Source organism: Gorilla gorilla, chromosome 4 (genome assembly GCF_029281585.2).
Source record: "Gorilla gorilla gorilla isolate KB3781 chromosome 4, NHGRI_mGorGor1-v2.1_pri, whole genome shotgun sequence".
Taxonomy (NCBI): Eukaryota; Metazoa; Chordata; class Mammalia; order Primates; family Hominidae; genus Gorilla; species Gorilla gorilla.
The window spans coordinates 66,628,880-66,700,968 of record NC_073228.2 but is presented as its reverse complement, the minus strand read 5'-3'; positions in this window follow the sequence as shown (position 1 = coordinate 66,700,968).

The following is a 72,089-nucleotide window of genomic DNA, read 5'->3' as shown; positions in this document are numbered from 1 at the left end:
GAAACTAGAAGGATGCTATCTGAGAGACTGCTTTCTACTGTGTGCATTCATACCTTAGAGGAAAACCTTTCTTTTCTTCAGGAGTTTGGAAACACTTTTATTGTAGAATCTCTGAAGGGGTATTTGGGGTGCATAGAGACCTATGGTGAAAAAGAAAATATCTTCAGATAAAAAGTAGAAAGAAGCTTTCAGAGAAACTGCTTTGTTATTTACACATTCATCTCACAGAGTTAACCCCTTATTTTGATTCAGCTGTTTTAAAACACTGTTTTTGTCCGTTATGCAAATGGACATTTGGGAGGAAATTGTGGCCAATGGTGAAAAAGGAATATCCCAGGGAAAAACTACAAGGAATCTATTTGAGAAGCTGCTTTGTGATGTGTACCTTCACCTCACACAGTTAAACCTTTCTTTTGATTCAGCAGTTTGGAAATGCTGTTTTTGTCCATTCTGTGAAAGGATATTGGGAGCTCATTGAGGTCTATGGTGAAAAAGAAAATATCTTCAGAGGAAAACAGGAAAGAAGCATTCCTGGAAATTGCTTCTTGTTGTGTCCATTCATCTCACAGAGTTAAACCATTCTTTTGATTCAGCAGTTTGGAAACACTGTTTTTCCCATTCTGCAAATGGACATTTGGGAGCTCATTGAAGCCAATGGCCAAAAATCAAATGTCCCAGTATAAAAACTAAGAGGAAGCTATCTGAGAAACCACTTTGTGATGTGTGCTTTCTTCTCACAGAGTTAAACCTTTCTTTTTGTTCAGCAGTTTGAAAACACAGTTTTCGTCCATTCTGAGAATGGACATTTGGGAGCTCATTGAGGCTAATGGTGAAAAACCCAATATCCCAGGATAAAAATGAAGGAAGCCATCTGAGAAACCAATTTGTGATGTATCTATTCACCTTGAGGAGTTGATTCATTCTTTTTCATTCAGGAGTTTGGAAACACTGTTTTTGTAGAATCTGCAAATGGACATTAAGGGGTTCTTTGAGGCAAATGGAGAAAAAGTGATTATCCCCCGATAAAAACTAGAAGGAATCTATCTGAGAAACCACTTTGTGATGTGTGAATTCATCTCACAGGTTAATCCTTTCTTTTCATTCAGCAGTTTGGAAACACTGTTTCTGTAGAATCTGTGAAAGGATAGTTGGGAGCACGTTGAGGCCTATTGTGATGAAAACATCTTCAGATATAAACTAGAAAGAAGCTTTCTGAGAAACTGCTTCACAATATTTGCATTCATCTCAAAGAGTTATACTTTTTTTGATTCAGCATTTTGGAAACTCTATTTTTCTCCATTGTGCTAATGGACATTTTGGAGCTCCTTTATGCCAATGGCAAAAAAGCGAATATTCGTTGGTAAAAACTAGATGGAATGTAAGTGAGAAACCACTTTGTGGTGTGGACTTTCATCTCACAGAGTTAAACCTTCTTTACATTCAGTATTTTGGAAACACTGTTTTTGTCCATTCTGTGAATGGACATTTGGGGGCTCATTGAGGCTAACGGTGAAAAATCCAAAGTCCCATTATAAAACTAAGAGGAAGCTATCTGAGAAACTGCTTTGTGATGTGTGCATTCACCTCATAGTGTTAAACCTTTCCTTTCATTCAGCAGTATGGAAACACTTTTTTTGGCCTTTGTGAGAATGGACATTTGAAAGCTCATTGAAGACAATGGTGAAAAAGTGAATATCCCAGGATAAAAACTAGAAGGAAGATATCTGAGAAACCGGTTTGTGATGTGTGCATTCATCTCTCAGAGTTAAAACTTTCTTTTGATACAGCAGTTTGGAAACACTGTTCTTCTCCTTTGTGTGAATGGACATTTGGGAGCTCACTGACACCAATGATGAAAAAGTGAATATCCCAGGAAAAAACTAGAATGAAGCTATCTGAGAAACCTCTTTGAGATGTGCACATTCATCTCTCAGAATTAAGACTTTCCTTACATTCAGCAGTCTGGAAACACTGTTTTTGTTCATTCTACAAATGGACATTTGGGAGCTTATTGATGCCAATGGCAAAAAAGCGAATATCCCAATATAAAAGAAGAAGGATGCTATCTGAGACACCGCTTTGTGATGTGTGCATTCTTCTTGAAGAGATAACCTTTCTTTTCATTCAAAAGTTTGGAAACACTGTTTCTGTATAATCTGCGAAGGGATTTTTGGGAGCTCATTGAGGCCTATGGTGAAAAGGAAAATATTTTCAGATTAAAAACGAGTAAGAAACTTTCTGCGAAACCGCTTTGTGACATGTTCACCCATCTCACAGAGTTACACCTTTCTTTTAATTCATCAGTTTGGAAGCACTCTTTTTGTCCACTCTGCAAGTGGACATTTCAGAGCTCATTGTGGCCAATGGCAAAAAAGTGAATACCCCACGATAAAAACTAGAAGGATGCTGTCTGAGAAACTTCTTTGTGAGGTCTGCATTCATCTCACAGAGTTAAACCATTCTTTTGATACAGTAGTTTGTAAACAAAGTTTTTGTAGAATCTGCAAAGGGATATTTGGGAATGAATTGAGGCCAATGGTGAAAAATTGAAAAACTCAGGATAAAAATTAAGAGGAAGCTATCTGAGAAACCACTTTGTGATGTATGCATTCATCTCACATAATTAAAACATTATGTTTATTCAGCAATTTGGAAACACTGTTTTTGAAGGATCTGCGAAGTGATATTTGGGAGCTCATTGAGGCCAATGGCAAAAAAAGAGAATATCCCAGGATAAAATCCAGAAGGAAGCTATCTGAGAAAATGCTTTGTGATGTGTGCATTCAGCTCAAGGAGTTAAATTTTTCTTTTAATTCAACAGTTTTGAAACATTGTTTTTGTAGAATCTGCAAATTGACATTTGGGAACTCATTCAGGCCTATGGTGAAAAAGAAATTATCTTCAGGTAAAAACTGGAAAGAAGCTTTCTGAGTAACTGCTTTGTGGTGTGTGCATTAATCTCACAGAATTAAACCTTTCTGTGGATTCATCAGTTTAGAAACACTGTTTTTGTCCACTTTGCTAATGGGCATTTGGAGGCTAATTAGGCCAAAGGGGAAAACGAATATCCAACAATAAAAACGAGAAGGAAACTATCTGAGAAACTGGCTTGTGATGTCTGCATTCATCTTGCAGATTTAAACATTTCATCTCCTTCACCATTTTGGAAAAAGTGTTTTTGTAGTATCTGCAAAGAGATATTTTGGATGCATTGGGGCCTATGGTTAAAAATAAAATATCTTCAGATAAAAACTAATTTTGTCCATCACAAAACTGTTTTGTGATGTGCACATTCATCTCAAAGAGTTAAAACTTCTTTTCATTCAGCAGTTTGGAAACACTGTTTTTCTTCATTCTGCAAATGGATATTTTCAAGCTCGTTAAGGACAAAGGGAAGTGGTGACAGATGGCACCTGGAAAATTGGGTGACTCCAACCCTAATACTGTGCTTTTCCAATGGTCTTAGCAAATGGCACACCAGGAGGTTATATCCCGCACGTGGCTGAGGGGGTCCCAAGCCCACAGAGTCTTACTTATTGTTAGCACATCAGTCTGAGTTTGAACTGCAAGGTGGCAGCAAGGCTGGGAGTGGGGTGCCTGCAATTGCTAAGGCTTGAGTATGTAAACAAAGCATCTGAGAAACTCGATATCGGTGGAGCCCACTACAGCTTAAGGAGGCCTGCCTGTCTTTAGAGACTCCACCTCTGGGGGCAGGGCATAGCCGAACAAAAGACAGCAGAAACTTCTGCAGACCTAAAAGTCCCTGTCTGACAGCTTTGAAGAGAGCTGTGGTTCTCCCAGCATGGCATTTGAGATCTGAGAGTGGACAGACTGCCTCCTCAGGTGGGTCCCTGACCCCCGAGTAGACTGAGAGGCACCCTCCAGTAGGGGCAGACTGGCTGCTCACATGGCCGGGTACTCCTCTGAGATGAAGCTTCCAGAGGAATGATCAGGCAGCAAAATGTGCTGTTCAGCAATAATCGCAGTTCTGCAGCCTCTGCTGCTGATACCCAGGCAAACAGGTCTGGAATGGACCTCCAGCAAACTTCAGGAGACCTGCAGCTGAGGCTCCTGATGGTTAGAAGGAAAACTAACAAAAAGAAAGCACTTCCACACCAAAACCCAACTGTACATCACTATCATCAAAGACCAAAGGTAGATAAAACCACAAAGATGGGGAAAAAATCAGCAGAAAAGCTGAAAATTCTAAACATCAGAGTGCCTCTCCCCTTGCAAAGGAATGCAGCTCCTCGCCAGCAAGAGAACAAGCTGGACAGAGAATGACTTTGAGAAGTTGAGAGAAGAAAGCTTCAGATAATCAAACTTCTGTGATCTAAAGGAGGAAGTTTGAACTCATTGGAAAAAAGCTAAAAACCTTGAAAAAAATAAGACCAAGAGCTAACTAGAATAACCAGTGTAGAAAAGTCCTTAAATGACCTGATGCAGCTGAAAACCATGGCACAAGAACTATGTGATGAATGCACAAGCTTCAGTAGCTGATTTGATCAACTGGAAGAAAGGGTAACAGTGATGGAAGATCAAATGAATCAAATGAAGCGAGAAGAGAATTTTAGAGAAAAAAGGGTAAAAAGAAATGAAAGAAGCCTCCAAGAAATATGGGATTATGTGAAAAGACCAAATCTACGTGTGATTGCTGTACCTGAAAGTGACGGGGAGAATAGAAACAAGTTGGAAAACACTCTGCAGCATATTATCCAGGAGAACTTCCCCAACCTAGCAAGGCAGGCCAACATTCAAATTCAGAAAATACAGAGAAGTCCACAAAGATACTCCTCAAGAAGAGCAACTCCAAGGCACGTAATTGTCAGATTCACCAAAGTTGAAATGAAGGAAAAAATATTAAGGACAGCCAGAGAGAAAGGTCTGGTTACCCACAAAGGGAAGCCCATCAGACTAACAGCTGATCTCTCAGCAGAAACTCTAGAAACCAGAAGAGAGGGGGGCCCAATATTCAACATTCTTAAAGAAAAGAATTTTCAACCCAGAGTTTCATATCCAGCCAAACTAAGCTTCATAAGTGAAGGAGAAATAAAATCCTTTACAGACAAGCAAATGCTGAGAGATTTTGTCACCATGAGGAAGCCCTACAAGAGCTCCTGAAGGAAGCACTAAACATGGAAAGGAACAGCCAGTACCAGCCACTGCAAAAACATGCCAAATTGTAAAGGTCATCGATGATAGAAAGAAACTGCATCAACTAACGAGCAAAATAACTACCTAACATCATAATGACAGGATCAAATTCACACATAACAATATTAACTTTAAATGTAAATGGGCTAAGTGCTCCAATTAAAAGACACAGATTGACAAATTGAATAAAGAGTCAAGTCTCATCAGTGTCCTGTATTCATGAGACCAATCTCACGTTCAGAGACACACATAGGCTCAAAATAAAGGGATGGAGGAAGATCTACCAAGCAAATGGAAAACAATAAAAGGCAGGGGTTGCAATCCTAGTCTCTGATAAAACAGACTTTAAACCAACAAAGGTCAAAAGAGACAAAGAAGGCCATTACATAATGGTAAAGGGATCAATTCAACAAGAAGAGCTAACTATCCTAAATATATAGGCACCCAACACAGGAGCACCCAGATTCATAAAACAAGTCCTTAGTGACCTACAAAGAGACTTAGACTCCCACACAATAATAATGGGAGACTTTAACACCCCACTGTCAGCAATAGACAGATCAATGAGACAGAAAGTTAGCAAGGATATCCAGGAATTGAACTCAGCTCTGCACAAAGAGGACCTAATAGACATCTACAGAACTCTCCACCCCAAATCAACAGAATATACATTTTTTTCAGCACCACACCACACTTATTCCAAAATTGACCATATAGTTGGATGTAAAGCACTCCTCAGCAAATGTAAAAGAACAGAAGTTATAACAAACTATCTCTCAGACCACAGTGCAATCAAACTAGAACTCAGGATTAAGAAACTCACTTGAAACTGCTCAACTACATGGAAATTGAACAACCTGCTCCTGAATAACTAATGGGTACATAATGAAAAAAGGCAGAAATAAATATGTTCTTTGAAACCAACGAGAACAAGGACACAACATACCAGAATCTCTGGGACACATTTAAAGCAGTGTGTAGAGGGAAATTTATAGCACTAAATGCCCACAAGAGAAAGCAGGAAAGATCTAAAATTGACACCTGGACATCGCAATTAAAAGAGCTAGAGAAGCAAGAGCAAACACATTCAGAAGCTAGCAGAAGGCAAGAAATAACTAAGATCAGAGCAGAACTGAAGGAAATAGGACACAGAAAACCCTTCAAAAAATCAATTAATCCAGGAGATGGTTTTTTGAAAAGAGCAACAAAATTGATAGACCACTATCAAGACTAATAAAGAGAGAGGAATCAAATAGATGCAATAAAAATGATAAGGGGGATATCACCACCAATCCCACATAAATATAAACTACCATTAGAGAATACTATAAACACCTCTACGCAAATAAACTAGAAAATCTAGAAGAAATGGATAAATTCCTCAACACATACACCCTCCCAATACTAAACCAAGAAGAAGTTGAATCTCTGAATAGACCAATAACAGGCTCTGAATTTGAGGCAATAATTAATAGCTTATAAAACAAAAAAAGTCCAGGACCAGATGGATTCACTGCCAAATTCTACCAGAGGTACAAGGAGGAGCTGGTACCAATCCTTCTGAAACTATTCCAATCAACAGGAAAAGAGGGAATCATCCCTAACTCATTTTATAAGGCCAACATCATCCTGATACCAAAGCCTGGCAGAGACACAACAGTAAAAGAGAATTTTAGACCAATATCCTTGATGAACATTGATGCAAAAATACTTGATAAAATACTGGCAAACGGAATCCAGCAACAGATCAAAAAGCTTATCCACCATGATCAAGTGGGCTTCATCCCTGGGATGCAAGGCTGGTTCAACATATATAAATCAATAAATGTAATTCAGCATATAAACAGAACCAATGACAAAAACACGTGATTATCTCAATAGATGCAGAAAAGGTCTTTGACAAAATTCAACAATCCTTCATGTTAAAACTCTCAATAAATTAGGTATTGATGTGACATATCTAAAAATAATAAGAGTTCTCTATGACAAACCCACAGCAAATATCATATCGAATGCACAAAAGCTGGAAGCATTCCCTTTAAAAACTGGCACAAGACAGGGATGCCCTCTCTCACCACTCCTATTAAACATAGTGTTGGAGGTTCTAGCCAGGGCAATCAGACAGGAGAAGGAAATAAAGGGTATTCAATTAGGAAAAGAGGAAGTCAAATTGTCCCTGTTTGCAGATGACATGATTATACATCGAGAAAACCCCATCGTCTCAGCCCAAAATCTCCTCAAGCTGACAAGCAACTTCAGCAAAGTCTCAGGATACAAAATCAATGTGCAAAAATCACAAGCATTCTTACAAACCAATAACAGACAAACAGAGAGCCAAATCATGAGTGAACTCCCATTCACAATTGCTTCAAAGAGAATAAAATACCTAGGAATCCAACTTACAAGGGATTGAAGGACCTCTTCAAGGAGAACTACAAACTGCTGCTCAACAAAATAAAAGAAGATACAAACAAACGGAAGAACATTCCATGCTCATGGGTAGGAAGAATCAATATCGTGAAAATGGCCATACTGCCCAAGGTAATTTATAGATTCAATGCCATCCCCATCAAGCTACCAATGACTTTCTTCACAGAATTGGAGAAAACTACTTTAAAGTTCATATGGAACCAAAAAAGAGCCCACATTGCCAACTCAATGCTAAGCCAAAAGAACAAAGCTGGAGGCAACACGCAACCTGACTTCAAATTATACTACAAGGCTACAGTAACCAAAACAACATGGTACTGGCACCAAAACAGAGATATAGATCAATGGAACAGAACAGAGCCCTTAGAAATAATGCCTCATATCTACAACTATCTGATCTTTCACAAAACTGAGAAAAACAAGCAATGAGGAAAGGTGTCCCTATTAAATAAACGGTGCTGGGAAAACTGGCTAGCCATATGTACAAAGCTGAAGCTGGATCCCTTCCTTACACCTTATACAAAAATTAATTCAAGATGGATTAAAGACTTAAGTAAAACCATGTTTTTGATTGAGCAGTGTGGAAACACTGTTTTTGTATAATCTGTGAAGGGATATTTGGGATCTCATTGAAGCCTAGGATAAAAAGGAAAAATCTTCTGATAAAAATTAGAAAGAAGCTTTCTGAGAAACTGCTTTTTCATGTGTGCCATCATCCAACAGCTGTAAACCTTTATTTTGGTTGAGAAGTTTGAAAACGCTGTTTTTGTGGAACCTGCGCAGAGATATTAGGAAGAACATTGAGGCCTATGCTAGAAATGGTAATATCTTCAGGTAAAAACTACAAAGAATGTTTCTGAGACACTGCTTCGTGATGTGTAGATTCATCTCACAGAGATAAACCTGTCTTTTGATTGAGCAGTTTTGAAACACTGTTTTTGTAGGATTGGCAAAGGGATGTTTCAGAGCACTTTGAGACCTAGGCTGAAAAAGGAAATACATTCAGATAAAACTACAAAGAAAGTTTCAGAGAAACTGCTTTGTGATGTGAGTATTCAATTCACAGAGTTAAACCTTTCTTTTGATTGAGCAGCTTGTAAACACTGTTTTTGTAGAATCTGGGAAAAGATATTTGGCAGCACTTTGAGGCCTATGGTGAAAAGGAGATATCTTCAGATAACAACTAGAATGAGTCTTTCTGAGAAACTGCTTTGTGATGTGTACGTTTTTCTCAAAGATGTAAACCATACTTTTGATTGAGCAGTTTGGAAACAATGTTTTGTAGAAACTGCGAAGGGATATTTGGGAGTGCATTCAGTCCTAGGCTGAAAAAGGAAATATCTGCAGATAAAAACTAGAAAGAAGCTTTCAGAGACACTTATGTTTGATGTGTGCATGCATCACACCGAGTTAAACCTTTATTTTGATTATTTTGGGAACACTGTTTTTGTAGAATCTGGGAAGGCATATTTGGAAGGATTTGGGGCCTGTGGTGAAAAAGAAAATACCTTCAGATAAAAAAACGGAAAGAACCATTCTGAGACACTGCTTTGTGATGTGTGCATTTATCTCACAGAGTTAAACCTTTCATTGGATTGAGCTGTTTGGAAACACTCTTTTTGTAGAATCTCTGAAGGGATATTTGGGAGCTCATTGAGGACTATGATGCAAAAGGAAATATCTTCAAATAAATACATAGAAATTTTCTGAGATACTGATTTGAGATGTGTGCATACAACACACCGAGTTAAATCTCTCTTTTCATTGAACAGTTTTGACACACATTTTTTGTAGAATCTGCAAAGGGATATTTTGGATCACTTTGACGTGTATGGGGAAAAAGGAGATATCTTCAGCTAAAAAATAGAAAGAAAGGTTCTGAGACACAGCTTTGTGCTGTGTGCATTCATCTTACAGATGTAAACCTTTCTTTCGATTGAGCAGTTTGGAAACACTCTTTTTGTAGAATCAGAGAAGGGATAATTGGGAGATCATTAAGTCCTATGGTGAAAAAGGAAATATCCAGATAAAAACAAAAAAGGTTTCTGAGAAACTGCTCTGTGATGTGTGCATTCATGTCACAGAGTCAAAACTTTCTTTTCATTGAGCATTTTGTAAACACTGTTTTTGTAGAATCTGTGAAGGGAGATTTGGGAATGTAATTAGGCCTATGGTGAAAAATAAAATACCCTCATATAAAAACTAGATAGAAGATTTCTGAGAAACTGCTTTGTGATGTGTGAATTCATCTCACAGAATTAAACCTTTTTTTGATTGAGCACTTTGGAAAAACTGTTTTGTTAGAAATTGTGAAGGGATATTTCAGAGTGCTTTGAGGCCAACAGAAAAAAGGAAATATCTTCAGATCAAAACTAGAAAGAAGATTTCTGAGAAACTGCTTTGTGATGTGTCCATTGGTCTCATAGAATTAAACCTTTCTTTTTAAAGAGCAGCTTGAAAACACTGTTTTTGTAGAATCTGCGAAGGGATATTTGGGAGCATATTTAGACCTTTGATGAAAAAGGTAATATCATCAGGTAAAAACTAGAAAGAAGGCTTCTGAGACACGGCTTTGTTGTGTGTGCACTCATTTCAAAATGTAAACTTTCCTTTTGATTGAGCAGTTTGGAATCTGTTTTTATAGAATCTGCAAAGGGATATTTTGGAGCACTTTGACACCTATGGTGAAAAATCTTCAGATAAATACTAGAAATAAGTGTTCTGAGAAACTGTTTTGTGATGTGTGCATTAGTCTCTCAGAGTCAAAACTTTCTTTTGACTGAGCAGTTTGGAAACACTGTCTTTGTAGAGTCTGTGAAGGGATAGTAGGAAGCATATTGAGACCAAGGTGAAAAACGAAATATCTTCAGAGAAAAACTAGAGAGAGGGTTTCAGAGAAACTACTTTGTGATGTCTGCATTCATCTCACAGCATTAAAACATTCTTTTGAATGAGCAGCTTGGAAACACTGTTTTTGTAGAATCTGCAAAGGGGAGTGATTCGAGGCCTATGTTGAAAAAGGAAACGTCTTCAGTTAAAAACAAGACAGAAGTTTTCTGAGAAACTGCTTTGGGAGGAGTACATTCATCTCCTAAAGTTAAACCTTTCTTTTGATGAAGCAGTTTGGAAAAACTGTCTTTGTACCATCTGCAAAGGGATATTTTGCAGTGCTTTGAGGCCTATGTGGAAAAAGGAAATAGCTTCAGACAAAAATTAGAAAGATTCTGAGACATGGCTTTGTGATGTGTGCATTCAGCTCACAATTATAAACCTTTCTTGTAATTGAGCAGTTTAGAATCTCTGTTTCTGTAGAATCTGCAAAGGGATATTTGGGAGGGCATTGAGGCCTACGGTGGAAAAGGAAATACATTCAGATAAAAACTAAAAAGAAGCATTAGGAGAAACTGCTTTGTGATGTTTGCATTCATTTCACAGCGATAAAACTTTCTTTTGATTTAGCAGTTTTGAAACAGTGTTTTTGTAGATTCTATGAAGGGATATGAGAGCACACTGAGGCCTGTGCTGAGAAAGGAAATATCCTCAGATAAAAACTAGAAAGAAGCTTTCTGCAAACTTCTCTGTGATGTGTGTCTTCCCCTCACAGATGTAAAATTTTCTTTGATTTAGGAGTTTGGAAACACTGTTTTTGTAAATCTGTGAAGAGATATTAGGGAATGCATTGAGGCCTATGGTGAAAATGTTAATGTGTTCAGGTAAAAACTAGAAAGAACATTTCTAAGACAATGCTTTGTTAAGTGTGCATTTATATCACAGAGTCAAACCTTTCTTTTGATTGAGAAGTTTGGAAACACTCCTTTTGAAGAATCTGTGAAGGAATATTTGGGAGCAAATGGAGGCCTATGCTGAAAGAGGAAATATCTACAGATAAAAACTAGAAAAAAGATTTCTGAGAAACTGCTTTGTGATGTGAGCATTCATCTCACAGAGTTAAAGCTTTTACTTGATTGAGCAGATTGAAAACATTGTTTTTGTAGTACCTGCAAAGGGATATTTTTGAGCCCTTCAATGCCTATGGTGTTTAAATCTCACAGAGTTAAACATTTCTTTTGATTGAACAGTTTGGAAACACTGTTTTTGTAGAATCTGTGAAGGGATATTTGAGAGCTCATTGAGGCCTATGGAGAAAAAGGAAATACCTTCAAATAAAAACTACAAAAGTTTTTCTGAGATATTGCTTAGTGATGTGTACATACATCTCACAGAGGTAAACCTCTCTTTTGATTGAGCAGTTTGGAAACACTGTTTTTGTAGAATCTGCAAAGGGATATTTGGGAGCGCATTGAGGCCTAATCTGAAAAGGGAAATATCATCAGGTAAAAACTACAAAGTTTCTGAGAAACTCCTTTGTGATGTGTGCATTTATCTCACAGAGTTAAACCTTTCTTTTGATTGAGCAGACTGTAAACACTGTTTTTGTAGAATCTGCAAAGGAATATTTGGGACTGCATTGAGAATTATGGTGAAAAAGGAAATGTCTTCTGATAAAAACTAGAAAGAAGCTCTCTGAGAAACTGCTTAGTCATGAGTGCATTCATCTCACAAAGTTAAACCTTTCTTTTGATTGATCAGTTTGGAAAGACTGTTTTTGAGGAATTTGTGAAGGGATATTTGGGAGGACATTGAGGCCTAGGCTGTTAAAGGAAATATCTTCAGATAAAAACTAGAAAGAAGCTTTCTGAGAAACTGCTTTGTGATGTGTACATTCATCTCACAGAGTTAAAACTTTCTGTTGAATGAGCAGTTTGGAAATACTGTTTTTGTATAATATGGGAAGTGGTGATTGGTAGTGCAAAAAGGCCTATGGTGAAACAGGAAATATCTTCAAAAAAAAAAAAACTGGAAAGCAGCTTTCTGAGGCACTGATTTGTGATGTGGATATTCATTTCACAGTGTTAAATCTTTCCTTTGATGGTGCCATTTGGAAACAGCCTTTCAGCAGGATCTGTGAAGGGTCATTTGGGAGTGAATTGAGGCCAATGGAGAAAAAGGAAATAACTCCAAGTAAAAACTAGAAAGTTGCATTCTGAGAAACTACTTTGACATGCGTGCATTCATCTCACAGAGTTAAACCTTTCTTTGGTGAACCAGTTTGGAAACACCGTTTTGGTAGAATCTGCGAAGAGGTATTTGGGAGTGCACAGAGGCCTGGGGGAAATAGGAAATAACTTTGGATAAAAACTACAAAGAAGCCTTTTGAGAAACCACTTTGTGATGTGTGCATTCTTCTCACAGATTTAAATATTTCTTTTGATTGATCAGTTTGGAAATATTGTTTTTGGAGAATGTGTGAAGGGATATTTAGAAGCACATTTAGGCCTATGATGAAAAAGGAAATATATTCAGATATAAACTAGAAAGAAGTATTTTGAGAAATTTTTTGGTGATGTTTGCATTCATCTCACAGAGGTAAACCTATCTTTCGATTGATCAGTTTGGAAAGAGTGTTTTTGTACAAACTGCGAATGGATATTTGGGAACTCACGAGGCCTGTGGTGAAAAAGAAAATAACTTCCGATAAAAACTTAAAAGAAGCTTTCTGAGAAACCTCTTTTGGATGTGTGACTTCTTCTAACAGAGATAAACATTTCTTTCTATTTATTTATTTATTTATTTATTTATTTATTTTTCTTATTTTATTTTATTTATTTATTTTTTTATTATACTTTAAGTTTTAGGGTACATGTGCACATTGTGCAGGTTAGTTACATATGTATACATGTGCCATGCTGGTGTGCTGCACCCACTAACTCGTCATCTAGCATTAGGTATATCTCCCAATGCTATCCCTCCCCCCTCCCCCCACCCCACAACAGTCCCCAGAGTGTGATATTCCCCTTCCTGTGTCCATGTGATCTCGTTCAATTCCCACCTATGAGTGAGAATATGCGGTGTTTGGTTTTTTGTTCTTGTGATAGTTTACTGAGAATGATGGTTTCCAATTTCACCCATGTCCCTACAAAGGACATGAACTCATCATTTTTTATGGCTGCATAGTATTCCATGGTGTATATGTGCCACATTTTCTTAATCCAGTCTATCATTGTTGGACATTAGGGTTGGTTCCAAGTCTTTGCTATTGTGAATAATGCCACAATAAGCATACGTGTGCATGTGTCTTTATAGCAGTATGATTTATAGTCCTTTGGGTATATACCCAGTAATGGGATGGCTGGGTCAAATGGTATTTCTAGTTCTAGATCCCTGAGGAATCGCCACACTGACTTCCACAATGGTTGAACTAGTTTACAGTCCCACCAACAGTGTAAAAGTGTTCCTATTTCTCCACATCCTCTCCAGCACCTGTTGTTTCCTGACTTTTTAATGATTGCCATTCTAACTGGTGTGAGATGATATCTCATAGTGGTTTTGATTTGCATTTCTCTGATGGCCAGTGATGATGAGCATTTTTTCATGTGTTTTCAATGCCATCCCCATCAAGCTACCAATGACTTTCTTCACAGAATTGGAAAAAACTACTTTAAAGTTCATATGGAACCAAAAAAGAGCCCGCATCGCCAAGTCAATCCTAAGCCAAAAGAACAAAGCTGGAGGCATCACACTACCTGACTTCAAACTATACTACAAGGCTACAGTAACCAAAACAGCATGGTACTGGTACCAAAACAGAGATATAGATCAATGGAACAGAACAGAGCCCTCGGAAACAACGCCGCATACCTACAACTATCTGATCTTTGACAAACCTGAGAAAAACAAGCAATGGGGAAAGGATTCCCTCTTTAATAAATGGTGCTGGGAAAACTGGCTAGCCATATGTAGAAAGCTGAAACTGGATCCCTTCCTTACACCTTATACAAAAATCAATTCAAGATGGATTAAAGATTTAAATGTTAGACCTAAAACCATAAAAACCCTAGAAGAAAACCTAGGCATTACCATTTAGGACATAGGCATGGGCAAGGACTTCATGTCCAAAACACCAAAAGCAATGGCAACAAAAGACAAAATTGACAAATGGGATCTAATTAAACTAAAGAGCTTCTGCACAGCAAAAGAAACTACCATCAGAGTGAACAGGCAACCTACAACATGGGAGAAAATTTTCACAACCTACTCATCTGACAAAGGGTTAATATCCAGAATCTACAATGAACTCAAACAGATTTACAAGAAAAAAACAAACAACCCCATCAAAAAGTGGGCGAAGGACATGAACAGACACTTCTCAAAAGAAGACACTTATGCAGCCAGAAAACACATGAAAACGTTTCTTTCATTGAGCAGTTTGGAAACACTGGTTATGTATAATCCATAAAGGGATATTTTGTAGTGCACTGATTCCTATAGTGAAAAAGGAAATATCTTTGGATAAAAACTAGAAAGAAGCTTTTTGAGAAACAGCTTTCTAATGTATGCATTCATCTCACAGTGTTAAACTTTTGTTTTGATTGAGCAGTTTTGAAACACAGTATTTGTATTATCTGTGAAGCAATGTTAGGGAGCACAAAAAGGCATAAGGTGAACAAGGAAATATCTTCTGGAAAGCAGACTTATGAGAAACTGCTTTCTGAGGTGTGCATTCATCTCATTGAGTTAAATCCTTTTGATGGAACAGTTCGGAAATGCTGTTTTTATAAAAAAATGCAAAGGGATATTTGGGAGCGCATAGAAGCCTGTGGTGGAAAATGAAATATCTTCAGAGGAGAACTAGACAGAAGCTATCTGAGAAACTGCTTTGTGATGTGTGTATCCATCCCTCAAATTTTGACATTTCTTTTAATGAGCAGTTTGGAAACACTGTTTTTGTAGAATCTGCAGAGGTATATTTGGGAGAGCACTGAGGCCTATGGTAAAAAAGGAAATATCTTCGGAAAAAAACAGAAAGAAGTTTTTGAGAAAGTACTTTGTGATGTTTGCATTCAACTCACAGAGGTAAAAGTCTTTTTTGATTGAGCAGTATGGAAACACTGTTTTTATATATTATGCAAAGCGAAATTATGTAGCTCAAAAAGCCTATGGTGAAAAAGAAAATATCTTCACATAAAAACTGGAAAGAAGTGTCATGACAAACTGCTTTCAGATGTGTTCGTTCATCTCAGAGAGTTAAGTCCTTCTTTTGATGGCACAGTTTGGAAACATTGTATATGTAGAATCTGCAGTTTGGAAACATTGTATATGTAGAATCTGCAAAGGGATATTTTTTATTCTATTGAGGCCTATGGTGTGATAGGAAATATTATCAGAGAAGAAATTTTTCTGAGAAACTTCTTTGTGATATTTGCATTCATCTCACAGATTTAAAGCTTTCTTTAAATTGAGCAGTTTGGAAACACTGTTTTTCTAGAATCTGTGATGGGATATTTGTCAACACATTGAAGCCTATGGTGAAAAAGGAAATATCTTCAGATAAGAACAAATAACAACCTTTCTGAGAAACCTCTTTGTGAGGTGTGCATTCATCTCTGAGAGTTAAGGCTTTCTTTTGATTGAGCAGGTGGAAGCACTGTTGTGGTAGAATCTGCAAAGTGATATTTTGGAGTGGATTGAGACCTAAGGTGGAAAAGGAAATATCTTCTGATAAATACTATAAAGAAGCAATCTGAGAACCTGCTTTCTGATGTGTTCCCTCAACTCACTGTGTTAAACCTTTCTTTTCACTGAGAAGTTTGGAAACACTGTTTTTGTAGAATCTGCCAAAGGATATTTGTGAGGGCAGGGATACTTTTGAGCGCATTGAGGCCTGGGTTGAAAAAGGAAATATCTTGAGATTAAAAACTAGAGAGAAGCTTTCTGAGAAACTGCTTTGTGATGTGTGCATTCTTCTCACACAGTTAAACGTTTCATTTGAATGAGCAGTTTGTTAATGCTTTGTAGATCTGCAAAGGTATATTTGGGAGCACACTGAGGCCTATGGTGAAAAAAGAAATATCTTCACATAAAATCAAGAAAGAAGCTTTCTGAGAAACTGCTTTGTGATGTGTGCATTCAACTCAAAGAGTTTAACCTGTTTTTTGATTGAGAAGTTTGGAAACACTGTTTTTGTAGAATCTGCAAAGGGACATTTAGGAGTGAGTGGAAGCCTATGGTGATAAAGGAAATAACTTCAGATAAAAAAGGAAAGAAACTTTTTGAGGAACTGCTTTGTGATGGGTGCATTCGTCTCACAGTGATAAACCTTTCTTCTGACTGAGAAGTTTGGAAACACTGTTTTTGTTATCTGCCAAGTGACGTTATTTAGTGCAAAAAGTCCTATGGTGAACAAGGAAATATCTTCAGATAAATACTGGAAAGAAGCATTATGAGAAACTGCTTTGTGAAGTTTGCATTCATGTCACTGGGTTAAATCCTTATTTGGATGGAACAGTTCAAAAATACTTTTTTTCAGAATCTGCAAAGGGTTATTTAGGAGCACGTTGAGGACTATGCTGAAAAAGGAAATATCTTCAGATAAATACTGGAAAGAAGTGTTATGAGAAACTGCTTTGTGAAGTTTGCATTCATGTCACTGGGTTAAATCCTTGTTTTGATGGAACAGTTCAAAAACACGTTTTTCAGAATCTGCAAAGGGTTATTTAGGAGCACATTGAAGACTGTGCTGAAAAAGGAAATATCTTCAGAAAAAACTAGAAAGAAGTTTTGAGAAACTGCTTTGTGATGTGTGCATTCATCTCACAGAGTTAAACCTTTCTTTAAGTTGATCAGTTTGGAAACACTATTTTTGTGGAATGTGCAAATGGATATTTGGAAGCAGACGTGGCCTAGGGTGAAAAAGGAAATAACTTCAGATAAAAACTAGAAAGAAGCTTTCAGAGAAACTGCTTTCAATGTGTGCATTCTTCTCACAGATTTAAATGTTTCTTTTGATTGAGTAGTCTGGAAAAGCTATTTCTGTAGAATCTGCTGATGGATATTTGGGAGTGCACTGGTGACTATGGTGAAAAAGGAATTATCTTCAGATAAAGAGGAGCAAGAAAACGTTTGAGAAACTGCTTTGTGATGTATGCATTCATCTCATGGAGTTAAACTTTTCTTCTGACTGAGCAGTTTGAAAACACCGTTTTGGTGTAATCTGCAAAGTGATATTATGTAGCATAAAGAGGCCTATGGTGAACAAGGGAATATCTTCAGATAAAAACTGGAAAGAAGCATTAAGAGAAACTGTTTTAGGATGTGTGCATTCATGTCACAGAGTTAAATCCTTCTTTTGATGGAACATTTGTGAAGCACTGTTTTTGTAGTATCTGTGTAGGGATATTTGAGGGCGCATTGAGGACTATGGAGAAAAAGGAAATATCTTCAAATAAAATCTAGAAAGAAGTTTTTGAGAAACTGATTTGGGACATGTGCATTCAACAAACAGAGTTAACCCTGTTTTTTGATTGTGCAGGTGGAAACACTATTTTTGTAGAATCTTCAAAGGGATAATTGGGAGCACATTGAAGCCTATGGTCAAAAAGGAAATAATATTGGACAAAAATGGGAAAGAAGCATTATGAGAATCTGCTTTCTGATGTGTGCATTCATCTTACCAAGTCCTTCTTTTGATGGAACAGTTTGGAAACACTGTTTTTGTAGAATCTGTGAAGGGATATTTGGGAGCGCATTGAGGCCTATGGTGGAAATGGAAATATCTTCAGAGAAGAACTAGACAGAAGCTTTCTGAGAAACTTTTTCTTATGTGAGGATTTATCTCACAGAGTTAAACCTTTCTTTTGATTCATCAGCTTGGAAACATTGTTTTTGTAGAATATGCAAAGGGATATTTTGGAGTGCATGAGGCCTCTGGTGAAAAGGGAAATAACTTCAGGGAAAAACTAGAAAGAAACTTTCTGAGAAACCACTTTGTGATGTGTACATCCCTCTCACAGAGATAAAGGTTTCTTTTGATGGAGCAGTTTGGAAACACTATTTTTGTAGAATCTGCAAAGGGATATTTGGAAGCATACTGATACCTATGGGGAAAAAGGAAACATCTTCAGATAAAAACTAGAAAGAAGATTTTTCAGAAACTGCTTTATGATATATGCATTCATCTCACAGAGTTAAACATTTTTTATGACAGAGCAGTTTGGAAACACTGTTTCTGTATAATCTGCAAAGCAATATTATTTAGTGCAAAACAGCCTATGGTGAACAAGGAAATATCTTCAGATGAAAACTAGAAAGAAGCTTTATGAGGAACTGGTTTCTGATGTGTGCATTCATCTCACTGATTAAATCTTTCTCTTGATGGAAGAGTTTGGAAACACTGTTTTTATAGAATCTGTGTAGGGATATTTCAGAGTGCTTTGAGGTCTATGGTGGTAAAAGAAACATCTTGAGAGAAGACTTTGACAGAAGCTATGTGAGAAACTACTTTCTGATGTGTGCATTCATCACCCAGAGTTAAAACTCTCTTTTGATTGAGGAGTTTGGAATCACTGTTTCTGTAGAGTCTGCAAAGCTATATTTGGGAGCACAGAGAGACCTATGGTGAAAAAAGCAATGTCTTCAGTTAAAAACTACAAATAAGTTTTTTGAGAAACTGCTTTGTGATGTGTGCATTCAACTCACAGAATTAAACCTGTTTTTTGATTGAGCAGTTTGGAAACACTGTTTCTGTAAAATCTGCAAATAAATATTTGGGAGTGCATTGAATCCTATGGTGAAAAAGGAAATAGCTTCAGATAAAAACTAGAAAGAAGCTTTTTGAGAAACTGCTTTGTAACATGTGCATTGATCTCACAAAGTTAAACTTTCCTTTGACTGAGTGGTTTGGAAACAGTGTTTTTGCAAAATCTGCAACATGATAATATATAGTGCAAAGAAGCCTATGGTTAAAAAGAAAATATCTTCAGATAAAAACTGGAAAGAAGCCTTATGAGAAACTGCTTTCATCTCACAGAGTTAAGTCCTTCCTTAGATGGAACAGTTTAGGAATGCTGTTTTGATAGAATCCACGTAGGGATATTTGGGAGCACATTGAGGTCTATGGTGGAAAAGGAAATATTTTCAGAGAAGAACTAGACATAAGCTATCTGAGAAACTGCCTGGTGATTTGTGAATTCAACTCACAGAGTTAAACTTTTCTTTTGATGGAACTGATTGGAAACACTGTTTTTGTAGAATCTGTGAAGGCATATTTGGGAACACAGAGAGGCCTATGGTGGAAAATGAAATATCTTCAGAGAAGAACTGGACAGACGTTTTCTGAGAAACTGCCTTGTGATGTGTGCATTCATCTGAGAGAGCCAAACATTTCTTTTGATGGAGAATTTTGGAAACACTGTTTTTGTACAATCTGTGAATGGATAATTGGGAGCACATAGAAGCCTATGGTTAAAAAGGAAACATTTTTGGATAAAAACTAGAAAAAAGCTTTTTGAGAAACTGCTTTGTGATGTGTGCGTTCATCTCACAGAGTCAAACCTTCTTTTGATTTATCTGTTTGGAAAGTCTGTTTTTGTAGAATCTGAGAAGGGATATTTTGTAGTGCATGAGGCCTATGGTGAAAAAGGAAATAAGTTCAGATAAAAACTAGAAAGAAGCATTCTGAGGAACCTGTTTGTGATGTTTGCATTCTTCTCACAGAGGTAAACATTTCTTTTGATTAAGCTGTTTGGAAACACTGTTTTTGTACAATATACAAAAAGATATTTGGGAGTGCATTGAAGCCTATGGTGGAAAAGGAAATGTCTTCTAACAAAAGCTAAAAATAATCTTTTTCAGAAGCTGCTTTGTGATACATGCATTCATCTCACAGAGTTAAACCTGTCTTTTGACTGAGTTGTTTGGAAACACTGTTTTTCTATAATCTGCAAAGCGATGTTATGTAGTGCAAAAAGTCCTATGGTGAACAAGGAAATATCTTCAGATACAAACTGGAAAGAAGCATTATGAAAAACTGCTTTCTGATGTGTGCATTCATCTCTCAGAGTTCAATGCTTCCTTTCATGGAACAGTTCAGAAACACTGTTTTTATAGAAGCTGCAAAGGGGTATTTGGGAGTGCATTGAGGCCTGTGGTGGAAAAGGAAATATCTTCAGGGAAGAACAAGACAGAAGTTACCTGAGAAAATGTTATGTGACATGTGCCCTCATCTCAGATAGTTAAACCTTCCTTTTGATTGAGCAGTTTGGAAACACTGTTCTTGTTGAATCTGTGAAGGGATATTTTGGAGCACATGAGGCCTATGGTAAAATAGCAAATAACTTCAGATAAAAACAGGAAAGAAGCGTTATGAGAAGCTGCTTTCTGATGTGTGCCTTCATCTCACAGATTTAAGTCCTTTTGATGGAATAGTTTGGAAACACTTTTTTTTTTGTAGAATCTGTGAAGAGATATTTTGGAGCACATTGAGGTGTATGGTGGAAATGGAAATATCTTCAGAGAAGAAATAGAAACTTTCTGAGAAACTGCTTTGTGATGTGTGCATTCATCTAAAAGAGTTAAAATTTTCTTTTGATTGGTCAGTTAGGAAACACTGTTTTTGTAGAATCTGTGATTGGATACTTGGGAGTGCACAAGGCCTACGGTGAAAAAGGATATAACTTCAGATGAAAACTAGAAACGACATTTCTGAGAAAATTTTTTGTGATGTGTGCATTCTTCTCACAGATTTAAAAGTTACAGTTTGAAATTACTGTTTTTGTAGAATATGCAAAGGGATATTTTGTAGAGCACTGATGCCTGCTGTGAAAAACTAAATAACTTTGGATAAAAATTAGAGAGAAGCTTTTTGAGAAACTGCTTTTTGATGTGTACAATCATCTCACAGAGTTAAACTTTCCTTTCACACAGCAGTTTGTAAACACTTTTTATAATCTGTGAAGGGATGTTAGGTAGTGCAAAAAGGCCTATGGTGAACAAGGAAATATCTTCAGATAAAAACTGGAAAGACATGTTACTAGAAACTGCTTAGGGATGTGTGCCTTCATCTCACAGAGTTAAATTCTTCTTTTCTTTGAGCAGTTTGGAAACACTGGTTTTGTAGATTCTGCAAAGGTATATTTGGGAGTGCACTGAGGCCTATGTTGAAAAAGGAAATATCTTCAGATAAAAACTGGAAAGACACGTTACTAGAAGCTGCTTAGGGATGTGTGCCTTCGTCTCACAGAGTTAAATCCTTCTTTGAGCAGTTTGGAAACACTGGTTTTGTAGATTCTGCTAAGGTATATTTGGGAGTGCACCGAGGCCTATGTTGAAAAAGGAAATATCTTTGGATAAAATCCAGGAAAAAGCTTTTTGTGAAATTGTTTTGTGATGTGTGCATTCAACTCACAGAGTTAAACCTGTTTTTTGGTTTAGCATTTTGGAAACACTGTTTTAGTAGAATCTGTAATGGGTAATTTGGAGTGCATTGAAGCCTGTAGTTATAAGCAAAATATCTTCAGATAACAACTAGAAAAGAGATGTTTGAGAAACTGCTTTGTGATGTGTGCATTCACCGTACAGAGGTAAACCTATCTTTTGACTGAGCAGATTGGAATCACTGTTTTTGCAATATCTGAGAAGCGATAATAGATAGTGCGAAAAGGCTATGGTGAAAAAGGAAATATCATCAGATAAAAATTGGAAAGAAGCATTGTGAGAAACTGATTTCTGACGTGTGCAATAATCTCACAGTGTTAAGTCCTTCTTTTGATGTAACAGTTTGGAAACACTGTTTTTTTAGAATGTGTGAAGGGATATTTGGGAGCTCATTGAGGCCTATGGGGGAAAATTAAATGTCTTCAGAGAAGAATTAGATAGAAGCATTCTGAGAAACTGCTTTGTGATGTGTGCATTCATCTCACAGAGGTAAACCTGTTTTTTGATTCAGCAGTTTGGAAACACTGTTTTTGTAGAATATGCAATGGGATATTTGGAAGCACATTGAAGCCTATTGTGATAAAGGGAATACCTTTGCATAAAAACTACAAAGAAGCTTTTTGAGAGACTGCTTTCTGATGTGTGCATTCATTTCCCAGAGTTAAGCCTTTCTGTTGACTGAGAAGTTTTGGAAACACTGTTTTTGTGAAATCTGCAATATTGGATAGCACAGTAAATCCTATGGTGAAAAAGAAAATATCTTCAGATAAAAACTGGAGAAAAGCATTATGAGGAACTGCTCTCTGATGTGTGCATTCATCTCACCGAGTTAATACCTTCTTTTGATGGAATAGTTTCAAAACACTGTCTTTGTAGAATCTCCGAAGGGATATTAGGGAGTGTATTGAGGCCTATGCTTTAAAAGGAAATATCCTGAGAAGAACTAGACAGAAACTTTCTGGGAAAGTGCTTTGTGATGGGTGCATTCATCTCACAGAGTTAAACCTTTCTTTTGATTGAGCAGTTTGGAAACACTGTTTTTGTAGAATCTGAGAAGGGACATTTAGGAGCGCATTGAATCCTGACATGGAAAAGGAAATATCTTCAGAAAATAACTAGACAGAAGCTTTCTGAGAAACTGCTTTGTGATATGTGCTTTCACCTAACAGAGTTAAACCTTTCTATTGATTGAGCAGTTTGGAAACACAGTGTTTTTAAAAGCTGCAAAGGTATATTTGGGAGAGCACTGTTGCCTATTGTGAAAAAGGAAATATCTTTGGCTAAAAACAGAATGCAACTTTTTGAGAAACTACTTGGTGAAGTGTGCATTTAACTCACAGTGTTAAACCTCTTTTTTTAATTGAGCACTTTGTAAACACTGTTTTTGTAGAATCTGCAAAGGGATATTTGGGAGTGCATTGAAGCCTATTGTGATAAAGAAAATATCTTCAGACACAAACTAGACAGAAGCTTTTTGAGAAGCTGCCCTGTAATGTGTGCATTCATCTCGCAAAATTAAACCTTTCTTATGAGTGAGCAGTTTGGAAACGATGTTTTTGCTAAATCTGCGAAGTGACATTTGGGTGCACAAAAAAGCCGATGGTGAAAAAGGAAATATCTTCACATAAAAACAGGACAGAAGCATTATGAGAAATGGCTCTCAAATATATGCTTTCATCTCACAGAGTTAAATCATTCTTTTGATAAAATAGTTTGGAAACACTGTTTTTTGTAGAAACTGCAAAGGGATATTTGGCCGTGCATTGAATCCTATGGTGGAAAAGGAAATATCTTCAGAGAAAAACTAGAAAGAAGCTTTCTGAGAAACTGCTTTGGGATAAGTATATTCATCTCACAGAGTTACATCTTTTTTTGTGTTTGAGGAGTTTGGAAACACTGTTTTTGTAGAGTCTGTGAAGGGATATTTGGGAGCTCATTGAAGCCTATGGTGAAAAAGGAAATAACTTGGGATAAAAACAGCAAAGAAGTGTTATGAGAAACTGCTTTCTGATATGAGCATTCATCTCACTGAGTTAAGTCCTTCTTTTGATGGAACAGTTTGGAAACACAGTTTTTGTAGAATCTGCAAAGAGATATTTGGGCACGCACTGAGGTCTATCATGGAAATGGAAATATCTTCAGAGAAGAACTAGACAGAAGCTTCCTGAGAAACCGCTTTGTGATGCGTACATTCGTGTGACAGAGTTAAAGCTTTCTTTTGATTGATCAGTTTGGAAACACGGTTTTTGAAGGACCTGCAAGGGATATTTTGGAGCACACGAGGTCTCTTGTGAAAAGGGAAATAACTTCAGATAAAAACCACAAAGAAGCTTTCTGAGAAACCATTTTGTTATGTGTGCATTCCTCTCACAGAGTTAAACGTTTCTTTTGATTGAACAGTTTGGAAACAGTTTGGAAGCAGTTTTTGTAGTGTTTTTTTGAAACACTGTTTTTGATGTAACAGTTTGGAAACACTATTTTTGTAGAATCTGCAAAGGGATATTAGCAAGTGCACTAATCCTATGGGGAAAAAGGAAACATCTTCAGATAAAAACTGGAAAGAAACTTTTTCAGATACTGCTTTGTGATGTGTGCATTCATCTCACAGAGTTAAATTTTTCTTTTGACTGAGCAGTTTGGAAACACCGTTTTTGTATAATCTGCAAAGCAATGTTCTGTAGTGCAAAAAGGCCTATGATGAACAAGGAAATATCTTCAGATAAAAACTGGAATGAAACATTATGAGAAACTGCTTTCTGATGTGTACATTCATCTCATTGAGTTAAATCCTTCTTTTGATGAAACAGTTTGGAAACACTGTTTTTATAGAATTTGTATAGGGATATTTCTGAGGGCATTGAAGCTTATGGTGCAAAGGAAATATCTTCAGAGAAAAACTTGACAGAAGCTATGTGAGAAACTGCTTTGTGATGCATGCATTCATCACCCAGAGTTAAAACTTTCTTTTGATTGAAGCATTTGGAATCACTGTTTCTGTAGAATCTGCAAAGGTATATTTGGGAGCACACAGAGACCTATGGTGAAAAAGGAAATATCTTCAGTTAAAAACTAGACAGAAGGTTTTTGAGAAACTGCTTTCTGATGTGTGCGTTCATCTCACAGAGTTGAGTCCTTCTTTTGATTGAGCAGTTGGAAACCCTGATTTTGTAGAATCTGCAGATGTGTATTTGGAGGCTCACTGAGGCCTATGAAGAAAAAGAAAATATCTTCAGATAAAAACCAGAAAGAAGCATTTGTGTAACTGCTTTGTGATATGTGCATTCAACTGACAGTGTTAAACCTGTTTTTGATTGAGCAGTTTAGAAACAGTACTTTTGTAGAATCTCTGATGGGATATTTGGGAGCCCGTTGAAGCCTGTGGTGAAAAAGGAAATATCTTCGGATAAAAACTAGAAAGAAGATATTGAGGAATTGCTTTGTGATGTGTGCATTCATTTCACAGAGTTAAACCTTTGTTTTGAATGAGAAGTTTGGAAACACTGTTTCTGTGAATATACAAAGCAACACTAGGTTGCACAAAAAAGCCTATTGTGAACAAGGAAATATCTTCAGATAAATACTGGAAGGAAGCTTTATGAGAAGCTGCTTTCTGATGTATGCGTTCATCTCATTGAGTGAAGTCCTTCTTTTGATGGAACTGTTTCAAAACACTGTTTCTGTAGAATCTGAGAAGGGATATTAGGGAGCATATTGAGGCCAGGAAACATCTTCATAGAAGAACAAGGTGAAAGCTTTATGAGAAACTGCGTTGTGATGTTTGCATTCATCTCAAAGAATTAACCCTTTCTATTGATTGAGCAGTTTGGAAACACTCTTGTTGTAAAATCTGCAAAGCGATGTTAGGTAGTACAAAGAGGCCTATGGTGAACAAGGAAATGTCTTCATATAAAAACTGGAAAAACTTTTATGAGAAACTGCTTTCTGATGTGTGCATTTATCTCACAGCATTAAATCCTTCTTTTGATGGAACAGTTCAGAAACAATGATTTTACAGAATCTGCGGAGGGATATTTGGGATCACCTTCAGGCCTAAGGGGGCAAAGGAAATATCTTCAGAGGGGAACTAGACAGAAGCTATCTGAGAAAGTGTCTTGTGATGTGTGCATTCATATCACAGAGCTAAACCTTTCTTTTGGTTGATCAGTTAGGAAATACTGTTATTTTAGAATCTGTGAGGGATAATTTGTAGGGCATGAGTCCTATGGTGAAAAAGGAAATAACTTCAGATAAAAATAGAAAGAACCCTTTCTGATAAACAACTTTGTGACGTGTGCATTCTTCTCACAGAGTTAAACGTTTCTTTTGATTGAGCTGTTTGGAAACACTGTTTTTGTACAATCTGCAAAGGGATATTTGTGAGTACACTGATGCCTATGGTGAAAAAGTAAATATCTTCTGATAAAAACTAGAAAATAGCTTTTAGAGAAACAGTTTTGTGATGTGTGCATTCATCTCAGCGAGTTAAACTTTTCTGTTGACTGAGCAGCTTGGAAACACTGTTTTTGTATATTCTGCAAAGTGATGTTGGGTAGTACAAAAAGCCTATGGTGGAAAACGAATATCTTCAGATAAAAACTGGAAAGAAGTGTTACGAGAAACTTCTTTCTGATGTGTGCATTCATCCAGATGTAAATCCTTCTTTTTATTTAACAGCTCAGAAACACTTTTTTTACTGAATCTGGGAAGGGATATTTGGGAGCACATTGAGGCCTACAGTGAAAAGGAAATATCTTCAGAGAAGAACTAGTCAGAAGCTATCTGAGAAAATGCTTTGGAATGTGTGCACTCATCGCACAGAGTTAAACCTTTCTTTTGATTCAGCAATTTGGAAACACTGTTTTTGTAGAATCTGCATAGGTATACTTGGGAGTGCAATGAGGCCTATGGTGAAAAAGGAAGTATATTCAGATAAAAAAAGACATAGGTTTTTTGAGAAACTGCTGTGTGATGTGTGAGTACAACTCACAGAGTTAAACCTGTTTTTTGATAGAGCAGTTTGGAAAACTATTTTTGTATAGTCTGCGAAGCAATGTTAGGTAACACAAAAAGGAGTATGGTGAACAAGGAAATATCTTCAGATGAAAAGAGAAAAGAAGCATTCTGAGAAACTGCTTTCTCATGAGTGCATTAATCTCACAGATTTAATTCCTTCTTTTGATGGAACAGTTCAGAAACACTGTTGTTATGGAATCTGCGAAGGGATATTTGGGAGCCCATTGAGGCCTATTGTGGAAAAGGAAATATCTTCAGAGAAGAACTAGACAGAAGCTATTTGGGAAACTGCTTTGATGTGTGCACCCATTTCACAGAGTTAAACCTTTCCATTGATTAAGCAGTTTGGAAACACTGTTTTTGTAGAGTCTTCAAAAGTATATTTTACAGTGCACTGAGTCCTATGGTGAAAAAGGAAATATCTTCTTGTAGAAACCAGAAAAACGCTTTTTGAGACATTGCTTTGTGAGGTGTGCATCCAGCTCACAGAGTTAAACCTATGCTTTGATTGAGGAGTTTGGATACACTTTTTTTGTAGAATTGGTGATGGGATATTTGGGAATGCGTTTAAGCTATGGTGATAAAGGAAATAACTTCAGATAAAAACTAGAAAGAAGCTTTTTCAGAAACTGCTTCATGATGTGTGCATTCATCTCACAGAGTTAAACATTGCTTTTGATTGAGCAGTTTGGAAATACTTTTTTTTTACAGGATCTGTGAGGGATACTGTGGAGCCCATTGAGGCCTATTGTGAAAAGGGAAATATCTTTGGATAAAAAGTTAAAAGAAACTTTTTGAAAAAGTGCTTTGTAATGTATGAACTCATCTCACAGAGCTAAACTTTTCTTTTCACTGAACACTTTGGAAAAAACTGTTTTTGTGTAATCTGTGAAGCAATGCTACATAGCGCAAAAATGCCTAGGGTGAACAAGGAAATGTCTTCAGATAAAACTGGAAAGAAGCGTTACGAGAAACTGTTCTCTAATTTGTGCATTCATCCCACAGATTTAAGTCCTTCTTTTGATGGAACAGTTCAGAAGCACTGTTTTTATAGAATCTGCAAAGGGATAATTGGGAGCACATTGAGGCCTATGGTGGCAAAGGAAATATCTTCACAGAAGAACTAGACAGAAGCTATTTGATAAACTGCCTTGTGATGAGTGCATTCATGTCAAAGAGGTAAACCATTCTTTTGATTGATCAGTTTGGAAACACTGTGTTTGTAGAATCTGCAAAGGGATATTCTGGAGGGCAGTGAGGCCTATGTTGAAAAAGATAATATCTTTGGATTAAAACTTGAAAGAAACTTTTTGAGTAACTGCTTTGTGATGTGTGCATTCAACAAACAGATAAACCTAGTTTTTGTTTGAGTAATTTGGAAGCAGTGTTTTTGTATAGCCTGTGATGGGATATTTGGGAGCACATTAAAGCCTATGGTGATTAAGAAAATAACTTCAGATAAAAACTAGAAAGAAGCTTTTTGAGAAAATGCTTTGTGATGTGTGCATTCACCTCACAGAATGAAATCTTTCTTTTGACTGAGTAGCTTGGAAGTCCTGTTTTTGCAAAACGTGTGAAGCAATATTACGTAGTGCAGAAAAGCCTATGATGGAAAAGGAACTATCTTCAGATAAAAACTGGAAAGAAGCATTATGAGAAACTGCTTTCTGATGTGTACATTCATCTCACAGAGTTAAATTCTTCTTTTGATGGAAAAATTTGGAAACACTGTTTTTGAAGACTCTGCACAGGGATACTTGCAAGCACATTGAGGCCTATGGTGTAAAAGGAAATATCATCAGAGAAGAACTAGACAGAATCTTTCTGAGAAACTGCTTTGTGATGTGAGCATTCATCTCACAGAGTTAAATCTTTCTGTTGACTGAGCAGTTTGGAAACACTGTTTTTGGAAAATCTGTGAAGTGATTTTTGCTAGCTCAAAACAGCCTGTTGTGAACAAGGAAATATCTTCAGATAAAAACCGGAAAGAATGTATTGAGAAACTGCTTTCTGATGTGTGCATTCATCTCACATAGTTAAATGCTTCTTTTCAGGGAACTGTTCACGAACACTTTTTATAGAATCTGCAAAGGGATATTTCAGAGCACATTGAGGCCTAGGGTGGAAAAAGAAATATCTTCAGAGAAGAACTACTCAGAAGCTATATGAGAATCTGCTTTGGGAGGTGTGCATTCATCTCATAGAGTTAAAACTTTCATTTCATTCAGAAGTTTGGAAACACTGTTTTGTAGAATCTGCAAATGTATATTTGGGAGTGCACTGAGGCATATGGTGAAAAAGGAAATATATTCCATGAAAAACTAGAAAGGAGGTTTTTGAGAAAATGCTTTGTGATGAGTGCGTTCAACTCACAGAGTTAAATCTCTTTTTTGATTGAGCAATTTGCAAACTATTTTTGTAGAATCTGCGATGAGATAGTTTGGAGCCCATTGAAACCTACGTTGTTAAAGGAAATATTCTATAAAAAACGGAAAGAAGCGTTTTGAGAAACTGCTTTGTGATGTGTGCATTCATCTCACAGAGTTAAACCTTTCTTTTTATGTGGCAGCTTGTAAACACTGTTTTTGCAATATCTGTGAAACAATATTAGGTAACACAAGAAAGCCTGTGGTGAACAAAGAAGTATCTTCAGATAAAAAAATGGAAAGAAGCATTATGAGAAACTGATTTCTGATGTATACATTCATCTCACACACTTAAATCCTTCTGTTGATGGAACAGTTCAGAAAAACTGTTTTTATAGAAACTGTGAAGGGATATTTCAGAGTGTAAGCATACGATGGAAAAGGAAATATATTAAGAGAAAGAACTAGACAGAAGCATTCCGAGATACTGCTTTGTTTTGTGTGCATTCCTCCCAGAGAGTTAAACCTTTCTTTTGATTGAGCAGTTTGGAAACACCATTTTTGTAGGATCTGCAAGGGATAATTGCGATCTCATTTAAGCCTATGCAGAAAAAGGAAATATCTTCAGATAAAAACTAGAAAAAACATTTTTGAGAAACTGCTTGTGATGTGATGTGTGCATTCATCTCAAGGAGTTAAACATCTCTTTTGATTGATCAGTTTGAAAACACTGTTTATGTATAATCTGCCAAGGGATATTTGGGAGCCCCTGAGGCCTATGGGAAAGAAGGAAATAACTTCAGATAAAAACTAGAAAGAAGCTTTCTGAGAAACCACTTTATGATAAGTGCATTCTTCTCACATAGTTCAACATTTCTTCTGATTGAGTAGTTTGGAAGCACTGTTTTTTTAGAATCTGCAAAGGGATATTTGGGCTCACATTGAAACCTATGGTGATATAGGAAATATTTTCAGAGAAAAACTAGAAAGAAGCTTTTTGATAATCTGGTTTGTGATGTGTGCATTCATCTCACAGAGTTAAACTATTGTTTTGACTGAGGAGCTTGGAAACATTGTTTTTCCAAAATCTGTGAAGTGATATTTTTAGTGAAAAAGCCTATAGTGAATAAGGAAATGTCTTCAGATAAAAACTAGAAAGAAGCATTATGAGAACCGCTTTCTGATGTGTGCATTCTCCTAACAGAGTTAAGTCTTTCTTTTGATTGAAAAGTTTGTAAACACTGTGTTTGTCGAATCTGCGAAGGGCTATTTTGGAGCTCAACGAAGCCTATGGTTAAAAAGGAGTTATCTTCAGAAAAATACTCAAAAGAAACATTTTGAGAAACTGGGTTTTGATGTGTGCATTCATCTCACAGAGTTAAACCTTTCCTTTGATGGATCACTTTGGAAACACTGTTTTTGTAGAATCTGGGAAGGGATATTTAGGAGCACTTGAGGCCTATGGGGAAAAGGAAATTACGTCAGATAAAAAAGAGAAAGAGGCATTCTGAGGAGCCACTTTGTGACGTGTGAATTCTTCTCACAGTTTTTAACGTTTCTTTTGATTGAGTGGTTTGGAGACAGTGTTTCTGGTGGCACCTTCAAAGGGATATTTGGGAGTGCACTGATGCCTATGGTGTTAAAGGAAATATCTTCAGATGAAAACTAGAAAGTGGTTTTTGAGAAACAACTCTGTGATGCATGCATTCATCTTACAGAGTTTAATCTTTCTTTTGATAGAGTAGTTTGGAAAACTCTTTTTGCAAAAACAATGAAGCGAAATTTGGTAGCACAAAATAACATAGGGTGAAAATGAAATATCTTCAAATAAAAACCGGAAAGAAGTGTTATGAGAAACTGATTTCTGATGTGTGACTCATCTCACAGAATTAAATCCTTCTTTTGATTGAACAGTTCAGAAACAATGTTTTTTTAGGAGAACATTGAGTCCTATGGTCAAAATGTAATACCTTCAGAAACGAACTAGACAGAAGGTTTCGGAGAAGTTGCTTTGTGAGGTGTGCATTCATCTCACAGAGTTTTTCCATTCTTTTCATTGAGCAGTATGGAAACAGTCTTTTTGTAGTATCTACAAAGACATATTTGGGAGAAATTTGATGTCTATGGTGAAAAAGGAAATATATTCACATAAAAACTAGAAAGAAGCATTCTGAGAAACTGCTTTCTGATGTATGCATTCATCTAACAGAAGTAAACGTTTCTTTCCATTGAGCAACTTAGAAATTCTGTGCTTCATGAATCTGCAAAGGGATATTTGTGAGTGCTTTGAGGCCAATGATGAAAAAGGAAATATCTTCATATAAAAACTAGACAGAAGCTTTCTGAGAAACTACTTTGCGATGTGTGCATTCATCTCAGAGAGTTCAAACTTTCTTTTGATTGGGCAGTTCGGAAACAGTCTTTTTGTACAATCTGCAAATGGATATTTGGAGTGCTTTGAGGCCTATGGTGAAAAAGGAAATATCTTCACAGAAAACCTAGACAGAAGCATTCTGAGAAACTTCTTTGTGATGTGTGCATTCATCTCACAGAGTTGAACCATTCTTTTGTTTGAGAAGATTTGAAACACTCTATTTGAAGAATCTGCAAGTGGATATTTGGAGTGTTTTGAGGCCTATGCCAGAAAAGGAAATATCTTCACATAAAAACTAGACAGAAGCATTCTGAGAAACTACTTTGTGATGTGTTCTTTTCTCTCACCGAGTTGAACCATTCTTTTGATGGAGGAGATTGGAAACAGTCTTTTTGTAGTATCTGCAAAGGGGTATTAGGGTATACGTTGAGGTCTATGGTGAAAAAGGAAATATCTTCACATAAAAAGAAGACGGAAGCTATCTGAGAAACTGCTTTGTGATGTGTGCATTCATCTCACAGAGTTGAAACTTTCTTTTCATTGAGCACTTTGGACCCAGTCTTTTTGTAGAGTCTGCAAAGGGATATTTGTGAGCCCTTTGAGGCCTATGGAGAAAAAGGAAATATCTTCACATGAAAACTAGAAAGAAGCTTTCTGAGAAACTGCTTTCTGATGTGGTCATTCCTCTCACAGAACTAAACATTTCCTTTCATTGAGGAGTTTGGAAATTCTGTTCTTGGAGAAACTGCAAAGGGATATTTGTGAGAGCTTTGAGGACTATGGTGAAAAAGGAAATATCTTCACATAAAAAATAGGCAGAAGCTTTCTGAGAAACTACTTTGTGATGTGTGCATTCATCTCACAGAGCTGACCCATTCTTTCGATTGAGCAGTTTGGAAAAAGTCTTTTTGTACAATCTGCAAAATGATATTTGGGAGTGCATTAAGGCCTATGTTGAAAAAGGAAATATCTTCACATAAAAAATAGAAAGAGGCCAGGTGCAGTGACTCACGCTTGTAATCCCAGCACTTTGGGAGGCCGAGATGGGTGGATCACGAGGTCAGGAGATCGAGACCACCCTGGCTAACATGGTGAAACCCCGTCTCTACTAAAAATATAAAAAAATTAGCCAGGCATGATGGCGGGTGCCAGTAGTCCCAGCTACTCAGGAGGCTGAGGCAGGAGAATGGCATGGACCTGGGAGGCAGAGCTTGCAGTGAGCCGAGATTGCACCACTGCACTCCCGCCTGGGCCACAGATCGAGACTCTGTCTCAAAAAAAAATAGAAAGAAATTATCTGAGAAACTGCTTAGTGATGCGTGCATTAATCTCACAGAGGTAAACAATTCTTTTCATTGAGCAGTTTGGAAACTCTGTTCTTCTAGAATCTGCAGAGGGATAATTCTGAGTGCTTTTATTTTTGTGGTGAAAAAGGAAATATCAACAATAAAAACTAGACAGAAGCTTTCTGAGAAACTTCTTTGTGAGGTGTACATTCATATCAAACAGTTGAAACATTCCTTTGATTGAGTGGTGTGTAAAGAGTATTTTTTAGAATTGGCAAAGGGATATTTGGAATTGTGTCGAGGCTTATGGTGAAAAAGGAAATTTCTTCACATGAAAACTAGAAGGAAGATTTCTGAGACACTACTTTGTGATGTGTGCATTCATCTCACACAAGTTAACGTTTGTTTTCATTGAGCAGTTTGGAAACTCTGTTCTTCTAGAATCTGCAAGCAATATTTTGAAAGCCATGAGGCCTATGGTGACAAAATATCTTCACATAAAAACACGACAGAAGTTTTCTGAGAAACTTTTTAGTGATGTGTGCATTCATCTCACAGAGTTAAACCACTCTTTTGATTGTGCAGTTTGGAAACAGTCTTATGGTAGAATCTGCAAAGGTATATTTGTGAGCCCTTTGAGGCCTATGGTGAAAAAGGAAATATCTTCACATAAAAACTACAAAGAAGATTTCTGATAAACTGCTTTGTGATGTGTGCATTCATGTCACAGAGGGAAACTTTTCTTTTCATTAAGCAGTTTGGAAACCCTGTCTTCTAGAATCTGCATAGGGATATTTGTGAGCTCTTTGATGCTTATGGTGAAAAAGGAAATATCTTCACATAAATACTAGAAAGGTTTCTGAGAAATTGCATTGTTATGTGTGCACTCATCTCACAGAGGTAAACCTTTCTTTAAGCAGTTTGGACATCTTGTTCGTGTAGAATCTGCAAAGGGATATTTGTGAGCATTTTGATGCCTATGGTGAAAAAGGAAATATAGTCACATAAAAAATACACAGAAGCCTTCTGAGAAACTTCTTTGTAATGCGTGCATTTATCTTACAGAGTTGAACCTTTCTTTGGATTATGTAGTTTGGAAACAGTCTTATTGTAGAAACTTCAAAGGGATATTTGTGAGCCCTTTGAGGCCTACAGTGTAAAAGGAAATATCTTCACATGAAAACTAGAAGGATGGTTTCTGAGAAACTGCTTAGTGATAGGTGCACTCATCTCACAGAGGTAAACGTTTCTTTTAATTGACCAGTTTGGAATCTCTGTTCTTGTAGAGTCTGCAAAGGAATATTTGTGAGCGCTTTGAGTCCTATGGTGAAAAAGGAAATATCTTCACATAAAAACTAGACAGACACTTTCTGAGAAATTTCCTTGTAGTGTGTGCCTTTCTCTAACAGAGTTGAGCCATTCTTTTGATTGAGCAGTTTGGAACACTCTTTTGGAGAATTTGCAAAGGGACTTTTGTGAGTGCTGTGAGGCCTATAGTAAAAAGGAAATATCTTCCCATAAAAACTAGACAGAAGTTTTCTGAGAAACAGCTTTGCGAAGTGTGCTTTCATCTCACAGAGGTAAAAGTTTCTGTTCATTGAGCAGATTGGAATATATGTTCTTGTAGAATCTCCAAATGGATTTTTTGAGTGCTTTGAGTTCTACGGCGAAAAAGGAATTATCTTCACATAAAAACTACACAGAAGATTTCTGAAAAACCTCTTTGTGATGTGTGCAGTCATATCACAGAGTTGAAACTTTCTTTTGATTGAGCAGTTTTGAAAATGTCTTTTTGCAGAATCTGCAAAGTGATAGTTGTGAGCCCTTTGAGGCCCATAGTGAAAAAGGAAATATCTTCACATAAAAACTAGACAGAAGCTTCACAAGAAAGTTCTTTGTGATGTGTCCATTCATCTCACAGATTTGAACTTTTCTTTTGATTAAGCAGTTTGGAAACAGACTTTTTCTAGAATGTGCAAAGGGATATTTGTGTGTGGTTTGAGGCCTATGCTGAAAAAGGAAATACCTTCACATTAAAAACTAGACAGAATGTTTCTGAGAAACTGCTTTTTGATGTGTCTATTCATCTCACAGTGGTAAATGTTTCTTTTAGTTAAGCAGATTGGAAACACTCTTCTTCTAAAATCTGCAAAGGGATATTTGTGAGTGCTTTGTGGCCTATGGTATAAAAGGAAATATCTTCACATAAAAACTAGACGGAAACTTTCTGAGGAACTTCTTTGTGATGCCTGCATTCCTCTCAAAGACTTGAATCTTTCTTTTCATTGAGCAGCTTGGAAACAGTCTTTGGTAGAATCTGCAAAGGGATATTTCTGAGACCTTTGAGGCCTATGGTGAAAAAGGAAATATCTTCACATAAAAACTAGACAGAAGTTTTCTGAGAAAGTGATTTGCCCTTTGAGCATTCATCTCACAGAGTAAATCGTTTCCTTTCTTTGAGGAGATTAGAAAATCTTTTCTTGTAGAATCTGTAAGGGGATATTTGTGAGCCATTTCAGGCCTATGGTGATAAAGGAAATGTCTTCATGTACAAACTAGACAGAAGGTTTCTGAGAAACTGTGTTGTGATGTGTGTATTAATCTCACAGGTATAAAAGTTTCTTTTCATTGAGCAGATTGGAAATTCTCTTCTTGTAGAATCTGCTGAGACTAATGTTGAGAAATGAAATAACTTCACATAAAACTAGATAGAATCTGAGAAACTTCTTTGTGATGAGTGTTTTCATCTAATAGAGTTGAAACTTTCTTTTGATTGAGCAGTTTGGAAACAGTGTTTTTGTAGAATCTACAAAGGGATGTTTGTGAGCACTTTGAGGCCAATGGTGAAAAAGGAAATATCTTCACGCAAACACCAGACAGAAGCTTTCTGAGAAAACTCCTTTTGATGTGTGCATTCACCTCACACAGTGGAAACTTTCCTTTGATTGAGCAGTTTGGAAACAGTCTTTTTGTAGAATGTGCAATTGATATTTATGAGTGCTTTGAGACCTATGTTGAAAAAGGAAATATCTTCACATAAAAATTAGACAGAAGCTTTCTGAGAAGCGTCATTGTGATGTGGGCATTCATCTCACCAAGTTGAACCTTTCTCTTGATTGATCAGTTTGAAAACAATCTTTTTGTAGAATTTACAGAGGGATATTTATTAGTGATTTGAGGTCTATGGTGAAAAATAAAATATCTTCACATGAAAACTAGACAGACTGTTTCTGAGAAATTGCTTTGTGATGTATTCATTCATCTCACATATGTAAGCATTTCTTCTTATTGACCAGATTGGAAACTCTGTTCTTGTAGGATCTGCAAAGGGGTATTTGTAAGCACTTTGAAGCCTATGGTGAAAAAGGAAATATCTACACATAAAAACTAGTCAGAAGACTTCTGAGAAACTTCTTTGTGATGAGCGCATTCATCTCACAGAGTTGAACCTTTCTTTTGATTGAGGAGTTTGGATACAGTCTTTTTGTAGATTCTTCAAAGGGATATTTGTGAGCAGTTTCATGCCAATGGTGAAAAACAAAATATATTCACATAAAAACTAGAGAAAAGGTTTATCATGAACTACTTTGTGATGGAGGCATGCATCTCAAAGATTTGAACTTTTCTTTTGATTGAGCAGGGTGGAAACAGTCTTTCTTCAGAATCTGCAATGGGATATTTATGGGCCCTTTGAGGCTTATGGTGAAAAAGGAAATATATTCACATAAAAACTAGGGAGAAGCTTTCTGAGAAACTTTTTGTGTTGTGTCCATTCATCTCACAGAGCTGAAACTTTCTTTTGATTGAGGAATTTGGAAAAAGTCTTTTAGTAGAATCTTCAAAGGGATATTTGTGAGCAGTTTGAGGCCAAATGTGAAAAAGGAAACATTTTAGCATAAATACTAGACAGAAGCTTTCTGACAAACTTCTCTGTGATGTGTGTGTTCATCTCACAGATTTGAAGCTTTCTTTTGATATTGCAGTTTTGAAACACTCTTTTTGTAGAATCTGCAAAGGGATATTTGTGAATGCTTTCTGGTCTGTGGTGAAAAAGTATATATCTTCACATAAAAACTAGACTGAAGCATTCTGAGAAACTTCTTTGTGATGTGTGCATTCATCTCACAGAGTTGAACTTCTCTTTTGATTGAGTAGTTGGGAAGCAGTCTTTTTGTAGAATCTGTAAAGGGCTATTTGTGAGTGATTGGAGGCCCATGGTTAAAAAGGAAATATCTTCTCCAAAAAACTAGACAGAAGCTTTCTGAGAAACTTCTTTGTGATGTTTGCATTCATCTCACAGAGTTCAAACTTACTTTTGATTGAGTTGTGTGGAAACAGTCTTTCTTAGGAATCTGCAATGGGATATTTGTGAACTCTTTGAGGCCTATGGTGAAAAAGGAAATATCTTCACATAAAAACTAGACAGAAGCTTTCTGAGAAACAGCATCATGACGTGTATATTCATCTCACATAGTAGAATCTTTTTTTGATTGAGCAGTTTGGAACCAGTCTTTTCATAGATTCTTCAAAGGCATATTTGTGAGCCCTTGTGGCCTATGGTGAAAAAGGAAATATCTTCATATAAAAACTAGGAAAAAACTTTCTGAGAAACAGCATTGTGATGTGTACATTCATCTCACAGAATTGAAACTTTGTTTTCATTGAGTAGTGTGGAAACAGTCTTTCTTTAGAATCTGCAATGGGATATTTGTGAGCCTTTTGAAACCTATGGTGAAAAAGGAAATGACTTCACACAAAAATTAGACAGAAGCTTTCTGAGAAACTTCTTTTTGATGTGTGCATTCATCTCACAGAGGTGAAACTTTCTTTTGATTGAGCAGTTTGGAAACAGTCTTTCTGTGGATCTGTGATGGGACATTTTTGAGTGCTTTTAGGAATATGGTGATAAAGGAAATATCTTCACATAAAAACTAGACAGAAGCTTTCTGAGAACCTTCTTTGTGTCATGTGCATTCATCTGACAAAGTTGAGCCTTTATTTTGATTGAGCAGACTGGAACCAATCTTTTTGTAGAGTCTGCAAAGGGATATTTTTGAACCTTTTGAGGCCTATGGTGAAAAAGGAAATATCTTCACATAAAAACTAGACAGAATGTTTCTAGGAAACTGCTTTGTGATGTGTGGATTCATCTCACAGATGTAAACATTTCTTTTCATTGAGAGGATGGAAACTCTTTTCTTGTAGAATCTGCCAAGGGATACTTTTGAGCCCTTTGAGGCCTACCATGAAAAAGGAAATTTCTTCACATAAAAACTGGACAGAAACTTTCTGAGAAACTTCTTTGAGTTGTGTCCATTTATCTCACAGAGGTGAACTTTTATTTTGACTGAGCAAGTTGGAAACAGTTTTTTTTTTATAATCTGCAAAGAGATATTTGTGAGCAGTGTGAAGCCTATAGTGAAAGAGGAAATATCGTCACATAAAAACTAGAAAGAAACTCTCTTAGAAACTTCTTTGTGATGTGTGCATTCATCTCACAGAGTTGAAACTTTCTTTTCATTGAGCAGTGTGGAAAAAGTCTTTTTGCAGTAACTACAGAGGGATATTTTTGACCTGTTTAGGGCCTATAGTAAAAAAGGAAATATCTTCAGATAAAAACCAGACAGAAGCATTCTGAGAAACTTCTTTGTGATGTGTGCATTCATCTCACAGAATTGAACCTATCTTTTTTTTGAGCAGTTTGGAAATAGTCTTTTTGTAGAATCTGCAAAGGGATATTTGTGAGCCGTTTCAAACCTATGGTGAAAAAGGAAATAACTTCACATAAAAACTAGAAAGAAGGCTTCTGAGAAACTGTTTTGTGATGTGTGCATTCATCTCATAGAAGTGAACTCCTGTTTTAATTTAGCAGTTTGGAAAGAGTCTTCTTATAGAATCTGCAAAGGGATATTTGTGAGAACTTTTAGGCTTATTGTGAAAAAGGAAACATCTTCACATAAAAGCTAGACAGAAAGTTTCTGAGAAACTGCTTTGTGATGTGTGCATTCATCTCACAGATGTAAACGTTTCTTTTCATTGAGCAGATTGGAAACTTTGTTCTTGCAGAATCTGCAAAGGGATATTTGTGAGTGCTTTTGGCCTATGGTGAAAAAGGAAACATCTTCACATAAAAACTAGTCAGAATCTTTCTGAGAAACTTCTTTGTTATGTGTGAATTCATGTCCCAGAATTGAACCTTTCTTTTGATGGAGCAGTTTGGAACCAGTCGTTTTGTAGAATCTGCAAATGGATATTTGTGATCCCTTTAAGGCCTATGGTGAAAAATAAATATCTTCACGTAAAAAATAGACAGAAGGTTTCTGATAAACTTCTTAGTGATGTATGCATTCATCTCACAGAGTTGAAGCTTTGTGTTGATTGAGCAGTTTGGAAACCGTCTTTTTGTAGAATCTGCCAAGGGATATTTGTGAGCACTTTGAGGCATATGGTGAAAAATGAAATATCTTCATATAAAAACTAGACAGATGCTTTCTGAGAAACTTCTTTATGATGTCTGCATTCACCTCACAGAGTTCAAACTTTCTTTTCATTGAGCAATTTGGAAACAGTATTTTTTAGAATCTGCAAATGGATATTTAGAGCGCATTGTGGCCCACAGTGAAAAAGGAAATATCTTCACATAAAAACTAGACAAAAGCTTTCTGAGAAACTTCTTTGTGATGTGTGCATTCATATAACAGAGTTGAATCTTTCTTTTGAGTGAGTAGTTTGGAAACAGTGTTTTTGTAGTATCTGCAAAGGGATATTTGTGAGCGGTTTGAGACCTATGGTGAAAAAGCAAATACCTTCACCTGAAACCCAGACAGAAGCTTTCTGAGAAACTTCTTTTTGATGTGTGCATTCAACTCATAGAATTGAACCTTTGCTTTGCTTGAGCAGTTTGGAGACAGTGTTTTTGTCCAAATGGATATTTAGAGTGCATCATGGCCTATGGTGAAAAAGGAAAAATCTTCACATGAAAGCTAGACAGAAGCTTTCTGAGAATCTTCTTTGTGATATGTATATTCATCTAACAGAGTTGCATCTTTCTTTTGATTGAGCATTTTGGAAACAGTCTTTTTGTAGTGTCTGTAAAGGGATATTAGTGAGCCATTTGAGGCCTATGGCGAAAAAGGATATATCTTCACATAAAAACTAGACAGAGGCTGTCTGAGAAACTTTTTGTGATGTGTGCATTCATCTCACAGATTTGAACCTACCTTTCTTTTGATTGATCATTTTGGAGACAGTAGTCTTTTTGTAGAATCTACAAAGGGACACTTGGAGTTCTTTGAGGCCTATGGTGAAAAAGGAAGTATCTTCCAACTAGAACTAGATAGAACTTTCTGAGATACTCTTTGTGATGCGTGCATTCATCTCACAGAATTCAAGCTTTCTTTTCATTGAGCAGTTTGGAAACAGTCTTTTTTAGAATCTGCAAATGGATATTTGGAGTGCTTTGAAGCCTATGGTGAAAAATGAAATATCTTCACATAAAAACTAGACAGAAGTTTCCTGAGAAATTACTTTGTGATGTGTGCATTTATCTCACAGAGTTGAAGGTAACTTTTCATTGAGCAGTTTGGAAACAGTCTTTTTGTAGAATCTGCAAATGGATATTTGGAGCGCTTTGAGGCCTATGCTGAAAAAGGAAATATCTTCACATAAAAACTACATGGAAACTTCCTGAGACAGTTTTGTGAAGTGTGCATTCATCTAACAGAGTTGAATCTTTCTTTTCATTGAGCTGTTTGGAAACAGCCTTTTTATAGAATCTGAAAATGGATATTTGTGAGTGTTTTGAGGCCTATGGTGAAAAAGAAATATCTTCACATAAAAACTAAACAGAAGGTTTCTGATAAACTTCTTTGTGATGTATGCATTCATCTCACAGAGTTGAACCTTTCTTTTCTTTGAGCAGTTTGGAAACATTCTTTTTGTAGGCTCTGCATAGGGATATTTGGAGCACTTTAGGGCCTGTTGTGAATAAGGAAATAACTTCACATAAAAAACAGACAGAACCTTTCTGAGAAACTACTTTGTGATATGTGCATTCATCTCTCAGAGTTGAACCTTTCCTTTCATTGTGCAGTTTGTAAACAGTCTTTTTGTAGCTTCTGCAAAGGGATATGTGGAGCACTTATGGGCCTGTGGTGAATAAGGAAATACCTTCACATAAAATGTAGACAGAAACATTCTGAGAAACTTCTTTGTGATGTGTGCATTCATCTCAGAGGGTTGAACATTTCTTTTGTTTGAACAGCTTGGAAACAGTCTTTTTGTAGGATCTGCAAAGGGATATTTGTGAGTGGTTTCAGGCCTATGGTGAATAAGGGAATATATTCACATAAAAACTAGACAGAAGCATTCTGAGAAACTTCTTTGTGATGTGTGCATTCACCTCACAGAGTTGAACCTTTCTTTTCATTGAGCAGTATGAAGCAGTCTTTTGTATAATGTGCAAAGGGATATTTTGAGAGCTTTGAGGCAAACGGTGAATAAGAAAAATCTTAACATAAACACTAGACAGAAGCTTTCTGAGACACTTCTTTGTGATGTGTTTTCATCTCAGAGAGTTGAAACTTTCTTTTGATTGAGCAGTTTGGAGGAACACTTTTTGTACAACCTGCGAATGGATATGTGGAGCACTTTTAAGCCCATGGTGAAAAAGGAAATATCTCAACATAAAAACTAGACAGAAGCTTTCTGAAAAGCTTTGTGATGTAGGCATTCATCTCACAGAGTTGAAACTTTCTTTGTTTTGAACAGTTTGGAAAAAGTCTTTCATAGAATCTGCATAGGGATATTTGGGGCCTGTGTTTAATAAGGAAATATCTTCACCTAAAAAACAGACTGAAGCATTCTGAGAAACTTCTTTGTGATGTGTGCATTCATCTCCCAGTGTTGAACCTTTCTTGTGATTGAGCAGTTTGGAAGCAGTCTTTGTGTAGAATCTGCAAAGGGATATTTGTGATTGCTTTGAGGCCTGTGGTGGAAAAGGAAATACATTCACATAAAAACTAGGCAGAAGCTTTTGAGAAACTTCTTTGTAATGTGTGCATTCATCTCACAGAGTTGAACCTTTCTTTTCTTCGTGTAGTTTGGAAACAGTCTTTTGGGCAATGTGGAAATGGATATTTGTGAGCGGTATGAGGACAATGGTGAAAAAGGAAATATCTTCACATAAAAACTAGACAGAAGCTGTTTGAGAAACGCCTTGTCAGTGTGCATTCATCTCATATAGTTGAACATTTCTTTTGATTGAGCAGTTTGGAAACAGTCCTTTTGTGGAATATGCGAATGGATATATGGACCACTTTAAGGTCAATGGTGAATAAGGAAACGTCTCATCATAAATACTAGACCGAAAATTTCTGAGAACCTCCTTGTGAGGTGTGTATTCATCTCACGGAGTTGAAATTTTGTTTTGATTTTGCAGTTTGGAAACAGTCTTTTTGTAGAATCTGCCAAGGCATATTTGGAACACATTGTGGACTATGATGGAAAAGCAAATGTCTTCACATAAAAACTAGACAGAAGATTTCTGAGAAACTCCTTTGTGGTGTGTGCATTCATCTCACAGAGTTCAACCATTCTTTTCATTGTGCAGTTTGGAAGCAGTATTTTTGTAGAATCAGCACATGGATATTTGGAGCACTTGGTGGGCTTTGGTGAGAAAGGAAGTATCTTCACATAAAAACTAGACAGAAGCTGTCTGAGAAATTTCTCTGTGATGTGTGCATTCATCTGAAAGGGTTGAACCTTTCTTTTGATTGTTAAGTTAGGAAACAGTCTTTTTGTAGAATCTGCAAAGGGATATTTGGAGAGTTTTGAGGCCTGTGGTGAATAACGAAAATATTCACATAAGAACTAGACAGAAGCTTTCTGAGAAACTTCTTTGTGATGTGGGCTTTCATCTCACAGTGTTGAAACTTTCTTTTTATTGAGAAGTTTGGAAACTCTCTTTTTGCAGAATCTGCAAAGGGATGTTTGTGACCCCTTTTAGGCCTATGTTGAAAAAGGAAATATCTTCACATAAAAACTAGACAGAAGCTTTCTCAGAAACTTCTCTGTGTTGTGTGCTTTCATCTCACAGAGTTGAACTTTGTTTAGATTGATCAGTTTGGAAAGAGTCTTTTTGCAGAATCTGCAAAGGGATATTTAGAGCGCTTTTAGTCCTATGAAGAAAAAGGTAATACTTCACCTAAAAACTAGACAGAAGCCTTATGAGAAACTGCTTCGTGATGTGTGCATTCGTCTCCCAGAGTTGAACCTTTCTGTTCATTGAGCAGTTTGGAAACATTCTTTGTAGAATCTGCAAAGGGATATTTGGAGCGCCTTGTGGCCTATGGTGAATAAGGAAATATCTTCACATAAAAACTAGACAGGAGCTTTCTGAGAAACTTCTTTGTGATGTGTACATTCATCTCCCAGAGTTGAACATTTCTTATCACTGAGCAGTTTGGAAACAGTGTTTTTGTAGAATCTGCAAAGGGATATTTGGAGTGCTTTTGGCCTGCATTGAATAAGGAAATATCTTCACATAAAAGTAGACAGAAGTTTTCTGAGAAACTTCTTTGTTATGTGTGCATTCACCTCACTGAGTTGAAACTTTCTTTTGTTTGAGTAGTTTGCAGACATTCTTTTTGTAGAATCTGCGAAGGGATTTTTGTGAGTGGTTTGGTGTCTATGGGCAAAAGGTAACATCTTCACTTAAAAACTAGAAAGAAGCATTCCGAGAAACTTCTTTGTGATGTGTGCATTCATCTCACAGAGTTGATCTTTTCTTTTGATTGAGCAGTTTGGAAGCAGTCTTTTTGTAGTATCTGCAAAGGGATATTTTTGATTTCTTTGAGGTGTATGGTGAAAAAGGAAATATCTTCACCTAAAAAAATAGACAGAAGGTTTCTGAGAAACTTCTTTGTGATGTGTCCATTAAGCTCACGGAGTTGAACCTTTCTTTTGATTGAGCATTTTGGAAACAGTCTTTTTGTAGAATCCGCAAAGGGCTATTTGTGAGCCCTTTGAGATCTATGTTGAAAAAGGAAATATCTTCACATAAAAACTAGACAAAGCGTTTCTGAGAAACTACTCTATGTTGTGTGCTTTCATGTCACAGAGTTGAACCTTTCTTTTGATTGATCAGTTTTGAAACAGTCTTTTTGTAGTATCTGCAAAGGCATACTTGGAGCAATTTGAGGCCTATGTTTAAAAAGGAAATATCTTCAAATAAAGACTAGGCAGAAGCTGTTTGAGAAACTTCTTTGTGATGTGTGTATTTATCTCAGAGAGTTGCACCTTTCTTTTGTTTTTTTTTAAATTTTATTATTATTATACTTTAAATTTTAGGGTACACGTGCACAACATGCAGGTTTGTTACATATATATACATGTACCATGTTGGTGTGCAGCACCCATTAACTCATCATTTAGTGTTAGGTGTATCTACTAATGCTATCCCTCCCAACTTCACCCACCCCACAACAGTCCCTGGTGTGTGATGATCCCCTTCCTCTGTCCATGTGTTCTCATTGTTCAATTCCCACCTTTGAGTGAGAACATGCAGTGGTTGGTTTTTATGTGCTTGTGATAGTTTTCTGAGAATGATGGTCTCCAGTTTCATCCATGTCCCTATAAATGACATGAACTCATCATTTTTTATGGCTGCATAGTATTCCATGGTGTATATGTGCCACGTTTTCTTAATCTAGTATATTGTTGTTGAGTATTTAAATTGGTTCCAAGTCTTTGCTATTGTGAATGGTGCCACTATAAACATACGTGTGCATATGTCTTTATAACAGAATGATTTATAATCCTTTGGGTATATACCCTGTAATGTGATGGGTGGGTCAAATGGTATTTCTAGTTCTAGATCCCTGAGGATTCGCCACACTGACTTCCACAATGGTTGAACTAGTTTACAGTCACACCAACAGTGTAAAAGTGTTCCTATTTCTCCACATCCTCTCCAGCACCTGTTTCCTGACTTTTTAATGATCACCATTCTAACTGGTGTGAGATGGTATCACATTGTGGTTTTGATTTTCATTTCTCTGATGGCCAGTGATGATAAGCATTTTTTCATGTTTTTTGGCTGCATAAATGTCTTCTTTTGAGAAATGTCTGTTCATATCCTTCACCCACTTTTTGATGGGGTTGTTTGTTTTTTTCTTGTAAATTTATTTGAGTTCATTGTAGATTCTGGATATTAGCCCTTTGTCAGATGAGTAGGTTGCGGAAATTTTCTCCCATTCTGTAGGTTGCCTGTTCACCCTGATGGTAGTTTCCTTTGCTGTGCAGTAGCTCTTTAGTTTCATTAGATCCCATGTGTCAATTTTGGCTTCTGTTGCCATTGCTTTTGGTGATTTAGACACAAAGTCCTTGACCATGCCTATGTCCTGAATGGTATTGCGTAGGTTTTCTTCTAGGGTTTTTATGGTTTTAGGTCTAGCATTTAAGTCTTTAATCCATCTTGAATTAATTTTTGTATAAGGTATAAGGAAGGGATTCAGTTTCAATGTTCTACATATGGCTAGCCTGTTTTCCCAGCACCATTTATTAAATATGGAATCCTTTCCCCATTGCTTGTTTTTCTCAGGTTTGTCAAAGATCAGATAGTTGTAGATATGTGGCACTATTTCTGAGGCCTCTGTTCTGTTCCATTGGTTTATATCTCTGTTTTAGTACCAGTACCATGCTGTTTTGGTTACTGGAGCCTTGTAGTATAGTTTGAAGTCAGGTAGCATGATGCCTCCAGCTTTGTTCTTTTGGATTAGGATTGACTTCGCAATGTGGGCTCTTTTTTGGGTCCATATGAAGTTTAAAGTAGTTTCTTCCTAGTCTGTGAAGAAAATCATTGGTAGTTTGATGGGGATGGCATTGAATCTGTAAATTACCTTGGGCAGTATGGCCATTTTCACGATATTGATTCTTCCTACCCATGAGCATGGAATATTCTTCCATTTGTTTGTATCCTCTCTTATTTCCTTGAGCAGTGGTTTGTAGTTCTCCTTGAAGAGGTCCTTCACGTCCCTTGCAAGTTGGAGCCCTAAGTATTTTATTCTCTTTGAAGCAATTGTGAATGGGAGTTCACTCATGATTTGGCTCTCTGTTTGTCTGTTGTTGGTGTATAAGAATGCTTGTGAGTTTTGTACATTGATTTTGTATCCTGAGACTTTGCTGAAGTTGCTGATCAGCTAGAGGAGATTTTGGACTGAAACGATGGGGTTTTCTAGATATACAATCATGTTATCTGCAAACAGGAACAATTTGACTTCCTCTTTTCCTAATTGAATACCCTTTATTTCCTTCTCCTGCCTAATTGCCCTGGCCAGAACTTCCAACACTCTGTTGAATAGGAGTGGTGAGAGAGGGCATCCCTGCCTTGTGCCCGTTTTCAAAGGGAATGCTTCCAGTTTTTGCCCATTCAGTATGATATTGGCTGTGGGTTTGTCATAGATAGCTCTTATTATTTTGAGATATGTCCCATCAATACCTAATTTATTGAGAATTTTTAGCATGAAGGATTGTTGAATTTTGTGAAAGACCTTTTCTCTGTCTATTGAGGTAATCATGTGGTTTTTGTCTTTGGTTCTGTTTATATGCTGGATTACATTTCTTGATTTGCATAGGTTGAACCAGCCTTGCATCCCAGGGATGAAGCCCACTTGATCATGGTGGATAAGCTTTTTGATGTGCTGCTGGATTCAGTTTGCCAGTATTTTATTGATGATTTTTGCAACAATGTTCATCAAAGGTATTGGTCTAAAATTCTCTTTTTTGGTTGTGTCTCTGCCAGGCTTTGGTATAAGGATGATGCTGGCTTCATAAAATGAGTTAGGGAGGATTCCCTCATTTTCTTTTGATTGGTATAGTTTCAGAAGGAATGGTACCAGCTCCTCTTTCCACCTGTGGTAGAATTCGGCTGTGAATCCATCTGGTCCTGGACCTTATATGGTTTGTAAGATGTTGATTATTGCCTCAATTTCAGCTTCTGTTATTGGTTTATTCAGAGACTCAACTTCTTCCTGGTTTAGTCCTGGGAGGCTGTATGTGTTGAGGAATTTATCCACTTCTTCTAGATTTTCTAGTTTATTTGCATAGAGGTGTTTATAGTATTCTCTGATGGCAGTATGTATTTCTGGGGGATCGGTGGTGATATCCCTGTTATCAATTTTTATTGCGTCTAATTTATTCTTCTCTCTTTTCTTTTTTATTAGTCTTGCTAGTGGTCTATCAATTTTGTTGATGCTTTCAAAAAACCAGCTCCTGGATTCATTAATTTTTTGAAGGGTTTTTTGTGCCTCTATTTCCTTCAGTTTTGCTCTGATCTTAGTTATTTATTGCCTTCTGCTAGGTTTTGAATGTGTTTGCCCCTACTTTTCGAGCCCTTTTAATTGTGATGTTAGGTTGTCAATTTTAGATCTTTCCTGCTTTCTCTTTTGGGTATTTAGTGCTATAAATTTCCCTGTACACACTGCTTTGAATGTGTCCCATGGATTCTGGTATGTTGTGTCTTTTTTCTCATTGGTTTCAAAGAACTTCTTTATTTCTGCCTTCATTTCATTATATACCCAATAGTCATTCAGGAGCAGGTTGTTCAGGGAAACAGTCTTTTTATAGAATCTGCAGAGGGATATTTGTGTGTGGTTTGAGGACTATGGTGGAAAAGGAAATATTGTCACATAAAAACTAGAGAGAAGCATTCTGAGAAACTTCTTTGTGATGTGTGCATTCATCTCACAGCGTTGAACCTTTCTTTTGATTGAGCAGTTTGGAAACAGTCTTTTTACAGTATCTGCAGATAGATATTTGGAGTGCTTTGTGGCATATTGTGAAAAAATAAATATCTTCACATCAAAAGTAGTCAGAAACTTTCAGAGAAACTATTTTGTGATATGTGCTTTCATCTCCATTGTTGAACATTTCTTTCCATTGAGCAGTTTGGAAACAATCTTTTTGTAGAATCTGCGAAGGGATATTTGTGAGCCCTTTGAGGCCCATGGTGAAAAACGAAATATCTTCACATAAAAACTAGACTTTAGCTTTCTGAGAAACTTCTTTCCGATGTGTGCTTTCTTTTCTCAGAGTTGAACCATTCTTTTGATTGAACAGTTTGGAAACAGTCTTTTTGTGGAATCTGCAAATGGGTATTTGGAGCACTTTGAGGCCTGTGGTGAAAAAGGAAATATCTTCACAAAAAAACTAGACAGAATCTTTCTTAGAAACTTCTTTGTGTTTTGTGCACTCACCTCACAGATTTGACCCTTTCTTTTCATTGAGCAGTTTGGAAAGTCTTCTTGTACAGTCTGCAAAAGGATATTTGGAGCAGTTTGAGCCCTTTGGTGAAAAAGGAAATATATTCACGTGAAAAGTAGACAGAAGACTTCTGAGAAACTTCTCTGTGATGTGTGCATTCACATCACAGACTTGAACCTTTCTTTTGATTGAGCAGTTTGGATATATTCTTTTTGTGCAATCTGCAAAGGGCTATTTCTGAAAGATTTTAGGCCTGTGGAGAAAAAGAAATATCTTCGTATGAAAATTAGAAGCATTCTGAGAAACCTCTTTTTGATGTGTGCATTCATCTCACAGAGTTGAAAATTTCTTTGGATTGAGCAGTTTGTAAACAGTATTTTTGTAGAATCTGCAAAAGGATATTTGAGAGCTCATTGAGGCCTATGGTGAAATAGGAAACATCTTCACCTAAACACTAGACAGAAGTTTTCTGAGAAACGCCTTTGTGATGTGTGCTTTCATCTCACAGATTTGAACCTTTGTTTGATTTGAGCAGTTTGGAAACACCTATTTGCAGAATCCGCCAAGGGATATTTGGAGAGCTTTGTGGCCCATGGTTAAAAGGGAAATATCTTCACATAAAAACTAGAAAGAAGCATTCTCAGAAAATTATTTGTGATATGTGCATTCATCTCACAGAATTGAACCTATCTTTTCATCGAGCAGTTTGGAAACACTCTTTTTCTGGGATTTGCAGAGGGATAATCGTGAGTGGTTTGGGGCCTATGGTGAAAAAGGAAATATCTTCACAGAAAAACTAGATGGGGGATTTTTGAGAAACTTCTTTGTGATGTGTGCATTCGTCTCACAGTGTTGAACCTTTCTTTTGATTGAGCAGTTTGGAAAGAGTATTTTTGTAGAATCTGCAAATGGATATTTGGAGTGCTTTGAGGTCCATGGTGAAAAAGGAAATATCTTCACAGTAAAACTAGACAGAAGCTTTCTGAGAGACTCCTTTGCAATGTGTGCATTCATCTCACAGAGTTCAACCTTCCTTTTGACTGAACACTTTGGAGATAGTCTTTTTGTAGAATCTGCAAATGGATATTTGGAGTGCTTTGAGGCCCATGGTGGAAATGGAAATATCTTCACTTAAAAGCTAGATGGAAAATTTCTGAGAAACTTCTTTGTGATGTGTGCTTTCATCTCACACAGTTGAACTTTCTTTTGATTGAGCAGATTGGAAACAGTCCTTCTGTAGAATCTACAATGAGTTAATTGTGAGCCCTTTGAGGGCTATGGTGAAAAATGAAATATCTTCTCATAAAAACTAGACTTCAGCTTTCTGAGAAACTCCTTTGTAATGTGCACCCTCATCTCTCAGAGTTGAATCTTTTGATCGAGCAGCAGTGAAACAATCTTTTTGTAGAATCTGCTAATGGATATTTGGTACGCTTTGAGGACTTTGGTGGAAAAGGAAAGAACTTCACATACAGACTAGACAGAAGCTTTCTGAGAAACTCCTTTGTGATATTTGCTTTCCTCTCACAGAGTTGAACCTTTCTCTTCACTGAGCAGTTTGGTAACCGTCTTTTTGTAGAATCTGCAGAGAGATATTTGTGAGGGGTTTGAGGCCTCTGGTGAAAAAGGAAATATCTTCACATAAAATCTAGACAGAAAGTTTTTGAGAAAGTTCTCTGTGTTGTGTATTTTCATCTCACAGAGTTGAATCTTTGTTCTGATTGATCAGTTTTGAAACAGTCTTTTTGTAGGATCTGCAATGGGATACGTTGAGCAATTTGGGGCGTATGGTGAAAAAGGAAATATCTTCACATAAAAGCTATACAGAAGCTTTCTGAGAAACCACTTTGTGATGTGTGCATTCATCTCCCAGGTTTGAACCTTCCTTTTCAATGAGCAGTTTGGAAACAGTGTTTATGTAGAATCTGCAAAGGCATATTTGGATTGCTTCGGGGCCTGTGGTGAATAAGGAATTATCCTCACTTAAAAGTAGACAGAAGGTTTCTGAGAAACTTCTATGTTATATCTACATTCATCTCACTGAGTTGAAACTTTCTTTTGTTTGAGCAGTTTGGAGACAGTCTTTTTGTAGAATCTGTGAAGGGATATTTGTGAGTGGTTTTGAGACTATGGTGAAAAAGGAAATATCTTCACATAGAAAATGGAACCTTTCTGGGAAAATTCTTTGTGATGTGTGCATTAGTCTCAAGGAGTTGAACCTTTCTTTTGATTCAGTGGTTGGAAACAGTCTTTTTGTGGAATCTACAAACGGATATTTCTGAGTCCTTTGAGGACTATGTTGAAAAAGGAAATATGCTCAAATGGAAACTAGACAGAAGCTTTCTAAGAAACTTCTCTCTGTTGTGGGATTTCACCTCACCATGTTGAACCTTTCTTTTGAGTGATCAGTTTGGAAAAACTCTTTTTGTAGAATCTGCAAAGGGATATTGGAGCAATTTGAGGCCTATGGTGGAAAAGGAAATATCTTCAAATGAAAACTAGACAGAGTCTTTCTGAGAAACTTCTTTGTGACGTGTGCTTTTGTCTCAGAGAATTGCATCTTTCTTTTGATTAAGCAGTTTGGAAACAGTCTTTTTGCAATATCTGCAAAGGGATATTTGTAGCAGTTTGAGGCCTATGGTGAAAAAGGAAATATCTTCACATAAAAAACAGACAGAATGTTTCTGGGAAAATTCTTTGTGATGTGTGCATTAGCCTCAAGGAGTTAAAACTTTCTTTTGATTCAGCAGTTGGAAAGAGTGTTTTTGTAGAATCTACAAAGGGATATTTCTGAGTCCTTTGAGTCTATGTTGAAAAACGAAATATGTTCAGATAGAAACTAAACAGAAGCTTTCTGAGAAACTTCTTTGTGATGTGTGCATTCAGCTCCCGGAGTTTAACCTTTCTTCTGATTATGCAGTTTGGAAAGAGTCTTTTTCTAGAATTGGCAATGGGATATTTGTGAGCGGTTTGAGGCCTCTGGTGAGAAAGGAATTATCTTCACATAAAAACTAGACAGAAACTTTCTGAGAAACTTATTCGTGATGTGCACATTCGTCTGACTGAGTTCAACGTTTCTTTTCTTTTTTTATCTTTTTTTATTTATTATTATACTTTAAGTTTTAGGGTACATGTGCACAATGTGCAGGTTAGTTACATATGTATACATGTGCCATGCTGGTGTGCTGCACCAATTAATTCATCATTTAGCATTAGGTATATCGCCTAATGCTATCCCTCTCCCCTCCCCCCACCCCACAACAGTCCCCAGAGTGTGATGTTCCCCTTCCTGTGTCCATGTGTTCTCATTGTTCAATTCCCATCTATGAGTGACAACATGCAGTGTTTGGTTTCTTGTCCTTGTGATAGTTTACTGAGAATGATGATTTCCAATTTCATCCATGTCCCTACAAAGGACATGAACTCATCATTTTTTATGGCTGCATAGTATTCCATGGTGTATATGTGCCACATTTTCTTAATCCAGTCTATCATCGTTGGACATTTGGGTTGGTTCCAAGTCTTTGCTATTGTGAATAGTGCCACAATAAACATACGTGTGCATGTGTCTTTATAGCAGCATGATTTATAGTCCTTTGGGTGTATACCCAGTAATGGGATGGCTGGGTCAAATGGTATTTCTAGTTCTAGATCCCTGAGGAATCGCCACACTGACTTCCACAATGGTTGAACTAGTTTACAGTCCCACCAACAGCGTAAAAGTGTTCCTATTTCTCCACATCCTCTCCAGCACCTGTTGTTTCCTGACTTTTCAATGATTGCCATTCTAACTGGTGTGAGATGGTATCTGATTGTGGTTTTGATTTGCATTTCTCTGATGGCCAGTTATGATGAGCATTTTTTCATGTGTTTTTTGGCTGCATAAATGTCTTCTTTTGAGAAGTGTCTGTTCATATCCTTCGCCCACTTTTTCATGGGGTTGTTTGTTTTTTTCTTGTAAATTTGTTTGAGTTCATTGTAGATTCTGGATATTAGCCCTTTGTCACATGAGTAGGTTGCGAAAATTTTCTCCCATTTTGTAGGTTGCCTGTTCACTCTGATGGTAGTTTCTTTCTTTTGCTGTGCAGAAGCTGTTTAGGTTAATTAGATCCCATGTGTCAATTTTGGCTTTTGTTGCCATTGCTTTTGGTGATTTAGACATGAATTCCTTGCCCATGCTTATGTCCTGAATGGTAATGCCTAGGTTTTCTTCTAGGGTTTTTATGGTTTTAGGTTTAATGTTTAAGTCTTTAATCCACCTTGAATTAATTTTTGTATAGGTGCAAGTAAGTGATCCAGTTTCAGCTTTCTACATATGGCTAGCCAGTTTTCCCAGCACCATTTATTAAATAGGGAATCCTTTCCCCATTGCTTGTTTTTCTCAGGTTTGTCAAAGATCAGATAGTTGTAGATATGTGGCATTATTTCTGAGGGCTCTGTTCTGTTCCCTTGGCCTATATCTCTGTTTTGGTACCAGTACCATGCTGTTTTGGTTACTGGAGCCTTGTAGTATAGCTTGAAGTCAGGTAGCGTGATGCCTCCAGCTTTGTTCTTTTGGATTAGGATTGACTTTGTGATGTGGGCTCTTTTCAGGTTCCATATGAACTTTAAAGTAGTTTTTTCCAATTCTGTGAAGTGTCTGTTCATATTGGTAGCTTGATGGGGATGGTATTGAATCTATAACTTACCTTGGGCATTATGGCCATTTTCATGATATTGATTCTTCCTACCTATGAGCATGGAATGTTCTTCCATTTGTTTGTATCCTCTCTTATTTCCTTGAGCAGTGGTTTGTAGTTCTCCTTGAAGAGGTCCTTCACATCCCTTGTAAGTTGGATTCCTAAGTTTTTTATTCTCTTTGAAGCAATTGTGAATGGGAGTTCACTCATGATTTGGCTCTCTGTTTGTCATTGGTGTATAAGAATGCTTGTGATTTTTGTACATTGATTTTGTATCCTGAGACTTTGCTGAAGTTGCTTATTAGCTTAAGGAGATTTTGGGCTAAGACAATGGGGTATTCTAGATATACAATCATGTTATCTGCAAACAGGGACAATTTGACTTCCTCTTTTCCTAATTGAATACCCTTTTATTTCCTTCTCCTGCCTAATTGCCCTGGCCAGAACTTCCAACACTCTGTTGAATAGGAGTGGTGAGAGAGGGCATCCCTGTCTTGTGTCCATTTTTAAAGGGAATGCTTCCAGTTTTTGCCCATTCAGTATGATATTGGCTGTGGGTTTGTCATAGATAGCTCTTACTATTTTGAGATATGTCCCATCAATACCTAATTTATTGAGAGTTTTTAGCATGAAGAGTTGTTGAATTTTGTCAAAGGCCTTTTCTGCATCTATTGAGATAATCATGTGGTTTTTGTCTTTGGTTCTGTTTATATGCTGGATTACATTTATTGATTTGCATATATGGAACCAGCTTTGCATCCCAGGGATGAAGCCCACCTGATCATGGTGGATAAGCTTTTTGATGTGCTGCTGGATTCAGTTTGCCAGTATTTTATTGCGGATTTTTGCATCAATATTCATCAAGGATATTGGTCTAAAATTCTCTTTTTTGGTTGTGTCTCTGCCTGGCTTTGGTATCAGGATGATGCTGGCCTCCTAAAATGAGTTAGGGAGGATTCCCTCTTTTTCTATTGATTGGCATAGTTTCCGAAGAAATGGTACCAGTTCCTCCTTGTACCTCTGGTAGAATTCAGCTGTGAATCCATCTGGTCCTGGACTGTTTTTGGTTGGGAAGCTATTGATTATTGCCACAATTTCAGCTTCTGTTATTGGTCTATTCAGAGATTCAACTTCTTCCTGGTTTAGTCTTGGGAGAGTGTATGCATTGAGGAATTTATCCATTTCTTTTAGATTTTCTAGTTTATTTGCGTAGAGGTGTTTGTAGTATTCTCTGATGGTAGTTTGTATTTCTGTGGGATCGGTGGTGATATCCCCTTTATCACTTTTTATTGCATCTATTTGATTCTTCTCTCTTTTTTTCTTTATTAGTCTTGCTAGCAGTCTATCAATTTTGTTAATCCTTTCAAAAAACCAGCTCCTGCATTCATTAATTTTTTGAGGGGTCTTTTTTGTCTCTATTTCCTTCAGTTCTGCTCTGATTTTAGTTACTTCTTGCCTTCTGCTAGCTTTTGAATGTGTTTGCTCTTGCTTTTCTAGTTCTTTTATTTGTGATGTTAGGGTGTCAATTTTGGATCTTTTCTGCTTTCTCTTGTGGGCATTTAGTGCTATAAATTTCCCTCTACACACTGCTTTGAATGTGTCCCGGAGATTCTGGTATGTTGTGTCTTTTTTCTCATGGTTTCAAAGAACATCTTTCCTTCTGCCTTCATTTCGTTATGTATCCAGTAGTCTTTGCAGAGCAAGTTGTTCAGTTTCCATGTAGTTGAGTTGTTTTGAAAGGTTTTCACTCAAAATTCACTCAAAACCTTTCTTTTCATTGAGGAGTTTGGAAACAGTCTTTTAGTAGAATCTGTAAATGAATATTTGGAGCTTTTTGAGGCCTACGAAGAAAAAGGAAATATCTTCACAGGAAAAGTAGACAGAAGAATTATGGGAAACTGCTGTGTGATGTATGCATTCATCTTCCAGAGTTGAACCTTCATTTTCATTGAGCGGTTTGGAAACAGTCTTTTTGTAGAGTCTGCATTAAGATATTTGGAGTGCTTTGGGGCCTGTGGTGAATAAGGAAATATCCTCACAAGAAAACTATACTGAAGCTTTCTGAGAAAATTATTTGTGAAGAGTGCATTCATCTCACGGAGTTCAACCTTTATTTTGATTGAGCAGTTTGGAAACAGTCTTTTTGTAGAATCTGCAAAGGGATAATAGGAGCATTTTAAGCCCTATGGTGTAAAAGGATATATCCTCAATGAAAAACTGCACAGAGATTTTCTGAAAAACCTCTTTGTGATGTACGCATTCATCTCACAGAGTTCAACCTTTCCTTTGGTGGAGCAGTTTGGAAACATAAACAGTCTTTTTGAAGAATCTGCCAAGGGATATTTGGACTGCTTTGAGGCCTATGGTGAAAAAGGAAATACCTTCACATAAAAACTAGGCAGAAGTTTTCTGAGAAACTTCTTTGTGATGTGTGCATTCATCTCTCAGAGTTGAACCTATCTTTTCATTGATCAGTTTGGAAACACTGTTTTTGTAGTATCTGCAAAGGGATATTTGTAGCGCTTTGGGGCCTGTGATAAATAAGGAAATATCTTCACATAAAGGTAGGTGAAGTTTTCTGAGAAACTTCTTTGTTATGTATGCATTCACTTCACTGAGTTGAAATTTTCTTTTGATTGAGCAGTTTGGAGACAGTCTTTTTGTAGAATCTGCAAATGGATGTTTGTGAGCAGTTTTCACACACAAAACATAGGTTTTGGCCTATGGTGAAAAAGGAAATATCTTCGCACAGAAACATTCTGAGAAACTTGTTTGTGATGTGTGCATTCATCTCACAGAGTTGAACCTTTCTTTTTATTGAGCAGTTTGGAAACCGTCTTTTTGTAGAATCTGTGGAGGGATATTTGTGATCACTTTGAGGCCTGTGTTGAAAAAGGAAATATCTTCACATTAAAACTAGACCGAAACTTTGTGAGAAACTTCTTTGGATGTGTGCATTCGTCTCACAGAGTTGAAACTTTCTTTTGATAGAGCAGTTTGGAAACAGTCTGTTTGTAGAATATGCAAATTGATATTTGTGAGCGGTTTGAGGATTATTGTGAAAAAGGTAATATCTTCACATAAAAACTAGACAGAAGTCTTCTGAGGAACTTCTCTGTGTTGTGCGATTTCATCTCACAGTGTTGAAACTTTCTTTTGGTTGATCAGTTTGGAAACAGTCTTGTTGTAGAATCTGCAAAGGGATATTGGAGCACTTTGAGGCCTGTGGTGAAAAAGGAAATATCTTCAAATAAAAACTAGACAGAGACTTTCTGAGAAACTTATTTGTGATGTGTGCTTTCATCTCAGAGAGTTGCACCTTTCTTTCGATTAAGCAGTTTCGAAACCATCTTTTTGAAATATCTGCAAAGGGATACTTGTAGCAGTTTGAGGCGTATGGTTAAAAAGGAAATATCTTCACATAAAAAATAGACAGAATCTTTCTGGGAAAATTCTTTGTGATGTGTGCATTAGTCTCAAGGAGTTGAACCTTACTTTTGATTCAGCACTTGGAAACAGTCTTTTTGTAGATCTCCAGATGGGTATTTCTGAGTCCTTTGAGGTCTATGTTGATAAAGGAAATATGTTCGTATAAAAACTAGACAGTAGCTTTGTGAGAAACTTGTCTGTGTTGTGTGCTTTCATCTCACAGTGTTGAACCTTTCTTTTGATTGATAAGTTTGGAAACACTCCTTTTGTAGAATCTGCAAAGGGATATTGGAGCACTTTGAGGCCTCTGTTGAAAAAGAAAATATATTCAAATAAAAACTAGACAGAAACTTTCTGAGAAACTTCTTTGTGATGTGTGCTTTCATCTCACAGAGTTGCACCTTTCTTTTGATTAAGCAGTTTGGAAACAGTCTTTTTGAAATATCTGCAATGGGATATTTGTAGTGGTTTGAGGCCTATGGTGAAAAAGGAAATATCTTCACATGAAAACTAGACAGAAGCTTTCTGACAAACTTGTTTGTGATGAGTGCATTCAACTAATGGAGTTGAACATTTCTTCTGATTATGCAGTTTGGAAACAGTCTTTCTCTAGTATCTGCAAAGGGATATTTTTGAGCAGTTTGAGGCCTCTGGTGAAAAAGGAATTATCTTCACATAAAAACTAGACAGAAGCTTTCTGATAAACTTATTTGTGACGTGTGCATTCATCTGACTGAGATTAACCTTTATTTTCATTGAGCAGTTTGGAAACAGTCTTTCTGTAGAATCTGCAAAAGGATATTTGGAGCACTTTGAGGCCTATGAAGAAAAACTTAATATCTTCACATAAAAACTAGATGGAAGCCTTATGAGAAACTGCTTTGTGATGTGTGCATTCATCTCCCAGAGTTGAACCTTCCTTTTCATTGAGTGGTTTGGAAACAGTCTTTTGGTGGAATCTGCATTGGTATATTTGGAGCACTTTGGGGCCTGTGGTGAATAAGGAAATATCTTTAAAAAAAAAAACTAGACAGAAGCTTGCTGAGAAAATTATGTGTGATGTGTGCATTCATCTCACGGAGTTGAACCTTTCTTTTGATTGAGCAGCTTGGACACAGTCTTTTTGTAGAGTCTGCAAAGGGATAATTGGAGCATTTTGAGGCCTATGGTGGAGAAGGTAATATCCTCAATGAAAAACTACACAGAGATTTTCTGAGAAACCTGTTTGTGATGTGCACATTCATCTCACAGAGTTCAACCTTTCTTTTAATGGAGCAGTTTGGAAACATAAATAGTCTTTTTGTAGAATATGTCAAGGGACATTTGGAGCCCTTTGGGGCCTTTGGTAAAAAAGGAAATACTTTTAAATAAAAACTAGATAAGTTTGCTGAGAAACTTCTTTGCAATGTGTGCATTCATCACACAGAGTTGAACTTATCCTTTCATTGATCAGTTTGGAAACACTGTTTTTGTAATATCTGCAAATGGATACTTGGAGGGCTTTGAGGCTTGTGGTAAATAAGGAAATATGTTCACATAAAAGTAGACTAAGTTTTCTGAGAAACTTCTTTGTTATGTGTGCATCCACTTCATTGGGTTGAAATTTTCTTTTGATTGAGCAGTTTGGAGACAGTCTTTTTGTAGAATCTGTGAACGGATTTTTGTGAGTGGTTTTTGGCCTATGGTGATAAAAGAAATATCTTCACACAAAAACTAGAAAGAAACATTCTGAGAAACGTCTTTGTGATGTGTGCATTCATCTCACAGAGTTGAAACTTTCTTTTGATAAAGCAGTTTGGAAACAGTCTTTTTGTAGAATCTGCAAATTGATGTTTGTGAGCAGTTTGAGGCCTATTGTGAAAAAGGAAATATCTTCATATAGAAACTAGAAAGAAGGTTTCTGGAAATCTTTTTGTGATGTTTGCATTCATCTCTCAGAGTTCAACCTTCCTTTTGATTATGCAGTTTGGAAACAGTCTTTTTGTAGAATCTGCAACAGGATATTTGTGAGTGGTTTGAGGCCTATGGTGAAAAAGGAATAATCTTCAAATTAAAACTAGACAGAAGCTTTCTGACAAACTTCTTTGGGATGTGTTCATTCATCCCATAGAGTTCAATCTATCATTTGATTGAGGAGTTTGGAAACAGTCTTTTTGTAGAATCTGCCTAGGGATATTTGGGACGCTTAGTGGAGTATGGTGAAAAACGAAATATCTTCACACAAAAACTAGACAGAAACTTTCTGAGAAACTTCTTTGTGATGTCTGCATTCATGTCACAGTGTTGAACCTTTCTTTTGATTAAGCAGTTTGGAAACAGTCTTTTTGTACAATCTGTAAAGGTATATTTCCGAGCCATTTGAGGCCTATGGTGAAAAAGAAATATCTTCACATAAAAACTAGAAGGAAGCTTTCTGTGAAAGGTCTTTTTGATGTGTGCATTGATCTCCCAAGTTTGAAACTTTCTTTTCATTGAGCAGTTTTGAAAATGTCTTTTTGTAGAATCTGCAATGGGATATTTGGAGCACTTTCGGGACTGTTGTGAGTAAGGAAATAACTTCACACAAAAACTAGGGAGAAGCTCTCTGAGAAACTCGTTTTTCATGTGTGCATTCATCTCGTGGAGTTGAACCTTTCTTTTGATGGAGCAGTTTGGAAACAGTCTTTTTGTGGAATCTGCAAAGGGATACTTGTAGTGCTTTTAGGGTATGGTGAAAAGTGTAATATCTTCATATAAAAACTAGACAGAAGTTTTCTGAGAAACTTCTTTGTGATGTGTGCATTCATCTCACAGAGTTCAAACTTTCTTTTCATTGAGCAGTTTGGAAACAGTCTTTTTGTAGAGTCTGCAAATGGATATTTGGAGCGCCTTGAGGCCTATGGTGAAAAAGGAAATAGCTTCACATAAAAACTAGACATAAGCTTTCTGAATAACTTCTTTGTGATGTGTGCATTCTTCTCACAGATTTCAACCTATCCTTTCATTGAGCAGTTTGGAAGCAGTCTTTTTGTAGAATCTGCAAGGGGATACTTGGAGCGTTTTGAGGACTATGGTGAATAAGGAAAATATTCGCAGAAAAACTAGACAGAAGCCTGCTGAGCAACATTTTGTGATGTGTGCATTCATCTTTCAGAGCCGAACCATTTTTTTGATTGAGCAGTTTGATAACTGTGTTTTTGTAGAATCTGCAAAGGGATATTTGTGAGCCCTTTGTGGGCTACCGTGAGAAAGAAAATATCTTCATGTAAAAACTAGACATAAGCTTTCTGAGAAATTTCTTTATGATGTGTGCATTCATCTCACAGGGTTGAACCTTCCTTTTGATTTAACATTTTGGAAACAGTCTTTTTGTGGAATCTGCAAAGGGATATTTAGAGTGCTTTGGGGCCTGTGGAAAATAAGGTAATATATTCACATGAAATATAGACAGAACTATTCTGATAAAATTCTTTGTTATGTGTGCATTCATCTCACAGAGTTAAAGATTTCCTTTGATTGAGGAGTTTGGAGGCTGTATTTTTGTAGAATCTACAAAGGGATACCTGTGAGGGTTTTGGAGCCTATAGTTAAAAAGGAAATAGCTTCACATAAAAAGTAGAAAGAAGCATTCTGAGAAATTTCTTTGTGATATGTGCATTCATCTCAGAGAGTTGAACCTTTCTCTTGATTGAGCAGTTTGTAAGCAGTCTTTTTGTAGAATCTGCAAAGGGATATTTGTGAGTGGTCTGAGGCCTATGTTGAAAAAGGAAATATCTTCACATAAACACTAGAAAGAAGTTTTCTGAGGAACTTCTCTCTGTTGTGAGCTTTCCTCTCACAGAGTTTAACATTTCTTTTGATTTATCAGTTTGGAAACAGTCTTTTTGAGAATCTGTGAATGGATATATGGAGCTCTTTGGGACAAATGGTGAAAAGGGAAATACCTCAACATAAAAAGTAGAGAGAAGATTTCTGAGAAACTTCTTGTGATGTGTGGCTTCTTCTCGCAGAGCTGACCCTTTTATCTGATTGAGCAGTTTGGAAACAGTCTGCAAAGGGATGTAGACTGTCTACAAACAGTAGAATCTGCAAGGGGATGTTTGTTGCTCTTTGGGGTGAATGGTGAAAAACGAAATATCTACACATAAAAACTAGACCAAAGCTTTCTGAGAAACTTCTTTGTGATGTGTCCATTCATCTCCCAGAGTTCAACTTTTGCTTTCATTGAGCAGTTTGCAAACAGTCTTTTTGTAGAATCTGCAAATGGATATTTGGAGTGCTTTGTGGCCTGTGGTGAAAAAGGAAGATTCTTCACATAAAAGCTAGACCGAAGCTTTATGAGAAACTCCTTTGTGATATGTGCATTCATCTCACAGAGTTGAATCTTTCTTTTCATTGAGCAGTTTGGAAACAGTCCTTTTGTAGAATCTGCAAAGGGGTATTTGGAGTGCTTTGAGGCAAGTGTTGAATAAGAAAAATCTTCACTTAAAAAATAGACAGGAGTGTTCTGAGAAACTTCCTTGTGATGTGTGCTTTCATCTCACAGAGTTGAACCTTTCTTTTGGTTGAGCAGTTTGGAAACAGTCTTTTTGTAGAATCTGTAAATTGATATTCAGAGCAATTTGGGGTCCATGGATAGAAAGGAAATATCTCCACAAAAAACTACACAAAAGCTTTCTCAGAAACTGCTTTGTGATGTGTGCATTCATCTCACAGAGTTGAGGCTTTTTTTTTGATTGAGCAGTTTGGAAACAGCCTTTTTGTAGGATCTGCCAAGGGATATTTGGAGCGCATTGAGGCCTATGGTGGAAAAGGAAATATCTTCACATAAAAAGTAGACAGAAGCTTTCAGAGAAACTACTCTGTGCTGCGTGCTTTCATCTCACAGAATTGAACTTTTCTTTGATTGATCAGTTTGGAAACACTCTTTTTGTAGAATCTTCAAAGGGATAATTGGAGGACTTTGTTGTCCACTGTGAAAATGTAAATATCTTCAAATAATAAGTAGACAGAAGGTTTTTGAGAAAACTTTTTGTGATGTGAGCATTCCTCTCACAGAGTTGAACCTTTGTTTTGATTAAGCAGTTTGTAAAAGTCCTTTTTTAGAATCTGCCAAGGGATATTTTTGAGCTGATTGAGGCCTATGGTGAAAAAGGAAATATCTTCACATAAAAAATAGACAGAAGATTTTTGAGAAACTTCTTTTGATGTGTGCATTCATCTCAAACAGTTGAACCTATCTTTTGATTGAGTAGTTTGGAAGCAGACTTTTTGTAGAATCTGCCAAAGGGACGTTTGTACCACATTGAGGCATATTGTGAAAAATGAAATATACTCACATAAAAACTAGACAGAATCTTTCTGAGAAACTTCTTTGTGAAGTGTGCATTCATCTCACAGAGTTCAACCTTTCTTGTCATTGAGCAGTTTGGAAACATTCTTTTTGTAGAATCTGCATATGGATATTTGGAGTGCTTTGAGACCTACGGTGAAATACAAAATATCTTCATATAAAAACTAGGGAGAAGCTTTCTGAGAAACTTCCTTGTGATGTGTGTTTTCATCTGATAGAGCTGAACGTTTCTTTTCATTGAGCAGTTTGCAAACAGTCTTTTTGTAGAATCTGCAAAGGGATATTTGTGAGCGGTTTGAGGCTTATGGTGAAAAAGGAAATATCTTCCCATAAAAACTAGACAGAAGATTTTTGAGAAACTTCTTTGTGATGTTTGCATTCATTTCACGAAGTTGAAGCTTTCTTTTCACTGAGTAGTTTGGAAACAGTCTTTTGTACAATCAGCAAAGGGATACTCCTGAGCATTTTGAGGCCTATGTTGAAAAGGAAATATCTTTAAATAAAAACTAGACAGAAGCATTCTGAGAAAGTTCTTTGTGATGTGTGCATTCTTCTCACAGAGTTGAACCTTTCTTATGATTGAGCAGTTGGGAAACAGTCTTTTTGTAGGATCTGCAAAGGGATATTTGTGAGCAGTATGAGTCCTATGGTGAAATAGAAAATATCTTCACATGAAAACTAGACAGAATATTTCAGAGAAACTTCTTTGGAAATGAGCATTCATCTCACAGGGTTCATACTTTCTTTTGATTGAGCAGTTTGGAAACAGTCCTTTTGTAAAATCAGCAAATGGATATTTGGAGCACTTTGAGGCCTACGTTGAAAAACGAAATATCTTCACATAAAAAATAGAAGCTTTCTGAGAAACTTCTTTTTGATGTGTGCATTCATCTCACAGGGTTGAACCTTTGTTTTGATTGCGCAGTTTGCAAACAGTCTTTGTGTAGAATCTGCAAAGCGATATTTGGGAGTGGTTTGAGGACTATGGTGAAAAAGGAAATATCTTCCCATAAAAACTAGACAGAAGATTTTTGAGAAACTTCTTTGTGATTTTTGCATTCACCTCACTGAGTTGAAACTTTCTTTTCACTGAGCAGTTTGGAAACCATCTTTTTGTACAATCGGCAAATGAATATTTCTGAGTGTTTTGAGGCCTATATTGCAAAGGACATATCTTCACATAAAAACTAGACAAAAGCATTCTCAGAAACTTCTTTGTGATGTGTGCATTCTTCTCACAGAGTTGAACATTTCTTATGATTGAGCAGATTGGAAAGAGTCTGTTTGTCGGATCTACAAAGGGATACTTGTGAGCAGTTTGAGGCCTGTGGTGAAATAGGAAATATCTTCACTTAAAAACTAGACAGAATTTTTCTGAGAAACTTCTTTGGGATGTGAGCATTCGTCTCACAGAGTTAAACATTTATTTTGATTGAGCAGTTTGGAAACAGTCTTTTTGTAGAATCAGCAAATGGATATTTTGAGCACTTTGAGGCCTATGTTCAAAAGCAAATATCTTCCCATAAAAACTAGACAGAAGATTTCTGTGAAATATCTTTGTGATGTGTACATTCATCTCACAGAGTTGAAAATTTCTTTTGCTTGAGCAGTTTGGAAACAGTCTTTCTGTAGAATCTGCAGAGGGATATTTGTGAGCCCATTGAGCCATATGTGATATACGAAATATCTTCACATTAAAACTAGACAGCAGCTTTCTGAGAAACTTCTTGGCGAAGTGTGCTTTCATCTCATTGAGGTGAAGTTTTGTTTTGATTGGCTGTTTGGAAACAGTCCATTTGTAGAATCTGCAAATGGGTATTTGCTGCACTATGTGGCCTATGGTGAAAAAGGAAATGTCTTTATTTAAGAACTAGACAGAAACTTCCTGAGAAACTTCTTTGTGATGTGTGCATACACCTCACAGAGTTGAATGTTTCTTTTGATTGAGCAGTTGGGAAACAGTCTTTTTGTAGAACCTGCAAATGGATATTTGTGAGCCCATTGAGTCCTGGGGTGAAATAGGAAATATCTTCATATAAAAACTAGGCAGAAGCATTCTGGGAAACTTCTTTGTGATGTCTGCTTTCACCTCATAGAGTTGAACGTTTGTTTTGATTGAGCATTTTGGAAACAGTCTTTTTTTATAATCTGCAGAAGGATTGCTGTGAGCAGTTTGAGGCCTATGGTGAAAAAGGAAATATCCTCACATAAAAACAAGACAGAGGCATTCTGAGAAAGTTCTTTATGATGTGCACATTCATCTCACAGAGTTGAACTTTCTTTTGATTCAGTAGTTTAGAAATAGTTTTTTGTAGAATCTGCAAAGGGATATTTGTGTGCAGTTTGAGGCCTATGGTGAAAAAGGAAATATCTTCTTATAAAAACTAGAGGGAAGATTGAGAAACTTCTTTGTGATGTTTCCATTCATCTCACTGAGTGGAAACTTTCTTTTCACTGAGCAGTTTGGAAACAGTCTTTTTGTGCAATCGGCAAAGGGATATTTCTGAGCATTTTGAGGTCTACGTTGAAAAGGAAATATCTTCACATAAAAACTAGACAGAAGCATTTTGAGAAATTTCTTTGTGATGTGTGCATTCTTGTCAGAGTTGAACCTTTATTTTGATTAACCAGTGTAGAAACAGTCTTTTTGTAGAATCTGCAAAGGGATATTTGTGAGCCCTTTGAGGCCTATTGTGAAATAGGAAATATCTCCACATAAAAACTAGAAAGAAGCCTTCAGAGAAACTTCAATGTAGTGAGTGCTTTCATCTCACAGAGTTGAACATTTCTTTTGATTGAGCAGTTTTGAAATAATCTTTTTGCCGAATCTACAAATGGATATTTGGAGTGCTTTAAGGCCTATGGTGAAAATGGATATATCTTCACATAAAAACTAGACAGAGGCATTTTGAGAAACTTCCTTGTGTTATTTGAATTCATCTCACACAGTTGAATCTTTCTTTTCATTGAACGGCTAAGAAACAGTTTATTTTACAATCTGCAAATGGATATTTCTGAATAGCTTGGGGCATATGGTGAAAAAGAAATATCTTCATATAAAAACTAGACAGATGTATTTGGAGAAACTTCTTTGTGATGTGTTCATTCATCTCACAGAGTTGAACGTTTCCTTTGATAGAACATTTTGGAAACTGTCTTTTTGTAGAATCCACAAATTGATATTTAGAGTGCTTTGAGTCCTATTTCCAAACTGCTCAACCAAAGGAAAGGTTCAACTCTGTGAGATGAATGCAGACATCACAAATAAGTTTCTCAGAATGCTTCTGCCTAGTTTTAATGTGAAGATATTTTCTCTTTCACAGTAGGTGTAAAACTGCTCACAAACATCCGTCAGCAGATTCTAAAAAAAGACTGTTTCCATAATGTTCAATCAATAGAAATGTTCAAATCTGTGAGATGAATGCATACATCAGAAAGATGATTATCTGAAATCTTCTGTCTAGTTTTTATGTGAAGTTATTTCCTTTTTCACCACAGGCCTCAAAAAGCTCCAAATATCCATTTGCAGATTCTACAAAAAGACTGTTTCCAAACTGCTCAATCTAAAGAAAGGTTCAACTTTGTGAGATGAAACACACGTCACAAAGAAGTTTCTCAGAAAGTTTCTGTCTAGTTTTTATGTGAAGTTATTTCCTTTTTCACCATAGGCCTCAAAGCGCTCCAAATATACATATGCAGATTCTACAAAAAGACTGTTTCCAAACTGCTCCATCAAAAGAAATGTTCAACTCTGTGAGTTGAAGGCACACATCACAATGGAGTTTCTCAGAAAGCGTCTGTCTAGTTCTTATGTGAAGATATTTCCTATTTCACCATAGTCCTCTAGGGGCTTACTAATATTCCCTTGCAGATTCTACAAAAAGACCGTTTCCAAACTGCTCAATCTAAAGAAAGTTTCAAATGTATCAGATGAATGCACACATCACAAAGAAGTTTCTCAGAATGATTCTGTCTAGTTTCATGTGAAGATATTTCCTTTTCACCATAGGCCTCAAAGAGCTCAGAAATATCCTTTTGCAGATTGTATAAAAATACTGTTTCCAAAGTACTCAATCAAAGGATAGGTTCAACTCTGTGAGATGAATGCACACATCACAAGGAAGTTTCTCAGAAAGCTTCTATCGAGTTTTTATGTGAGGATATTTATTTTCACCATAGGCCTCAAACTGCTAAGAAATATCTGTTTGCAGATTCTACAAAAAGATTGTTTCCAAAGTGGTCAAACAAAAGGAAGTCCAACTGTGTGAAATGAATGCCCACATCACAGAGAAGTTTCTCAGAATGCTTCTGTCTAGTTTTTATCTGAAGATATTTCATTTTTCACCATAGGCCTAAAATCACTGAAAAATATCCCCCCGCAGATACTACAAAAAGACAGTTTTGAAACTGCTAACTCAAAAGAAAGGCTCAACTCAGTGAGATGAAATCACACATCACAAAGAAGTTTCTCAGAATGCTTCTGTCTAGTATTTATGTGAAGATATTTGCTTTTTCACCATATGCCTCAAAGTGCTCACAAATATCCCTCTGCAGATTCTAAAGAAAGTTTCCAAACTGTTGAAGCAAAAGAAATGTTCAACTCTGTGTGATGAATGCACACATCACAAAGAAGATTCTGAGAAAGCTTCTGTATATTTTTTATGTGAAGATATTTCCTTTTTCACCATAGGCCTCAAAGCACTCCAAATATCCACTTGCAGATTCTATAAAAGGACACTTTCCAAACTGCTCAATCAAAAGAAAGGTTCAACTCTCTGAGATGAAAGCACACATCACAAAGAAGTTTCTCAGAAAGCTTCTGTATAGTTTTTCTGTGAATATATATATTTTTCACCATAGGCCTGAAACCACTCAGAAATATCCCTTTGCAGATGTTACAAACAGACTGTTTCCAAACTGTTCATTCAAAAGAAAGGGTCAGCTGTGTAAGATGAATGCTCACATCACAAAGCAGTTTCTCAGAATGCTTCTGTCTGTTTTTTTTTTTTGTGAATATATATTTTTTTCACCATAGGCCTGAAACTGCTCAGAAATATCCCTTTTCAGATTATACAAAAAGACTGTTTCCAAACTGCTCATCCAAAAGAAAGGGTCAGCTATGTAAGATGAATGCTCACATCACAAAGCAGTTTCTCAGAATGCTTCTGTCTAGTTTTTATGTGAAGATATTCCTTTTGCACCATAGGCCTCAAACCACTCAGAAATATCCCTTTTCAGATTATACAAAAAGACTGTTTCCTAACTGCTCAATCAAAGGATATGTTGAACTCTGTGAGATGAATGCACACATCACAAATAAGATTCTCAAAAACGGCTGTCTAGTTTTTATGTGAAGATATTTCGTTTTTCAACATAGGCCCCAAACTGCTCACAAATATCCCTTTGCAGATTGTACAAAAAGACGGTTTCCAAACTGCTCAATCAAAAGAAAGTTTCAACTCTGTGAGATGAATAAACAAATCACAAAGAGGTTTCTCAAAAAGCGTCTATCTGGTTTTTATGTGAAGATATTTCCTTTCTCACCAAAGGCCTCAAACCACTCACAAATATCACACAGCAGAATCTACCAGAAGACTGTTTCCAAACTGCTGAATCAAAAGAAAGTTTCAACTCTGTGACACGAATGCAGACATCACAAAGTAGTTTCTCAGAAAGCTTCAGTCTAGTTTTTATGTGAAGATATTTCCTTTTTCACTACAGGCCTCAAAGCTCTCCAAATATCAATTTGCAGATTCTACAAAAAGACTGTTTCCAAACTGCTCAATGAAAAGGAAGATTCAACTCTGTGAGATGAATGCACACATCATGAAGCAATTCAACCTGCTCAATCAAAAGAAAGGTTTAACTCTGTGAGATGAATGCACACATCACAAAGAAGTTTCTCAGAAACCTTCTGTTTACTTTTTATGTGAAGATATTTCCTTTTTCACCATAGGCCTCAAAGTGCTCCAAATATCCATTTGCAGATTCTACAAAAAGACTGTTTCCAACCTGCTGAATCAAAAGAAAAGTTCCACTCTGTGAGATGAATGCACACATCACAGTTATGTTTCTCAGAAATTTTCTGTTTAGTTTTTATGTGATGATATTTCCTTTTTCACCATAGGCCTCAAAGGTCTCCAAATATCCATTTGCAGATTCTACAAAAAGACTGCTTCCAAACTGCTGAATCAAAAGAAAGTTTGAACTCTGTGAGATGAATGCACACATCACAAAGAAGTTTCTCAGAAAGGTTCTTTCTAGTTTCTATATGAAGATATTTCCTTTTTCACCATACGCCTCAAATTGCTACAAATATCCATTTGCAGATTCTACAAAAAGACTGTTTCCAAACTGCTCATTCAAAAGGAATGTTCAACTCTGTAAGATGGAAGCAGATATGACAAAGAAGTTTCCCAGAAAGCTTCTGTCTAATTTTTATGCAAATATATTTCCTATTTCACAATGGGCCTGAAACCTCTCAGTAATATCCCTTTGCAGATTGTACAAAAAGACGGTTTGCAAACTGCTCAATCAAAAGAAAGGTTCAACTCTGCAAGATGAATGCCCACATCACAGAGTAGTTTTTCAGAAAGCTTCAGTCTAGTTTTCATGTGAAGATATTTTCTTTTTCAGCATACGCCTGAAAGAGCTCCAAACTTACAATTGCAGATTCCACAAAAGACTGTTTCCAAACTTCTCAATCAAAATAAAGTTTCAACTTAGTGAGACGAAAGGGCACAAGACAAAGAAGTTCCTCAGAATGCTTCTGTCTAGTTTTTAGTAAAGATATTTCCTATTTCACCGCAGGCCTCATTGGGCTCACAAATATCTCTTTACAGATTCTTGAGAAAAGTGTTTCCAAACTGCTCAATCAAAAGAAAGGTTCAACTTTGTGAGATGAATGCACACATCAGAAAGTGGTTTCTCAGAATGCTTCTGTCAAGTTTTTATATGAACATATTTGCATTTTCACCAAAGGACTAAAACTTCTCACAAATATCCCTCTGCAAAAACTACAAAAAGACTGTTTGCAAACAGCTCAATCAAAACAATGGTTCAACTCTGTGAGATGAATGCACACGTGAAAAAATAGTTTCTCAGAAAGCTTCTGTCTTGTTTTTATATGAAGATATTTCCTTTTTTACCACAGGGCTCAGAGCGCTCCAAATATCAATTTGCAGATTCTACATAAAGACTGTTTCCAAACTGCTCAGGCAATAGAAAAGTTCAATTCTGTGAAATGAAAGCACACATCACAAAGAAGTTTCTCAGAAAGCTTCTGTGTAGTTTTTATGTGAAGATATTTCCTATTTCACCATAGGCCTCAATGGGCTCACCAATATCCCTTTGCAGATACCACATAAAGCTGTTTCCAAACTGCTCAATCAAAAGAAAGTTTCAAGTCTTTGAGCTGAATGCACACATCACAGAGAAGTTTCTCAGAGTGCTTCTGTCTAGTTTTTATGTGAAGATATTTCCTTTTTCAACATAGTTCTGAAACCACTCAAAAATATTCCTCTGCAAATTCCACAAAAAGACTGTTTCCATATAGCTCAAACAAAATAAAATTTCACCTCAGTGAGATGCATGCACACATAACAAAGAAGCTTCTCAGAAAGCTTCTCTCTAGTTTTTATGTGAAGATATTTCCTTTTTCACCATAGTGTTCGAAGTGCTCCAAATATCCATTTGCAGATTCTACAAAAGGAATGTTTACAAGCTGCTCAGTTAAAAGAAAGGTTCAATTATGTGAGATGAAAGCACACATCATAAGTTTCTCAGAAACATTATGTCTAGTATTTTTGTGAAGATACTTCTCATTTCAACAGGAGCCTCAAAGGGCTTACAAATATCCCTTTGCAGATTCTACAAAAAATCTGTTTCCAAACTGATCAATCAACAGAAAGATTCAACTCTGTGAGATGAAAGCACACATCACAAAGAAGTTTCTCAGAATGCTTCTGTGTCGTTTTATGTGAAGATATTTCCTATTTCACCACAGGTCTTAATGGGATCACAAATATCCCTTTGCAGATTCTGGAAAAAACCGTTTCCAAACTGCTGAATCAAAAGAAATGTTCGACTCTGTGAGATGCATGCACATATCACAAAACAGTTTCTCAGAATGCTTCTGTCTTCTTTTATGTGAAGATATTTCCATTTTCACTGTAGGCCTCAAATGGCTCCAAATATCCCTCTGCAAATTCTACAAAAGACTGCTTCCAAACTGCTCAATCAAAAGAGAGATTCAACTCTGTGAGATGAATGCACACATCATAAAGAAGTTTCTCAGAAGCTTTTGTCTACTTTTCGTTTGAAGATGTTTCCTTTTTCACCGTAGGCCTGAAAGCACTCCAAATAACCATTTGCAGATTCTTCAAAAAGACTGCTTCCAAACCACTCACTCCATAGAAATGTTCAACTATGTGAGATGACAGCACAAATCGCATAGAAGTTTCTGAGAAAGCTTCTGTTTAGTTTTTGTGTGAAGATATTTCTTCTTTTTCATCATAGGACTCAAATTGCCCAAACTATCCATTGGCAGATAGTTCCAAACGACTGTCTCCACACTGCTCAATCAAAAGAAAGGTTCAACTCTGTGAGATGAATGCACACATCACAAAGAAGGTTGTCAGAAAATTTCCGTCTATATTTTATGTGAAGATATTTCCTTTTTCACCACAGGCCTCATGGAACTCCAAATATTCATTTGTAGATTCTACAAAAAGACTCTTTCCAAACTGCTCAATCAAAAGAATGGTTCAACACTGTGAGGTGACAGCACACATCAAAAAGAAGTTTTTCAGAAAGCTTCCATCTAGTTTTTCTATGAAGATATTTCTTTTTTACCATAGGCCTCAAACTGCTCAGAATTATCACTTTGCAGATTGTACTAAAAGACTCTTTCCAAAAAGCTCCAACAAAAGAAAGGTTCAACTCTGTGAGATGAATGCACATATCACAAAGAAGTTTCTCAAAACCCATCTGTCTAGTATTTATGTGAAGATATTTCCTTTTCACAATAGGCCTCAATCTGCTCACATATAGCCCTGTCCAGAATCTACAAAAAGACTGTTTCCACATTGCTCAATCAACAGAAAGGTTCAAATCTGTGAGATGAATGCACACATGACCAGGAAGTTTCTCAGAAAGCTTCAGTCTAGTTTTTATGTGAAGATATTTCCTTTTTCAACATAGGCCTCAAATTGCTCCAAATATCAATTTGCAAGTTATACAAAAAGACTGTTTCCAAACTTCTCATTGAAAAGAAAGTTTCAACTCTTTCAGTTGAAAGCACACATCATGAAGAAGTTTCTCAGAATGCTTCGGTATAGTTTTTATGTGAAGCTGTTTCCTATTTCACCATAAGACTCAAGGGGGTCACAAATATCCCTTTGCAGATTCTACAAAAAACAGTTTCCAAACTGCTCTATCAAAAGAAAGATGCAACTCCATGAGATGAATGCACACATCACAAAGAAGTTTTTCAGAATGTTTCTTTCTAGTTTTTATGTGAAGATATTTCCATTTTCACCATAGGCCTCAAAGCACTCACAAATATCCTACTGCAAATTTTACAAAGACACTGTTTGCAAACTGCTCAATCAAAATAAAGGTTCCACTCTGAGAGATGAATGCACACACCACAAAGAAGTTTCTCATAAACATTCTGTCTACTTTTCATGTGAAGATACTGCTTGTTTCATCATAAGACTCGCTGGGCTCACAAATATCCATTTGCAGATTCTACAAGAAGACTGTCTCCAAACTGCTCAATGAAAAGAAAGATTCAAGTCTGTGAGATGAAAGCTCACATCCCAGTGAAGTTTCTCAGAAAGCTTCTGCCTAGTTTTGATGTGAAGATATTTCCTATTTCAACGTAGGACTCAAAGCACCCCAAATATCCATTTGCAGATTCTACCAAAAGACTGTTTCCAAACTGCTCAGTCAAAAGAAAGATTCAGCTGTTTGAGATGAAAGGACACAAAAATGTTTCTCAGAAAGTTTCTGTCTACTTTCTATGTGAAGATATTTTCTATTTCACCATAGGCCTCAATAGGCTCACAAAGATCCCATTGTAGATTCTACAAAAAGACTGTTTCCAAACTGCTCAAGAAAAAGAAAGGTTCAACTCTGTGAGATGAATGCACACATCACGAACAAGTTTCTCATAAAGCTTCTGTCTGGTTTTTATATGAATATATTTCCTTTTTCACAATAGGCCTGAAAGCACTCCAAATATCCATTTGCAGATTCCACAAAAAGACTTTTTCCAAACTGCTCAATCAAAAGAAAGTTCTATCTCTGTGAGATGAATGCACACATCACAAAGAAGTTTCTCAAAAAGCGTCTGTCTAGTTTTTAATTGAAGATATTTCCTTTTTTGCCATCAGCCTCAAACTGCTCACAAATATCCCTGTGCAGAATCTACAAAAGACTGTTTCCAAACTGCTTAATCAATAGAAAGGTTCAACTGTGTGAAATGAAAAT